Raw genomic sequence first — 62,020 nt, 5'->3', positions numbered from 1 at the left:
CTGAAAGTAGCCCGTTGTACATGTATATATACAGGGTGTGCCCCACACGAATGTATACACACTTTAGATAATTGTAAAGTGGGTGTTTATTAATGTTACACGTTCATATCTATGTGTATGCGAAGATATACGTATATATGAATACATCCCCACTATAGTACTATTTTGTTAAGCGCATCTAGTAAACAGTATGAACTGTGTCTAAGGCGGATACGCACAGTGTGTATCACTCCGCTGTACATTTACAGTTTGTGAACATGCCAAGTAAAGAAACGGGTAGAATCATAAAAATGCCTTCAGTGAGTTGTTTATTATCTCACCACGAACCAAAAGAATACATAACACACTGGTTGTCATTAACAACAAGGTCCACATCAAATCTAATACTTTCTATACACAAAACTATATTACATCACATAATGTCGTATGGTGACTTGTATGTTTTAGGTTTGTTTGAATAGATTTTGCTTTTGATCACTGAGGTGGCTTTGCTTTCTTTTTTCCTCCTGAAATACTTCTGAACAGTTTTCGATACGATTCTGCCGTGTCTGCTGTGTTTAAACGATAGAAAGAAGACGGCAGGCGATAAAATATATACACCAGGAAAATGGAGACGTTAAGAAATAGGTGACGATATTAAGTAAAGAATATTGATTCACTGTTGGGTGAATTCTTAGAAAATGAGCATTTTTCGTTGCCTTTTGGAGCTGGCAAACCAGTCTGAGTTGGTCAGATATAGACTGCTGTTTCCAGACGTTCATTTGTGTCTTTTAGGTGAGTCCTAACCTCTGCTTCAAGGGACGAAGTCAAGAATTGCAGGGGAGCTGGTTCTGAAAGACTTGAATCGCCTCTCGTAAGTGGAATAGGAAATCTCTTAGGAGAGCTGTTTGTTGCTAGAGGCACAAAAACTGCAGTCGACAAGACTAGATTTAAATGCTGACTAAACTTTTTAAAATGTTTACTGGTTGCACATGTAAGAATTCAGGAGAGATGCAACGCATAAAAGGAAGGCATTTTCTGTTGGAAGTTGTTGATAGGATGAAGTGTGCAGGTGAGACATGTCTGTCGATGTGGAGTGAGAGAATGGTAACTGTTGCAGCCTGTGATGCACAGGATTTAGCGACAACATTTCTAAGAATCTCATTGTGAGGATTTTACCAGAGCCATAATTATACAGGTGTATGCAAGTATATAAATACTTGCATAAACTTACGTGTGTGTGTGCGTGCGTGCGTATGCTTACACGTGTGTTTGTCTATGTATACATATATATATATATACGACGAGCTTCTTTCTGTTTCCGTCTACCAAATCCACTCACAAGGCTTTGGTTGGCCCAAGGCTACAGATGTGCCACGCAGTAGGACTGAACCCGGAAGCATGTGGTTCGTAAGCACGCTACGTACCACACAGCCACTCCTGCGTCTATCTATGTATCTGTCTTCTGTCTGTCTATCCATCTCTCCCTCTCTTTCTCTCTATCTGTCTACCTATCGATCGATCAGTGTGTGTTTCTACTTGGTTGAGTCCTAGAATAGAGGCCGAAAATGTTCTGTTCATTCTACCTTGTTATATACATATTGGCTTGGTGCATAATTATTGCGGCTTTTTTCAACAAATTTCATTCAACAAAAACAATAACAACATGCAATAAAAACATCTTTAAATGATTATTCCGGAGCATATTCACCATCTCCTTCAATTACTGCTTCCCATTTGCTTGGCAGACGGTCAGACCGTCATTCAAAGATGTTTTTGTTAAATATTGTTATTGTTTTTGTTGAATAAAATTTGTTGAAAATAGCCGCAATAATTATACACCAACTCAATATCTCATAGATATACACATAATATGGCCACAAGCAGAGAGACGTACACACATGTTTTGTATATGACTGTGTACTTGTGGCTGCATGTGTTTATATGGGTGAATGTATGTATAAAACGCGTGTTATAATTCTGCGAGTTGGCTTCCTGTGGATTCGCGTTCAAATCCATGACAAGGCAGAGGTAGAGAAGGAAATCTATTTCCTTATTTCTCTTTCTATATTGAGTAAAAGGATTGCCTCACACCTACACATCTGCACAAATAGGACGGATGTCCCTTTCCATCACTGAACGACGTGGGTGTGTATGTGTTGGATTGTTTGCATGTGTGTGTGTGTGTGTGTGTGTTGAGGACTCAGTAGTAGAATGGGAGGCTGAAACACTCCTTGTTAAACATACCACTTCCATAAACAACCAAACCCCAGACACTGGTACAGAGTGGAGGTTGTTGTAGATAAAGACAAAGTGAGAGAGTTAAATACAGACAGATATATATATATATATATATATATATATATATATATATATATATATATATATATATATACCAATTGAGGACTGAACACGAAAAGTGGACAGTCAGCATGCTAGATATAGACGTCAAATCGCCATTCTCCACAAAAGATTATGTTCTCAGATCAAACTTGGTGAGTTTGATCTGAGAATAATCTTTTGTGGAGAATGGCGATTTGACGTCTATATCTAGCATGTTGACTGTCCACTTTTCGTGTTCAGTCCTCAATTGGTATATATAAATATTTTAATCTTCGGATTCTTATTTAATATGCTAGACCACTGGTCTTAATTGATAAATATCAATTTCTACCCTTAATTATACTATATATTATATAGATCATATATATATATATATATATATATATATATATATATATATATATAAGGTTAATCCAAACGGGAAAACAGAAAAAACAACAACCCGTGGAACAATAAAGTATTATTATTAGGCGCTCAGGAAAGAGGGAAGAACGAGGATATTTATATATATGTGTAGTGTGTTGTGTTGTGTGTGTGTGTGTGTGTGTGTGTGTTGTGGTAGGCGCAGGAGTGGCTGTGTGGTAAGTAGCTTGTTTACCAACCACATGGTTCCGGGTACAGTCCCACTGCGTGGCATCTTGGGCAAGTGTCTTCTACTATTGCCCCGGGCGACCAAAGCCCTGTGAGTGGATTTGTTTGATGGAAACTGAAAGAAGCCCGTCGTATATATTTATATATATATATGAGTGTGTGTGTGTCTGTGTTTGTCCCCCTAGCATTGCTGACAACCTTTTCTTTATACCCACAAGGGGCTAAACACAGAGGGAACAACAAGGACAGACATTGCTTGACAACCGATGTTTACGTCCCCGTTACTTAGCGGTCGGCAAAACAGACCGATAGAATAAGTACTAGGCTTACAAAAGAAAAAGTCCCGGGATCGAGTTGCTCGATTAAAGGCGGTGCTCCAGCTTGGCCGCAGCCAAATGACTGAAACAAGTAAAAGAGTAAAAGGATATATATATATATATATATATATATATATAATATATATATATATATATATATATACATAAATAGATATATACATAAAAAGATAGACAGATAGAGAGAGATATGGCTAGATAGATAGGGGAGAGAGTCAAACAGACATATATTATATATATATATATAATATTGGCTAGATAGATAGGGGAGAGAGTCAAACAGACTATATATATATATATATATATAATATATATATATATATATATATATATGTCTGTTTGACTCTCTCCCTATCTATCTAGCCATATCTCTCTCTATCTGTCTATCTTTTATGTATATATCTATTTATGTATATATATATAATATATATATATAGTATATATATAATCCTTTTACTCTTTTACTTGTTTCAGTCATTTGGCTGCGGCCAAGCTGGAGCACCGCCTTTAATCGAGCAACTCGATCCCGGACTTTTTCTTTTGTAAGCCTAGTACTTATTCTATCGGTCTGTTTTGCCGAACCGCTAAGTAACGGGGACGTAAACATCGGTTCAAGCAATGTCTGTCCTTGTTTGTTCCCTCTGTGTTTAGCCCCTTGTGGGTAATAAAGAAATAGGTTGTCAAGCAATGCTAGGGGGACAAACACAGACACACACACACTCATATATATATATAATATATACGACGGGCTTCTTTCAGTTTCCATCAAACAAATCCACTCACAGGGCTTTGGTCGGCTCGGGGCAATAGATATATATAAATAGATATATACATATATATATAAATAGATTATATACATAAAAAGATAGACAGATAGAGAGAGAGATGGCTAGATAGATAGGGGAGAGAGTCAAACAGACATATATATATATATATATATATATTATATATATATACATAAATAGATAGATACATAAAAAAATATACAGATAGAGAGAGGAGGGCTAGATAGATAGGGGAGAGAGTCAAACAGACATATATATATATATATAGATAGATAGATAGATAGATAGATAGATAGATAGAGAGACAGTCAGATATAGAGAGAGAGGCAGAAAGTGACGTTCCCGGATACACACACACACACACACAACATCACACATAAATACACACACACGCACAAACATAAACAGGCGTGTATACACACACACAGACACACCGATACACACCCTAGACATCATTCGCCTTACGTGTATACATGTGTAATACTCCACACTCTCTCCCCCCCTTCTCTGTCTATAGACGTATGTAAATATTCATACACACTTACATATATAAATATTTACCTGCTTATGTACATACATAAATACATACATATACACACATCCGTTAGTTTTCCTTTCTTTTTCACGTTCAAATTAATTATAATTCCTAATTAATGATTTAATTGTGAGACCTTTAATGTCATTTTACATTATTTAATTCATAAAAATGCTGACAATGTCTCTTTGATTTTAAATAAATAATTTAGACAAAGTTTTGTCTAAATTTCGCGCCTTTTTCTCCACGTTTTTTGTCATTCAAATAGTTGTTGCTAGGCAACGGATAGAAACAATTGAACGGGAAGCGGCAGAAGTTATAGAGAGACTCCAGACTGGGCGGTTTGTGTGATACCAGACCCGAAATATCACCAGATACCCTTAAGTATGGATGGTCACAAATGGATTTACCCGTCGTCTTTTCTATGTGTGTGCAAGAAGGCTACGTATAATAATGTATAATTATATGTATATATATCTAGGTGTATATATATCTGAGTTTATATATGAATATGTATGTATGTATAATATTCTTCTTTCCTGTGGGTATAATCATGATGTATATTTATATTCCTATATTTATATTCCTATATAAATGTATCGGCAATCCTATACAATAGAGTCGGAAATTATCCAATACCTCAAATATTCCAACATCTTTTGATATTTCTTTTTTAAACTTGTACATATACATGAATAAATGTATACACAAACACACATACATATAATATATATATACACACCTACATTTCTACAGTTATATATATATATATATATATATATATATATATATATATCCTGTGGCATAACTACAGATGAACACCCCATCGACTTTGTTTCCTCATAACTTCCAGGAAAATGGATATTTTTAATGAAACTTCCACTTTCATTTTCTAAGAGAAAAGGATGCTCTCAAAAGAAATCCTCTTTTACAAAGCTCTTATTTAAATCCCTGTGGATAAATCCCAGCAAGAATCTTCTCAGGCTCTCCAATATTTTACAATTATATAAAGAGAAAGAATCGGGGGCCAGAAGTGGGGCTAAAAATAATCAGAGATTTTAAATATTCTTTTTATTTTTTTATAACATAAATGTGTTTCTGAGGGAAAAAATGAGAAAAAAAAGAAGACAAGGAGGGTGGTGTGCTAGAAACAACAGCCAAATCTCCCTTAAATCACACACTTTTTCCCTCGACCCCTTACAAAACATTTTGCCAACAAATTTCTTTTTAATCGTAATCTACATCGTTTGAAAGTTATTTCTTTTAAATTTCATTGAAAATTTCCTATTTTCCTGAAATTTATGAGGAGGGAAAATGTCTGGTTGTGTGAATTTTGAGAAACTCCTTTCTGCAACCCTTCAGAAAATGTTTTTCCAACAAATCCTTACAAAAACTCAATCTACAGGATCTAAGCGATTATTTGTTGAAAGTTTCCTTAAAAAAATATGCATTTTTCTGCAAGTTATGAGGACACAAAGTCGGTGGGGTATATATCTGTAGTTATGCCGAATTTGCTTCTCACAACTTGCGCAAAATTAAATATTTTTTAATGAAATTTTCTACAGATATTCTTCAGATGGTTTAGATCCGATTAAATCAGAATTCATTGTGAAAACGTTTGTCCCTGGGTGGGGAAAAGCAGTTTTAGAAAATTAACAAGATTTGCCTTTGCTTTGAAAGAATAAAGTTTTCCCAATAAATCCCCATAGAATCGGAATTTACACCATCTGAAGCATATTTGTAGGAAATTCCATGAAAAATATCCATTTCTCTGCAAGTTATTAGGGAAGAAGCATATACATCATAAAGGAACCTTTATACACATGTATATTTATATATACCTACATATACACACATGTCTTTGCTATGTTTTTTAAACACATAAAACTCATAGATGCATACTTTTACACTTATTTTACACTTAAACCGCCGCAGGACAATATTTTCAGAGTTGCTTCTTAAAGTGTCCATCACTTTTTTGATGAAAAACGATGCAAATTTCAGAGTATTTGGCTGTTATTTCTAGCATGATGTTAGGCCATCTATAGGACAATATTTGACGTGGATGCTTTGTAAATTGTCCTTCGATTTTTATTTGTGATGAAACAAAAATGTGAAGGTTTTTGTGGCTCTTTCTAGCATGAAATGAGACCATATACAGGTCAATTTTATTTATGAATGTTTCTTAAAGTGTCCTTCAAATTTTATATGAAAAGTAAAGTGGTTTCGATTTCTAATATGAAAAATGACCAGCTATGGGAAAGCTTTTACTGAATGCTTCTTAAAGTGTCCTTCTCTTTTTTTATGAATCCCCAACAGCAACAACAACAACAACAACCCTACGAGGACGAAAGGCAATGTTTGTGCGTGTGTGCAGTTGGAATGTCACTGCAACAACAACAACAACAACAATCTATTCTTATTAAACGTTAAAAACTGTCAGATGCAGACTGCACACACGACACTGATGACGACGACGATGATGATGATGATGATGATGATGATGATGACGACGATGATGATTATGATGATGATGACGATGATGACGACGATGATGACGACGATGATGACGATGATGACGATGATGATGACGATGATGATGATGAATGCGGCGGTGGTGACGATGATGATGATGATGGTGGTGGCGGCGGCGGTGGTCGTCTGCTGTTTTTGTTGTTGTTGTTGTTGGTCGTCTGCCTTTAATGGAGAATCAATGATTATGAAAGTCTCTGCTTTCGGACCAGACATTCCTATATATACATGCATGCGTATATATATATATATATATATATATATAGATATATATAATATATATATATATATGTAGGTCCCGGGCTGATTCGGGGTTAACCATAGTAAATAAGGTACTCAATACATAGCAGAGTAAAATTAATTTATTATATAGAAAGAGCTTCTACAGGACTAGAACTGTTTCATTCAAGAGAAATCTTCAGGAAGCTTCCTGAAGATTTCTCTTGGAATGAAACAGTTCTAGTCCTGTAGAAGCTCCTTCTATATATATATATATATATATATATATATATATACACAAACATACATACTTATTTCTATACATACATTCCTAAATAAGTGTGTATATATATATATAAACACATGTATATATACTGTAAATAAATATACACACACACAAAGAGAGAGTGTTGAGGAATGTTACAACAATAATTGTTAGTGTGTAGAATGCAATGTATGCGATGCAGGTTCGATTCCCGGGCGAAGCCATTTACAACAAGCAGAAGAAGAAGAAGAAGATTGAAGTTTAATATTTCTGGAAATATTTATTTGTCAAAATAAAAGAAAGCAAAAGGTTGACGTCCAGGAATAATTCCAAAAACCATCAAAGAATTGTCTGAAACATCCAAACCAAGAACTTCAAAGACTTCATTATCATCCCATCTCAGGAGTAAATATTTTGGATTATCTTTTAATCTCAGGATTTCATCATCTTCAGATGTTTCCTCTTCAATATGTCGAGGTATTTCGTAAATATTGTTTATTGTATCTGTTATATAAACACATTCACCAATTATGGTCAGACCAAGTCTTGGAATATAATATCCCAGACCAATAAATATTTCTTTTATTCTTATCCTCCTCACCAAAGACTTTTCCCTGAACCATTCCACAAAACAAAAAACTTCCCTCCATCCAGACTCCCCCTCTTCCATCTCCCTCCTCACAACAACAACATCACCAAAAGATGTGACTCCCACACCATCCACCCCTTCATGTCCCTCCAACCTTCCCTTTCTCCACATCTTCCCACCACACACTTCATCTTTACATTTCCCATCTTCAAAATCAACCACATCCACATAATAAGGGTCAAAGATTTTGGGGTCTTTGCAATAATAGTAATACTTGTTGTTCTCCCATCTTCTTTGGTATTCTTGTGTCTCTCTTTTTGAGTTATGTCTCTAATATAATGACCACCACACACGAGTTGATTGTCGTTGTATTATAAATCCTTGTAGTATTTCTCAGTTCTGATGGTTTTAAATGACGGAGATCCCTGTGAAGACCCTCATTTCTCTCCCAAAGGCGACAATGAAACATTCCTCTGTCCACCGACATATGTCCAGTGCTGGTCGTTGTTGTTGTTCATGTTGAAGTATGTCCACTGTTGTTGTTGTTGTTCTGATTAATGTGACACTTTCTCGAAACATCAACACACTCACATTCTCATCTAACTTAATTAGTTTACTGTTCTGGTCCCTAATGTCCCTCCGATTATAATCGAGAGGTTCCTCGAATGCAGGAATGGAAAAAGGGACCATTGCTGTCCTATATGGAAATCTCCTCACTGATATTTCATGAATTCCTGAATTATTAATCTCCGCTATGTAATTACCACATCTCACCTTTAATCTACCTTTACCAATTATTTCACCTGATTTACCTCTTCTTCTTTTCCTCCTCCATCTCCATCTCCTCCTCTGTATTCCAATTACTAATTAATTCATTACTGAATATTTTCTTGTTCGTTTCAGATGTAATGGAAGGGAAACGAAGACCAGAATCAAGTTAATGACGACACAGATTCCAGAATGTTCACTTGGTCCCCATCAATCTTTATGCAATGACATTCAATCAATTCATTATGTACACACCAGTAAATACCCGCCACTTTTCTCCATATTACACCATAAGGGATGAGACTCGAGCAAACTTGAGATGTCTGCAAATCTTCTCCATTCAGTTGAAATATTTCTTTCCTTTTAGGAACCGTGGCCATTATGTGTGATTCTTGTGTAAAACACACACCACCAACTAAACTTGCAACATTTCTGTGACATAGCAACTGGCCGTCTTCATCGAATATTTTAACATTTCCATTATTGGCTTTTTCACACACAACTGTCTTTCCTTCCTCAGAGACATCAAAATCTTTTACTTGAACAGGACATTCGTCTGTTTGTAAACGAGCAACCGGGAAGCTGTCTCGATTCACCATAAACAACCCTTCAACATACAATTCATTCTCTCTTTCCCTCTTCCGAAGACTTCCAACAAACCTTGGTCCTTGACAGTCTATACTGGAGAAATCTACTTCATCTTTATAAATTCTTTTATTTAAAAATATTCTCTTGTATTCCCCATTCTGGGTCAAACACAAAATGTTTTGATATCCAGATGAACCTGAACATTTCTCCCACCGACCATAAATGTACAAAAAACTGTCATCAATTGTCATCCTGTCAACACCAGAATACCCCATGTAGTGTCTGACTGAATGTAAATATTGACCACCACTGTTGAAGAAAATGATGAATCTCCAGTTGAAGACAATGATGACATCTTCATCAGTAACTTTAATATCCTGGATTCTATCAGAATAATCTCCATCTTCTCTCAATATTAATGGGTCAGGTATGTTTATTTTTTTTATTTCCTTCACACTCGAATTTATTTCATCAATATCAACAAAATGCAAATGTCTTTCATCTCTCCGTTCACTAAAAACCAGTTGATTGTTTGATAAAGAAGCCACACATTCATATGTATTTCTCGTTTTGTAAATTACCAACGACAATGGAAATTCCACTTTTAATGTCAACAGTTGGGGTTTACCATGATTTTCATTATCCCAACTCGTAATGACCAGTGTGTTTGACTGCCATCGACACATTTTAATATTATAATAAACATTCACTTTGATTGAATCCATAAGGTGACCATCCAATGTGAATATCTTAATGTTTCCATTCTTCTTGTCACATCCTGCAATCAGATTATTTTCAGTAAGAACCAAAGATCTAATCTCCGCTGGTCCTTTGTCTCCCAAATGTTTAGGGAGAGGAATATGTCTGGCTTTATCAGAAACTGTCAGGTCCTGTAGATATAAAGTGGAAGACAACATTTCACTGAGAGAAATGTGTCTGGAAAATACATCCACCAGGTCGATATAATAATTAAGTTGATTATTAGTAACGAGATCATTAACCAACAAATTCTGATCGTTTATGGCAAACATACGGCTTCTGTCTATCAGATAAACAGACGTTTGGTCAATAGATCCACCTTGGAGACTGAGGGGACGTTTCACTTGGGACATTAAAACACTGGGGACCATCTGACGACCTCCACGACCACCACCACCTATTCTAGTGTTGTACTGAAAAGCTTTTCCCCTAGTAACAATTAATAGCTTTTCTGTTTCCTTGTCTACTGATAATGATTTCACAAACACAGGGATATTAATTGTCTTAATTACTTCAACTTGATTATAATTATTGATGGCTAAAATGTCTAAATGTGATGGTTTATCACAATAACAAACAATTTCACATTCACCCATCTTACACACCTGTACATAAGGCTGCCTTAATTTTACACTTCTCACTGTCTTTGATAGGTTTCCAATGACGCTTAATTGTTTCTGTAGGGGTAATGTGACCCCTATATGATTAGAATCCCATCGACATATATCTGTGGCTGTAGACGGCAGAGATAATCTGGACACAATGTCTCCTTCCTCAGAAATGTACAACAAGCAATCATGGTTGATGTCAGACACCACCAACTGTCCATTAGACAGATTACATATTTCACCAATGACAAGTTTTTGGTCATTCTCCTTTTCTTTGAGTCGTAGATTTAGATTTCTGATGTAAGGATTTTTAATGGGTAAAAGGCAGCCAGACGACCAGTCTTGATTCTTGTAAAGAAGAAGCCTGTTGAGTTGAGTGTCCGGGACATAAAGAGTTCCTTGGAAAACAGCAATGTGAGGGTGAACAGGGAAAGGCAGTTCCCACTGCCATTTCATTTGTCCATATAGATCGTAACATCTGAGAATAGAGTGTCTCCTGAAGAGGACATAGAAATAAACATTATCAGAGTAGATGTGATGAGGGTAGCCATAGAATGGAAGGTATTTTTGAAAAAGTTCTTCACCACATGTGGAATAAAATACCATTTTATTTTCGTTTCCATCTACGACTACAAAATTAATTGGAGTTGCAGCAATGCTGACATTATGATGTCCCAGAGAAATTCTTTCTGCAATGTCAACTTTATCTTCGTTGATCAATAGGATTTGGACCTCGCTTTTGTTTTCATTGGTGGTCACAGCTAAATACTTATTTGATACAATATGACATATTTTCATGTAACCAGTTTGCACCTTTATTAAAGGGCCTTTTCTTAGTTCAGGACAGGTGATATACTGAAATCCTTTCATTTCACAATAAAATACCAGGAATCTGTTTGCGTTTATTCTACAACAGAAAAAAGGAAGCTCAAGGAAAACTGAATTATTTTGGTTAATTATTTCCCCGTTATCAGTGAATAATTTAGCTTTCTTGTTTTTGTAAATTATTAATATAGAAGATGTAGACATAGGTAGAATATTTGTAATGTTGTAGCAATCCTCAATATCAATATAGTCTTTTAAACTGGGAGTATGTAGCTGGTGGTTGTATGACAGGTTGGGCCAAAAGTCTTTATTCATTTGAATACCATGTGGTTTGCCGCAATAATCTGTTACCAAAATGGTATCTTTACCAACAGAAATAGAGCGGCATTTCCTGCCAATGTCCCTCCTTGTTACACCACCTTTAGCTGAAATCCTATAAATTATTTGTCCCTGGAGGACATAGAAATAATTTTGGTAGAGAGAGATTTTACTTGGGAGGTGCAGAGAATGGGTCTCTACCTCCCATAACTGTTGGCCATCCAGTTTGTAACAGATTACTCTGTTGATGCTGGCGAATGTAATTACAAGTATATTCTGGACCCCTACAGCAATATCTGTAGGGGTTTCTTTGGTAATAAATTGATAGTTAATGGTGTTATCCTCCCAATCAAATTGGTAAACAGTCTTACCAAACATTTCTACACCTAAGAGTGTAGAATCTTCCAAGTAACTCACCATATGTAACCCCAACTGTATCCTTTTGATCTTGAAGGTTTTGGGGCTGATAATAAGAATCATTTCATGGAAGGGGAGGGTTGCCAGAACCATGTCTTCACTGATTCTTGTGAAACTGGTCACAGAAGATGGACAATGGACATCAATTCTGTCACTGTCTCTTGTTACTAAACTTATTATCTTGCAATGGTGGGAATATGTCATCACTCCCTCCTCTATGATGACAATATTGGATATTATTGGGATTTCTTCAAATTCTTCTCCAGATTCCTCAATGTTTGCTTCTCTAGTCACAACTGGCTGAAGAGGCCGAAATTTTGTGATTATTTTTGGTGCTTCAATGGTTTTGTGTTTGTCTTGTAAAACATTTGTCTTTAAATAGTGTTCCAGGAACAATTCTAGTTTTCCAAAAATTATAAATTCTTGATTGTAATCTTTTTTTTTAATGTCTTTCATCAGAATTTCTATTCTCTGTGTAAAATGTTTTAGAAAAGTATTTTCATCCATTCCTATTCTTTTTAAAAAAGTACATATTTTTTTCCGAGAATTTATCAGCAAATCAATTTTGTCCTCATAGGCATTGAATCTTGTATAAAATATGTGTTTGTCCAAAACATCTCGTTTTCTAATTATTTCCCTGTTTTTAGGGTCTCCTTTATGTCTTTTTTGTTTTGTTGTTGGCTGAGATGAAGATCGTTTCTCGGACATTTCTCTCCTTGAACCATCATCTTCCTCATATTTCCACCTTTTATTGTCAACTTCTTCTTCATCCCCTTTTGGTGTTGAGTCCCTTAAAGCTCTTTTCTGAGTATTTTCAGTCTGGTCTTCCATAGTGAATCTGTAAAGAAATATAAGGAAAACATTTAGCTTTGTGAAAATATTAAAGTTTCAGGGAGATGATGTTTTCTTCATCATTTGAAAAACACAAACAAAACATTTATGTATTTCTGTCAGTGAATTAATCTTGTCTAATTAATATTTAAACAACTTATTACAATCTATTCTAAGATGTATTAATAAGTTTCATTAATTACATGGAGTCTAAATATTAGAAATAATTATTTTCACTGGAAATGATATTTGCTCTCAACATCACAAAGAAATAGTCATGTGTGGCTTAGATTTATTTAACAATAATTAGTCAAAGAGATTCCCCTGCTCCAAAAGCACTCAATAACGAGACACTCTAAACTGTAGAGAAAATTAACTTTAATTGGTGTACATGCTATATTATGTCCCAACACACAGCAATCATATTCAAACTTCGTTAATATGGAACAATTAGCAAAACATAGACTTTATTATGTTTCATAGACATTTGTCAGATACAAGACAGACTGAACATTTTGCTAGTTAGATGGAATATAAGTATTACTAATGATTATATGTACTGAAAATGATGGGACAGTCATGGTTGGCTTGGTTTCCGTAATATTTACCTGGATTAACAGATACGAATAAAGCTGGAGATGAAACTGTTCTTAACCTGACAAATGCTGTAAATCTCTCGACATTTCAATATAATCCACACAATTATCATACACAACATTGATTAACTCGGAAAGCTTATCCAAAGATGGGCTTTCATATAATCACACTGATAGACAGCATGTTGAGAGGATCGTTATTATTTGTTGATGAATGAGATAATGAAGATGAATTAATGAATCATACATGGTAGCAATAATCCCAGCTAATGAAAGGTCGGTTCATCCTAATTATAAAAATTTAATTTGATTTAAAACATTTTATTGTTTAGGTAACAAAGGAGTTGTATTGCAGAGATTACCTTAAAGTATAGGAAGAAACCAAAGTCTGTGTTCCATATCCCTAAAATTTATTTTACAAATTACAAATTTACCTTGAAATATAAATTTCCCGCACATTACTTTATAACATTGGATACGGATGTGAGCGTGACTGTGTAATAAGAATCTTGCATCCCAACCACATGGTGCCAGGTTCATTCCCACTGAGTGGCACCTTGCACAAGTATTTTCCAACATAATCTTGGATCTGGGAGTTGGAGACTGAAAGAAACCTGCTGTAGAAATATGTGTGTGTGTTTGCATGTTTTTTCTGTCTGTTTGTCCCCTACCACCACCACTTGACGACCTGAAATTTTTTTTTGGGGGGGACCTAGTTGATTACATAGACCTCAGTGTTTCATTCAACCTTAATTGGTTGGGAGAATAAAAGGCAAAGTCAACCTCAGTGAAATTAGAACTCAGAACATAAAGACAGACAAAAATGTTACGAAGTATTTTAACGATTCTGCCAGCTTGCCTCCTTCTTTAATTAAAAATAATGTGAAGAAATAAATGTTACATTTGATGGAAAAGAACCACAATGTTAAAGAGTTTAGAAAATAACATTTTTATTCAAAATTTAATATTAAAGTAGAAATCAGTTTTACAAAAAATTATGTTGCTTGAAAGAAAAACAATGATGTAAGGGGGCAGGAATTAACCTATATACGTGTATGTGTATATATATATTTATACACATGTAAATAAGCACATAAATGAAAAGCAAGGGGCAAAAAATAGTACTCAACTACCCAAGGTAGAGTAAACTGAGTGAGATTTTTTTTGATATTTTTGCAGCTTTAATAGAAAAAGTGTATATGTATGTATATATATATAAATATATATATATATATACATATATATATATATATATATATGTATATATTCTTTTGGTCTCTTTCTCGTTTCACTCATTTGAAAGTGGCCATGCTGGAGCACCTCCTTCAAGGGTGTTAGTCTAAGTAATTGTCCCCAGGACTTATTTTTGTAAGCCTAGTATTTATTCAATCGGTCTCTTTTGCCAAACCACTAAGTTACAGGGACATAAACACACCAACATCGGTTGTCAAGTGATGGCTGGGGACAATCAGAGACACACACACAAATATATACATACATGTACATATAAACATATGACGGGCTTCTTCCAGCTTCTGTCTACCAAATCCACTGACAAAGCTTTGGTTGGCCCAAGGCTGTAGTAGGGGACACTTGCCCAAAATCCACTGTAAACTACATAAAATCATGTATCCTTAGATGAACATATCCATTCCTTTAATTTCCATCAAATAGTTTTGACATAGACTGGTTGTATAAAGTCAACATAACGTGACAGTCCCGTAAAGGGAATTACACCACTGCTATTTAGCCCTAGGAAGCATCGATGCTTCCTGTCCACTTTGACACATTTCGTGTGTCATTATATTTGCGAAGGTTGTAATTCCCTTTTTGGGACTGTCACGTAATGTTGACAGTATACAACCCCTCTCTCGCTGCACCACCACTCCTGTCTCTCTGAGACATTTAGAAATTCAATATTTCTAATTTCAGTGACCAGTGAATAGATTTCACTGTAAATAAAGCATTTTAGGTGAGGAGCTGGCGGAATCGTTAGTAGGATGGACAACAGGCTTAGCATCGGTATGTTCTGAGTTCAAATTTTGCTGTGGTCGACTTTGCTTTACATCCTTTCAGGGTTGATAAATTAAGTAACAGTGAAACAGAGGCGTTAATGCAATCAACTTAATTCCAACCCCGCAAAATTTTTGAAGCCTTGTGTTTTTAGTAGAAAGGTTTACTAATAAGACATTTAAACAGAATTACTCACCCCAGACACAACAAAATATGCTTCAACACACGAATTCAGGAAAAGAATACGTTCCAGTCCCAGCCTCAAGTCTCTCTGTATCTCAGCAAAATCTTGTGAAACCAGTTCAGTCAAACACAAACATAGGTATGACTTCTGAAGGTGTTAGCGAGGGATCGATAACATACCAGGAAGAAGTTTATAGATGTGTGGGTGTTACCTTGGTAACTTTTGTGTATTTGTGTGTGCGTGTGTAAACTTGTTTAAAAGTATGGTGTGTGTATATTTGTGACGTTCCCAGGTTCCATATGCAGAAATATATATATATATATATACATAGTGGTGATGTCTTTCAGGTACTGTTGATAGCCAAACAAACACGCCTACACATATACATAAACACATTCTATTGATTGAAAAAGGATAAGAAATTAGAATATAGATGAAAGAAACAATTGAATAGGTGAATCATACAAATACAATACGTATGTATGAGGACAGTGATGAACCTGTATGTATATATATTTATATATATATATATATATATATATATATTTATATATACACGCATGAATGAAAATCAAGGGGCAAAAAATAGTGCTCAACTACCGAAGGTAGAGTAAACTTAGGGAGATTATTTTGCGAGACATTTGTAGCTTTAATAAAAACGTGTATAAATATATATATATCTTCTTTTCGTCTCTTACTTGTTTCATTCATTTGAAAGTGGCCATGCTGGAGCACCTCCTTCAAGGGATCTGGTCCAAGAGATCGACACCAGAACTTATTCTTTGTAAGCCTAGTATTCATTCTATTGGCCTTTTTTGGTGAACCACTAAGTTACAGAGGCACAAGCACAGATACACAAATATATATATAAACATGACAGGCTTCTGGCTACTAAATCTACTGACAAGGCTTTGGACAGCCTAAGGCTGTAGTAGCAAGCACTTGCCCAATATCCACTGTATACTACCTAAAATTGTGTATCCTCAGATGAACATATCCATCAAGCTGTACCTCGAAATAAAGAGGTCAAATCCTATACACTATGGATCTATATTGCAAGCAGACCTGGACACAATGCAGCAGTGGATCATGGACTGGCAACTCAAGCTGGCTGTGGACAAATGTACCACCATGCATTTTGGGAGGAGAAACCCAGCGTCCACCTACTCCCCCCACAACACTAGTCTCAAAAAGTCTTCAAGTGAACGTGACCTGGGTGTTATTGTCGACAGTGATTTGCGTTGGACAAAACACATCGCTAAAATTGTCAAGAAGGCTTAGGGTGTCTTGGCATCACTCACCAAATCCTTTGTGAGCCGCTCTCCGGCTATCTATCTGCGGCTTTATATAGCTATGGTAAGACCTCACCTGGAATTTGCATCACCGGTCTGGAACCCCTATCTTGCCCAGGACATCAATCGTCTGGAAGCTGTTCAGCGACGTGCAACCAAAAGAATACCCTCCATCAGGCATTTGCCATATCCTGAACGCCTTACTTCCCTGGGCATGGACACATTGAAACTCCGACGTCTGGCAGCTGACTTGGCAGACACCCATAAAATTATCAACTATCGCACAAACAATAACTCTGAGCACCTTTTCAAACTCCACCCATCTAACACCCGTGGACATATTTACAAAGTCAGAAAACAGCACAGCTCCCATGACTTCAGGAAACATTTTTTCACGCTGAGAGTTGCTGAAGCATGGAACAAACTGCCGGCATCGGTTGTTAGTTGTCGGAGCACTGCAACCTTCAAGACTTCCATGCTTCCTGAGATTCGCCAACATTACACTAAATTTTCTCCCCTCCATACACACGCAAGCATGTTCACTTTCCAGACATTTCTACATTACTGCATGTACTTTATATGCATTTTCTGACAAGTTGTGGTGCACCTGAGCACTGTATACAATAATTTCATTATTATTATTTATTATTCCTATAATTTCCATCAAATAGTTTTGACATACTTATAACCAAAATATACTTTATATTATTGGAATATAACTCCAAAATAGGGAGAAAAATAAATAGAAAAACCAAACAAAGAAAGAATAAAAGGGAAATGGAAAATGTAAATGAAATGTTTTATTTATATTGTAACTTTTTAAAATGTTAAAACCAAACTATACTTAATATTACAGGGTGATTGAAAAGTAACTCCCTATTTATAAAATACTTGTGAATTAGTTGTTGGAATAATATTGGAATATAACTCCAAAATAAGCATGACAGGCTTCTGGCTACTAAATCTACTGACGTGTGACTTCTGAAGCTGTTAGCGAGGGATCGATAACATACCAGGAAGAAGTTTATAGATGTGTGGGCGTTACCTTGGTAACTTTTGTGTATTTGTGTGTGCGTGTGTAAACTTGTTTAAATGTATGGTGTGTGTACATTTGTAACGTTCCCAGGTTCCATATGCAGAAATATATATATATATATATAATATATATATATATACATAGTGGTGATGTCTTTCAGGTATTGTTGATAGCCAAACAAACACACCCACACATATACGTAAACACATTTTATTGATTGAAAAAGGATAAGAAATTAGAATATAGATGAAAGAAACAATTGAATAAGTGAATCATACAAATACAATATGTATGTATGAGGACAGTGATGAACCTGTATGTATGTATACTTTATATATATATTTATATATACACGCATAAATGAAAAGCAAGATGCAAAAAATTGTGCTCAGCTACCGATGGTAGAGTAAACTTAGATTTTTTTGTGAGACTTTTGTAGCTTTAATAAAAATGTGTATACGCTGGGGACATCATATATATATATATGATTATATATATATATATTCTTTTGATCTCATACTCATTTGACAGTGGCCATGCTGGGGGACCTCCTTAAAGGCTGTGAGTCCAAGAGATTGACACCAGAACTTATTCTTTGTAAGCCTAGTATTTATTCTATTGCCCTTCTTTGGTGAACCACTAGGTTACAGGTACACAAACGCAAATACACAAATATATATTTAAACATGACAGGCTTCTGGCTACTAAATCTACTGACAAGACATTGGTCAGCCCAAGGCTATAGTAGTTGGTACTTACCCAATATCCACTGTAAACTACCTAAAACTGTGTATCCTCAGATGAACATATCCATTCCTATAATTTCCATCAAATAGTTTTGACATAAGTTATAACCAAACTATACTTTATATTATTTGAATATAACTCCAAAATAGGGAGAAAAATAAATAGAAAAACCAAACGAGGAAAGATAAAAAAGGGAAAGGAAAATGTAAATGAAATGTTTTATTTGTAATGTATCTTTTTAAAATGTTAAAACCAAGCTATACTTCGTATTACAGGGTGATTGAAAAGTAACTCCCTATTTTTAAAATACTTGTGAATTATTTTTTAATTGTAATTTTTACAGAAAAAAATATCGCTATGAGAGGTTTTACTATGAGGTTTGATTGAAAATTCGATATGCACTCCAGATGTCACTACAAGCATTTTGTATCACCCAGGAATTGCATCGAGTGATTTCACCAGGAACTCTGCTGCGATGGAAGAAGACGTATTACTTCTTGTAATTGCTGTTCCAGTTCTTCCAGAGTCTCTGCTTTCGTACAGTAGACTTGTTCTTGCAACCAACCCCAAAAAAAGAAGTCACAGGGTGTTAAGTTAGGTCTCCTGGCTGACCCCTCATGCGGACCACAACGACCCATCCATCCCCTAGGGAAGGGGCCATTCACCAACGACAAGAGCAATACGATTACAGATTAAATTCTCATACTTAAGAAAAAAGAACAAACACAAAAGACTTGAGAAATAAATTACAATTAATAAATAATAGAAAAGTATTTTTAAATTAGGAGTTACTTTGCAATCACCCTGAATACTCTGGAAAGGTAAAGGACACTGCAAAATGTTTTAACAGTTTCTAGTCTTATAAAATATGTGAAAATAAAGCAAGTTCCTATCTAAGCAGTGGTGTATGGTGGTTGTTGTATTGAGTTCGCTGCCACACCCAATGCCATCAGAATTCAGGCAGGAGTATAACTAAAGTTTTCTTTTCAGATTTGTGATTTAATTAAATGAAGAGGTTGCAAGAAGTAATGAAAATTTAAGAAGAAGAAAAAAAAAATTGATCAAGTAAATGAGTGGAAAGTGAACTGGTGAGTATGTTAATTAATAAGGCATTTTAGGTGAGGAGCTGGCGGAATCGTTAGTAAGATGGACTACATGCTTTGCATCGGTATGTTCTGAGTTCAAATTCCGCTCAGGTCGACTTTGCTTTTCATCCTTTCAGAGTTGATAAATTAAGTAACAGTGAAACGCAGTGGTTGATGCAATCAACTTAATTCCAACCCCCCAAAATATTTGAAGCTTTGTGCTTTTAGTAGAAAGGTTAACTAAAAAGACATTTAAACAGAATTACTCACCCCAGACACAACAAAATATGCTTCAACACAGGAATTCAGGAAAACAATACGTTCCAGTCCCAGCCTCAAGTCTCTTTGTATCTCAGCAAAATCTTGTGAAACCAGTTCAGTCAAACACAAACATACGTATGACTTCTGAAGCTGTTAGCGAGGGATCAATAACATACCAGGAAGAAGTTTATAGATGTGTGGGTGTTACCTTGGTAACTTTTGTGTATTTGTGTGTGCGTGTGTAAACTTGTTTAAAAGTATGGTGTGTGTATATTTGTGACGTCCCCAGCGTCTATATGTAGAAATATATATATATAATGGTGATGTCTTTCAGGTGTTGTTGATAGCCAAACAAACACACCCACACATATACATAAACACATTTTATTGATTGAAAAAAGATAAAGAAATAAAAAAATAGATGAAAGAAACAATTGAACAGGTGAATCACACAAATACAATACGTATGTATGAGGACAGTGATGAACCTGTATGTATGTATATTTATATATATATATATATATATATATATATATTTATATATACACGCATAAATGAAAATCAAGGGGCAAAGATAGTGCTCAACTACCGAAGGTAGAGTAAACTCAGGGAGATTTTTTTATGAGACATTTGTAGCTTTAATAAAAACGTGTATAAATATATATATATCTTCTTTTGGTCTCTTTCTTGTTTCATTCATTTGAAAGTGGCCATGCTGTAGCAACTCCTTCAAGGGAGCTGGTCCAAGAGATCGACACCAGAACTTATTCTTTCTAAGCCTAGTATTTATTCTATTTGCCTTTTTTGGTGAACCACCAAGTTACAGGGACACAAACACAGATACACAAATATATATATAAACATGACAGGCTTCTGGTTACTGAATCTACTGACAAGGCTATGGTCATCCTAAGGCTGTAGTAGCTACCTAAAATTGTGTATCCCAGATGAACATATCCATTCCTATAATTTCCATCAAATAGTTTTGACATACTTATAACCAAACTATACTTTATATTATTGGAATATAACTCCAAAATAGGGGAAAAAATAAATAGAAAAACTAAAGAAGGAAAGAAAAAAAAGGGAAAGGAAAATGTAAATGAAATGTTTTATTTGTAATGTAACATTGTAAAATGCTAAAACCAAACTATACTTCGTATTACAGGGTGATTGAAAAGTAACTCCCTATTTTGAAAATACTTTTGAATTATTTTTTAATTGTAATTTTTACAGAAAAAAATATCGCTATGAGAGGTTTTACTATGAGGTTTTCTTTAAAATTCGACATGCACTCCAGATGTTACCACAAGTATTTTGTATCAGCCAGGAATTGCATCAAGTGATTTCACCAGGAACTCTGATGCGATGGAAGAAGACGTATGATTTCTTGTAATTGCCGTTCCAGTTCTTCCAGAGTCTCTGCTTTTGTACAGTAGACTTGTTCTTTGAACCGACCCCAAACAAAGAAGTCACAGGGTGTTAAGTTAGGTCTCTTGGCTGACCCCTCATGCGACCCATCCATCCCCTGGGGAAGGACCCATTCACCAATGACAAGAGCAACTCGATTACAGATTAAATTCTCATACTTAAGAAAAAAGAACAAACACAAAAGACTTGAGAAATAAATTACAATTAATAAATAATAGAAAAGTATTTTTAAATTAGGAGTTACTTTGCAATCACCCTGAATACTCTGGAAAGGTAAAGGACACTGTAAAATGTTTTAACAGTTTCTAGTCTTATAAAATATGTGAAAATAAAGCAAGTTCCTATCTAAGCAGTGGTGTATGGTGGTTGTTGTATTGAGTTCGCTGCCACACCCAATGCCATCAGATTTCAAGCAGGAGTATAACTAAAGTTTTCTTTTCAGATTTGTGATTTAATTAAATGAAGAGGTTGCAAGAAGTAATGAAAATTTAAGAAGAAGAAAAAAAAATTGATCAAGTAAATGAGTGGAAAGTGAACTGGTGAGTATGTTAATTAATAAGGCATTTTAGGTGAGGAGCTGGCGGAATCGTTAGTAAGCTGGACTACATGCTTAGCATCGGTATGTTCTGAGTTCAAATTCCGCTGAGGTCGACTTTGCTTTTCATCCTTTCAGGGTTGATAAATTAAGTAACAGTGAAACACAGGGGTTGATGCAATCAACTTAATTCCGACCCCCCAAAATATTTGAAGCCTTGTGCTTTTAGTAGAAAGGTTAACTAATAAGACATTTAAACAGAATGACTCACCCCAGACACAACAAAATATGCTTCAACACACGAATTCAGAAAAAGAATACGTTCCAGTCCCAGCCTCAAGTCTCTTTGTATCTCAGCAAAATCTTGTGAAACCAGTTCAGTCAAACACAAACATACGTATGACTTCTGAAGCTGTTAGCGAGGGATCGATAACATACCAGGAAGAAGTTTATAGATGTGTGGGCGTTACCTTGGTAACTTTTGTGTATTTGTGTGTGCGTGTGTAAACTTGTTTAAATGTATGGTGTGTGTATATTTGTGATGTTCCCAGCTTCTATTGGCAGAAATATACGTATATATATATATATATATATATATACATAGTGGTGATGTCTTTCAGGTGTTGTTCATAGCCAAACACACACACACACATGTACACAAACAGAATCTATTGATTTAAAAAAGACACTTCATGCAATTCCTGGCTGATACAAAATGCTTGTGGTGACATCTGGAGTGCATATCGAATTTTAAATCAAACCTCATAGTAAAACCTCTCATAATGATATTTTCTTTCTGTAAAAATTACAATTAACAAATAATTCACAAGTATTTCCAAAATAGGGAGTTACTTTTCAATCACCCTGTAATACGAAGTAAAGTTTGGTTTTAACATTTTACAAAGTTACATTACTAATAAAACATTTCATTTACATTTTCCTTTCCCATTTTTTTCTTTCCTTCTTTGGTTTTTCTATTTATTTTTCTCCCTATTTTGGAGTTATATTCCAATAATATAAAGTATAGTTTGGTTATAACTTATGTCAAAACTATTTGATGGAAATTATAGGAATGGATATGTTCATCTGAGGATACACAATTTCAGGTAGTTTACAGTGAATATAGGTCAAGTGCCTGCTACTACAGCCTTAGGCTGACCATAGCCTTATCAGTAGATTTAGTAGCCAGAAGCCTGTCATGTTTATATATATATTTGTGTATCTGTGTTTGTGACCCTGTAACTTAGTGGTTCACCAAAAAAGGCCAATAGAATGAATACTAGGCTTACAAAGAATAAGTTCTGGTGTCAATCTCTTGGACCAGCACCCTTGAAGGAGGTGCTCCAGCATGGCCACTTTCAAATGAGTGAAACAAGTAAGAGACCAAAAGAAGATATATATATTCTTATACACGTTTTTATTAAAGCTGCAAAAATATCACAAATTTAACTCTACCTTGTGTAGTTGAGCACTATTATTTGCCCCTTGCTTTTCATTTATGTGTATATATATATATATATATACATACATACAGGTTAATCCCTCTCCTTATACATACACACATATGTATTGTATTTGTATGATTCACCTATTCAATTGTTTCTTTCATCTATTATTCAATTTCTTATCCTTTTTCAATCAATAGAATGTGTTTGTGTATATGTGTGGGTGTGTTTGTTTCGCTATGAACAATACCTGGAAGACATCAACACTATGTATATATATATATATATATATATATATATATATATATATATCATCATCATCGTTTAGCGTCCGTTTTCCATGCTAGCATGGGTTGGACGGGTCAACTGGGGTCTGTGAAGCTGGAAGGCTTCGTCAGGCCCAGTCAGATCTGGCAGTGTTTCTACGGCTGGATGCCCTTCCTAACGCCAACCACTCCGCGAGTGTAGTGGGTGTTTTTTACGTGCCACCTGCACAGGTGCCAGACAGAGCTGGTGAACGGCCACGAACGGATGATGCTTTTACGTGTCACCGGCTCGGGGCCAGGCGATGCTGGCAACAGACACGAACGGATGGTGCTTTTACGTGTCACCGGCACGGGGGCCAGCCGAGGCTGGCAACGGACGCGAACAGATGGTGCTTTTACGTGCCACCGACACGGTTGCCAGACAGAGCTGGCAAACGGCCACGAGCAGACGGTGCTTTTACGTGTCACCGGCACGGGGGCCAGCTGAGGCTGGCAATGGACACGGACGGATGGTGCTTTTACGTGCCACCGACACGGGGCCAGACAGAGCTGGCAAATGGCCACGAACGGATGGTGCTTTTACGTGCCACCGACACGGGGCCAGACAGAGCTGGCCAACGGCCACGAACGGACGGTGCTTTCACGTGTCACCGGCACGGGGCCAGGCGAGGCTGGCAACGAACACGAATGGATGGTGCTTTTACGTGCCACCGACACGGGGCCAGGCAGAGCTGGTAAACGGCCATGAGCGAATGGTGCTTTTACGTATCACCGGCACGGGTGCCAGACGAGGCTGACAGCGGACATGAACGGATGGGTCACTTAACCCCTGCTTTCTGATATATGATTTGATTTTGATTGTTCTCACTGGTCTTGCCAGGTCTTCTCACGCACAGCATACTTCCATAGGTCTCGGTCTCTGGTCATTTCCTTGGTGAGACCTAGAGTTCGAAGGTCGTGCTTCACCACCTCGACCCAGGTTTTCCTGGGTCTACCTCTTCCACAGGTCCCCTCAACTGCCAGGGTGTGGCACTTTTTCACACACCTATCTTCATCCATTCTCACCACATGACCATACCAGCGCAATCGTCTCTCTTGCACACAACACATCTGATTCCTCTTAGGTCCAACTTTTCTCTCAAGGTACTTACACTCTGTCGACTATGAACACTGACATTACACATCCAACGGAGCATACTAGCTTCATTTCTCGCGAGCTTACGCATGTCCTCAGCAGTCACGGCCCATGTTTCACTGCCATGTAGCATGGCTGTTCGTACACATGCATCATACAGTCTGCCTTTTACTCTGAGCGAGAGGCCTTTAGTCACCAACAGAGGTAAGAGCTCCCTAAACTTTGCCCAGGCTATTCTTACTCTAGCCGTTACACTTTCAGCACCCCCACCCCCACTACTGACTTGGTCACCAAGATAACGGAAGCTATCAACCACTTCTAGTTTTTCCCCCTGGAAAGTGACGGAAGTTGTTTTCTGCAGATTTTCAGAGGTTAATGCTCCCGAGCATCTGCCACATACAAAAACCATCTTCCTAGTTAGCCTTCCTATGACATTGCTGCACCTCTTATGTGTCCATAGCTTACACTTGGTGCATCTTATAGAGTTTCTACCTACACCTTTTCTACAGATCGAGCAGGGCCATCTACCTGAAGGCGTTTGTGATTTGTCTACCTTCCTACTTATTACGACTTTGGTTAGCTAGGTTGACTCTAAGGCCCTTCGATTCTAAACCATGCTTCCACACCTGAAACTTCTTCTCCAGTTCTGATAATGACTCAGCAATTAGAGCAAGGTCATCAGCATAGAGGAGCTCCCAGGGGCATCCTGTCTTGAATTCCTCCGTTATTGCCTGGAGGACTATGATAAATAGGAGGGGGCTGAGGACTGAGCCTTGGTGGACCCCTACCTCTACCCGGAATTCTTCACTGTACTCATTTCCAACCCTCACCTTACTAGCAGCGTCCCTGTACATGGCTTGCACAGCTCTCACTAACCATTCTTCTATTCCTAGTTCCTCATTGACCACCATATGAGGGATCGGGGGACCCTGTCGAAGGCTTTCTCCATGTCAACAAAAGCCAGGTACATGGCCTTATCTTTGGCTAGGTATTTCTCCTGCAGCTGCCTTACCAGGAATATAGCATCAGTGGTACTTTTCCCTGGCACGAAACCAAACTGCATCTCATCTAAACTAACTCTCTCTCTAATTAGTTGGCTTATGACCCTCTCTGTAACCTTCATCACCTGATCCAACAGCTTGATACCTCTGTAATTATTTGTATCTAGGGCATCACCTTTACCTTTGTAGCAGTTGACTATTATGCTGCTACACACCAGTCATTGGGTATGACTCCTTCATGTATCACATGATTAACTATACAGGTGACTAGGCTATAGCCGACACTACCAGATATTTTGAGCATCTCTGCAGTGATACCTGATGGGCCTGGGGCTTTCCCTGTCTTCATGCTTCTAATTGCCTTAGCTACTAAGGAACTATCAACCCTGATAGCTGGTCCCTCTGTTGGGTCAACGTTCGGCAGACTCTCTTTATCCCATTCATTTTCTTTATTCAGCAACCTTTCATAGTGGCATCTCCAAGCCTCTCTCTTTGCATCCTCGTTTAGCGCAAGTGAACCATCTTCCATGCGAACACACTTCTCTCCCACCACATCACAATTCTCTCTCACACACTGTCTTGCAACGCGAAACACCTCCAGTCTTTGGTCCTCACGGCGCAGAACATTGGCAAATTTTTTCTTATCTGCTTCCCCTCTGGCTAGATAGACCTGTCTCCTAGCTTCCCTTTTAGCAGTCTGATACAATTCCCTGCTACCACCATTCTTCCAGTGCTTCCAAGTCTGTCTCTTTTCTCTAATAGCCCTGTCTACGACACTGTTCCACCACCACACGTTACCTTGGGACGAGAGGGGACTTTGCACCAGCCACAGATCTGGTCAGTGGCTCTCAGCAGGTTGTCCCTTAGAAACGTCCAGTTGTCCTCTACCCCATGTGATACACTATCCCCTTCTACTTTCTACTTCGTCAAAGGCTTCAAGTAACATGTCTCTAAATCTCTGTCCATTCACAGGATCCTTAAGCTTCCAGATCCTTCTTCTCCATGTTGGTCGTCTTCTGGTTGTTCTCCTACTTCTGATCCTAAAGTCACTAACTACCAGTCTATGTTGTGGGGTGCATTCTTCGCCTGGGAAGGTTTTGGCATTTATAAGTAGCCATCTCTCCCTTTGCCTGGCAAGGATGTAGTCAATTTGGCTGGTATGTTGGCCCGATCGATGTATATATATATGTATATATATTCATATACATTATATTAAATAAGAGACAAAACCACTATTGGGCAAATTATACAATGAATAAACTTAAGCCATTACATAAGATTATTTAATTAACAGCCATGAAACGATCGTAGTGATGTATTAAATATATTTTTTAAATATTTTTTGTTATATATTTAAATAATATAAATTAAATAATCTTATGTATTGGCTTAAGTTTTTCATTGTATGATTTGCCTCATAGTGGTTTTGTCTCTAATTTAATATAATATAGGATTTTACTATAAAATTGGATTCAATCCTAAATCTGATTTTTCCCTGTAAGTTTGGATTTATTCCCTAATATTTATTATTATATTCATATACATATACATATATAAATATATATATATATATATATATATATATATATATATATATATATATATATATACATATATATATATTTATATATACATATATATATATATATATATATAATATATATATATATATATATATATATATAATATATATACATATATATATATATATATACATATATATATATATATCAGCCAGGAATTGCATGAAGTGATTTCACCAGGAACTCTGATGCGATGGAAGAAGATGTATGATTTCTTGTAATTGCCGTTCCAGTTCTTCCAGAGTCTCTGCTTTCGTACAATAGACTTGTTCTTTCAACCGACCCCAAACAAAGAACTCACAGGGTGTTTAGTTAGGTCTCTTGGCTGACCCCTCATGCGACCCATCCATCCCCTGGGGAAGGGGCCATTCACCAACGACAAGTGCAATACGATTACAGATTAAATTCTCATACTTAAGAAAAAAGAACAAACACAAAAGACTTGAGAAATAAATTACAATTAATAAATAATAGAAAAGTATTTTTAAATTAGGAGTTACTTTGCAATCACCCTGAATACTCTGGAAAGGTAAGGGACACTGTAAAATGTTTTAACAGTTTCTAGTCTTATAAAATATATGAAAATGAAGCAAGTTCCTATCTAAGCAGTGGTGTATGGTGGTTGTTGTATTGAGTTCGCTGCCACACCCAATGCCATCAGATTTGAAGCAGGAGTATAACTAAAGTTTTCTTTTCTGATTTGTGATTTAATTAAATGAAGAGGTTGCAAGAAGTAATGAAAATTTAAGAAAAAAAAAAATTGATTAAGTAAATGAGTGGAAAGTGAACTGGTGAGTATGTTAATTAATAAGGCATTTTAGGTGAGGAGCCGGCGGAATCGTTAGTAAGCTGGACTACATGCTTAGCATCGGTATGTTCTGAGTTCAAATTCCGCTGAGGTCAACTTTACTTTTCATCCTTTCAGGGTCGATAAATTAAGTTACAGTGAAACACAGGGGTTGATGCAATCAACTTAATTCCGGCCCCCCAAAATATTTGAAGCTTTGTGCTTTTAGTAGAATCGTTAACTAATAAGACATTTAAACAGAATGACTCACCCCAGACACAACAAAATATGCTTCAACACACGAATTCAGGAAAAGAATACGTTCCAGTCCTAGCCTCAAGTCTCTTTGTATCTCAGCAAAATCTTGTGAAACCAGTTCAGTCAAACACAAACATACGTATGACTTCTGAAGCTGTTAGCGAGGGATCGATAACATACCAGGAAGAAGTTTATAGATGTGTGGGCGTTACCTTGGTAACTTTTGTGTATTTGTGTGTGCGTGTGTAAACTTGTTTAAATGTATGGTGCATATAAATTTGTGATGTCCCCAGCATCTATATGTCGAAATATATGTATATATATATATATATATATATATATATATATATACATAGTGGTGATATCTTTCAGGTATCGTTCATAGTCAAACACATACACACACAGGTACACAAACAGAATTTATTGATTTAAAAAGTAAAGAAACTGAATAATAGATGAAAGAAAAAATTGACTAAGTGAATCATACAAATACAATACATAAGTGTGTATGTATAAGGAGAGGGATGAACCTGTATGTATGTATGTATATATACATATATATATATATATACATATATATATATATATATGTACACATAAATGAAAAGCAAGGGGCAAAAATAGTGCTCAACTACCGAAGGTAGAGTTAACTTAGTGAGATTTTTTGTGACATTTTTGCAGCTTTAATAAAAACGTGTATAAATATATATAAGTATTCTTTTCGTCTCTTAATTGTTTCACTCATTTGAAAGTGGCCATGCTGGAGCACCTCCTTCAAGAGTGCTGGTCCGAGAGATCGACACCAGAACTTATTCTTTGTAAGCCTAGTACTCATTCTATTGGCCCGTTTTTGGTGAACCACTAAGTTACAGGGACACAAACACAGATACACAAATATATATATATAATCATGACAGGCTTCTGGCTACCAAATCTTCTGACAAGGCTATGGTCAGCCTAAGGCTCTAGTAGCAGGCACTTGCCCAATATCCACTGTATACTACCTAATATTGTGTATCCTTTGATGAACATATCCATTCCTATAATTTCCATCAGATAGTTTTGACATAAGCATTATTAAATCTCGGAGCGAGATGTAAAACTTAACCGCTCGATAAATGTAAAGTATAAAAGCCATCTCAATATGGCTAACCACAAAGTGGGGGTGTTACTGTAGCTTTTTAGCCCCAGGAGATCATCGTCTCCAGCTGGCTTTAGACACACTTTCTGTGCCCTTGAAGTATTTGCAAAAGGAGGCCATCCCTTTCTCACAAGCCTGAATCATGATCTGGTGGTTACCGCCCATTGATAAGAGACAATAATCGCAAAACCGGTCCGGTGCGTATGCGAGGAAGGGATGGCCTCCTTTTGCAAACACTTCAAGGGCACTGAAAGGGTGTCTAAAGCCAGCTGGAGACGATGATCTCCTGCGGCTAAAAAGCTACAGTAACACCCCCCCCCACTTTGTAGTTTTGACATAGTTATATTCAAACTATACTTTATATTATTGGAATATAACAAGTATGTGTGTGTAAACTTGTTTAAATGTATGGTGTGTGTATATTTGTGATGTCCCCAGCGTCTATATGTAGATATATAATATATATATATATATATATATATATATATATATATATATAATATATATATATATAATGGTGATGTCTTTCAGGTATTGTTCATAGCCAAACACACACCCACACATATACATAAACACATTCCATTGTTTGAAAAAGGATATGAAATTAAAAAACAGATGAAGGAAAGAATTGTATTAGTGAATCATACAAATTCAATACGTATGTATGTACATATATGTATATATACTCTTTTACTTGTTTCAGTCATTTGACTGCGGCCATGCTGGAGCACCGCCTTTTTTTAGTCGAGCAAATCGACCCCGGGACTTATTCTTTGTAAGCCCAGTACTTATTCGATCGGTCTCTTTTGCCGAACCGCTAAGTGATGGGGACGTAAACACACCAGCATCGGTTGTCAAGCAATGCTAGGGGGACAAACACAGACACACAAACACACACACATAAATATATATATATACATATATACGACAGGCTTCTTTCAGTTTCCGTCTACCAAATCCACTCACAAGGCATTGGTCGGCCCGGGGCTATAGCAGAAGACACTTGCCCAAGATGCCACGCAGTAGGACTGAACCCGGAACCATGTGGTTGGTTAGCAAGCTACTTACCACACAGCCACTCCTGCGCCTATATATATGTATCATCATCATCATCATCATCATCATCGTTTAACGTCCGCTTTCCGCGCTAGCACGGGTTGGACGGTTTGACCGGGTCTGGGAAGCCAGGGGCCGCTCCAGGCTCCAGTCTGAATCTGGCAGAGTTTCTACGGCTGGATGCCCTTCCTAACGCCAACCACTCCGTGAGTGGATTGGGTGCTTTTTACGTGCCACCTGCACAGGGGCCGGAGGGTCCGGCATCGTCACGATCGGTTCGAGCATTTTAACGTGTCAGCGGCACGGGGGCAACGAGGTCCGGGGTACTTTGGGGATCGGGGTATTTTGGGGATCCAGGGTACTTTGGGGATCCGGGGTACTTTGGGGATCCGGGGTACTTTGGGGATCCGGGGTACTTAGAATGGGTAGGGGGTATGTGGAATTGCTGCAGAAAGCAGCCCGGGTCTTTGTAGTCACAGCATATCTCCAGAGATCTCGGTCCTTCGTCATTGCCTCAGTGAGGCCCAATGCTCTGAGGTCATGCTTGACCACCTCATCCCATGTCTTCCTGGGTCTACCTCTCCTCCTGATACCTTCAACTGTTTGGGAGTGGCACTTCTTCACACATCTCTCTTCATCCATCCGCAGCACATGACCATACCATCGCAAGCGTCGCTCTTGCACACCACATCTGATGCTTCTTATATCCAGCATTTCTCTCAGGATACTTACACTCTGTTTTGCGTGCACACTGACACTACACATCCAGCGGATCATGCTAGCTTCATTTCTTTCAAGTCTACGCATGTCTTCTGCAGTCACAGCCCATGTTTCATTACCGTGAAGCATGGCAGTTCGCACACATGCATCATACAATCTACCTTTTGCTCTGAGGGAGAGGCCTTTTGTTGCCAGTAGGGGTAGGAGCTTTCTGAACTTTGCCCAGGCTATTCGTATTCTAGTGGTGATACTCTCTGTGCATCCACCTCCGCTACTAACTTGGTCTCCCAGGTAGCGGAAACTATCAACTACTTCTAGTTTCTCTCCCTGGAGTGTGATGGAATCTGTTTTCTGAGTGTCTGTTGTGTCTATTGTCCCTGTGCATCTGCCGCACATGAAAGCTATCTTATCTGTTAATTTCCCTTTAATGTTGCTGCACCTCTTATGTGTCCATAACTTACATTGGGTGCATCTTATGGAGTTTCTACCTGTACCTTTCCTACAGGTTGAGCAGGGCCACCTACCCGAGGGGATGTGTGTTGAGTACCTCTTGCTGCTTACTAATACTTTGGTCTTTGCTACATTTATTCTAAGGCCCTTTGATTCCAACCCTTGCTTCCACACCCGAAATTTCTCTTCTAGTTCCGGTAGTGATTCTGCTATGAGAGCTAGGTCATCGGCATAGAGGAGCTCCCAGGGGCATCCCGTTTTGAATTCCTCTGTTATTGCCTGAAGGACTATGATGAATAAAAGGGGACTGAGGGCTGAGCCCTGGTGTACACCTACTTCTACTCGGAATTCTTCACTATATTCGTTGCCAATCCTAACCTTGCTAACAGCCTCTCTGTATAGAGCCTGTACAGCCCTTATTAGCCATTCTTCAATCTCCAGTTTCCGCATCGACCACCAGATAAGGGAACGGGGAACCCTGTCAAAGGCTTTCTCCAAGTCTACAAAAGCTATGTAGAGGGGTTTATCTTTAGCTAGGTACTTCTCCTGCAGTTGTCGGACCAGGAATATAGCATCAGTGGTGCTTCTACCTGGTACAAAACCGAACTGCATTTCATCTAAACAAATTCTCTCCCTAATGAGATTGGTTATGACCTTCTCTGAGACCTTCATCACCTGGTCCAACAGTTTGATACCTCTGTAGTTATTTCTATCTAGAGCATCACCCTTACCCTTGTAGCAGTTGACTATGGTACTGCTGCACCAGTCATTGGGTATTGCTCCATTGTGAACTACCTGGTTTACAATGCGGGTGACTATGGCATGGCCCACATAGCCAGCTGTTTTAAGCATCTCAGCAGTGATTCCTGATAGGCCAGGGGCTTTGCCTGGTTTCATATCCTTAATTGCCTTATCTACAAGGGAGCTGTCTATTCGGGTAGCTGGTCCCTCTACTGGGTCAACATTTGGCAGGCTCTCCTCCTCCCATTCATTCTCCTCATTCAGCAGTCTTTCATAATGGCTTTTCCAAGCCTCTTTCTTTTCACTAGTAGTAAAAGCAAGTGCCCCATCATCCATGCGGACACATTTCTCTCCTATAACATCGCTATTTTCTCTGACACACTGTCTGGCAATCCGAAATACTTCAGCTCTTTGATCCTCGCGACGCTGGACATTGGCAAACTTCTTCTTTTCTGCTACATCTTTGGCAATGTATACCTGCCGCCCAGCCTCCCTTTTGGCTATCTGGTACAGTTCCCTGCTGCCCCCATCCTTCCAGGCTTTCCAGGCCCGTCTCTTTTCACAGATGGCTTTATCTACTGCACTATTCCACCACCACGTAATTCTAGGTCTGGAAGGGACTATATATATATATATATATATATATATATATATAATATATATATATACTTATATATATATATATTTTTATATTTCGGAATGGTCATATTGCCAGATTAGCCAATAAAAACACACGCACTATATATTTGGTGTTATTTATTTTTTACATTAATCTTAATCTTATTTCGGCCAGAGTTCTTTCGTCACACTCCTGTGACCGCCTCAGTGGTCCTTTGTTTTCTTCTTTCTTATTTGTGTCTCTCCTTACTAACCGTCAGCCATTTTGTATCAAATCTTGCATAAATCCTGGACATCTCTCTTCCATAGCTAGAAATAGCAGCAAAATCTCGCACAAAACAAAGACATCTCTCTTACATTGCTAGAAATAGCAGCCAAATCTCGCACAAATCATAAACATCTCTCTTACATTGCTAGAAATAGCAGCCAAATATCGCACAAATCATAAACATCTCTCTTACATTGCTAGAAATAGCAGCCAAATCTCGCACAAATGATGGATAGGTACTACTTAAGAAGAGTGGTCCCGGTGCAGGCACTCGCCCTAGCTAGTCGTGACTAGTCGATCCTTATTTGTGTTTTATTTCCTTTGTTTTAAAAAAAATTATTTACTTTGCTATGTAGTCGTTGTAGAATCAACTGGTCACAAGCAGCTAGCGTGGATGCGCGAGTGCACGCACCAGGACCACTCTTCTTAAGTAATACCTCATGGACATCTCTTCCATAGCTAGAAATAGCAGCCAAATCTTGCATAAATCATAGACATCTCTCTTCCTTAGCTAGAAATAGCAGCCAAATCTTGCATAAATCATAGATATTTCTCTTCCATAGCTAGAAATAGCAGCCAAATCTTGCATAAATCATAGACATCTCTCTTCCATAGCTAGAAATAGCAGCCAAATCTTGCATAAATCCTGGACATCTCTCTTCCATAGCTAGAAATAGCAGCCAAATCTTGCATAAATCCTGGACATCTCTCTTCCATAGCTAGAAATAGCAGCCAAATCTTGCATAAATCATAGACATCTCTCTTCCATAGCTAGAAATAGCAGCCAAATCTTGCATAAATCATAGACATCTCTCTTCTATAGCTAGAAATAGCAGCCAAATCTTGCATAAATCATAGACATCTCTCTTCCATAGCTAGAAATAGCAGCCAAATCTTGCATAAATCCTGGACATCTCTCTTCCATAGCTAGAAATAGCAGCCAAATCTCGCACAAATAGTATACATCTCTCTTCCATAGCTAGAAATAGCAGCCAAATCTTGCATAAATAATGGACATCTCTCTTCCATAAAAGACAGAAGAGACACAAAGAATGAAAATGTCAGAAACCGAACGTCTCATATATTTAAGATAAAAGATTGAATATTTTCGTTGTTGAATATTTGACAACTTTACTGCATTTCTGTGTTTGAAAAACTCCTAATATACGTAACTGTTAACACATTTAATGAGCAAAGTATTTAAAATTTAATAATGAATAAATATACAGTAAATTAGGGAAGTGATATTCAGCAAAGAGCCATGTGTAGGGTTGCCAGGAGGAATTTCAGTATAGAGGTCCCTACATCATGGAAAATGAAATGGGAATGGAAGTAAAGGAGGAAGCTGAGAGAAATTTTTCAAAAAAGAGACAAAAACTGAAATTTTTGTAAAAACGTTATTTTCAGAGTCATGGTGTCAATTACATGACTCACGGGAATATTAAAAAGAAAAAGAAGATTACAAAAGAACCATACAAAGTAGCCTTTTCCTTTCTCCCCTCAATGAATCCATTTGTGTGCAGTTAATTTACTGTTTTCAGTGAATGATTTATCAGTGAAATAACTTCACATTTGTATGAAGTGAAAGCTTGATGGTCAGACAATGATTTAGTAGACATCACTTTGATATTGTTTCTCTCTGGTGTGAATACACTTGTGTCTAGTTAAGTTACTATTTATAGAGAATGGTGTCAATGATTTACCACAGATATCACAATGTTATACTTTCTCTCCTGCATGAATATGTTCGTGCATAATTAGTTTACCACTTGCAATAAATGATTTACCACAGATATCACAACGATGTGGTTTCTTGCCTGTATGAATGTGTTTGTGTGCAGTTAAGTTGCTATTTTCAGAGAATGATTTGCCACAGATATCACAATGATATGCCTTCTCGCCTGTATGAATACGTTTATGTACAATTAAGTGACTACTGTTAGAGAATGATTTACTACAAACATCACAATGATATGGTCTCTCTCCTGAATGAATACGTCTGTGTCTAATTAAGCTGCTATTTACAGAGAATGATTTACCACAGATATCACAATGATATGGCTTTTCGCCTGTGTGAATACGTTCATGTTTAGTTAAAGTATTACTCTTATTGAAGGATTTACCACAGACGTCACAATGATATGGTCTCTCTCCTGAATGAAGACGTTTGTGTGAAGTTAAAGAACTGCGGAGAGTGAATGATTTCTCACAAATATCACAATGATATAGCTTCTCGCCTGTATGAATACGTTTATGTACAGTTAAGTGACTACAGTTAGAGAATGTTTTACCACAGATATTACAGTGAAATGGTCTCTCTCCTGTATGAATACGTTTGTGTGTAGTTAAGCTGCTATTTTCAGTGAAAGATTTACCACAGATATTTACATGATATCGTTTCTCTCCTGTATGAATACGTCTGTGTTTTGTTAAAACACTATTTTCAAAGAATGATTTACCACAGATATCACAATGATATCGTTTCTCTTCTGAGTGAATACGTTTATGTAAAGTTAATTTTTGTCATTCAACAAATGATTTACCACAAATATCACAGTGAAATGGTTTTTCTTGTGTATGAATATGTTTGTGTTCATTTAAGTAAGTATTTTGAGAGAATGATTTACCACAGACATCACAGTCATATGATAACTTTCCTCTCCCTTTTATCATGTCTTAATGGGAAATCAATTCTTTAAGCTTCTCACTCTTTTCCATTATTACTTCTCTCAAATCACAATGTAAATATACTTTTCTTGGTTTTCTTCCTATTGTTTAATCTTACAAATATTTCCACTGGTTTCTTTCTCTAGTAACACTTGTATCCAACTTTACTTAGCACACAATCTCATCCTCTTGGCACTCCAGTCAGTGAAGTGCAAAAGTGTTGCTATTAATATCAGATTAGAACAAATATTTCACAGAAATCTACACCATATTTATAGAAACAATGTTATATATCTGCTTTGTATATCTTCTGTTGTGCCAATGTCATCTGATATTCTGAAAAAATAAAGAAACAAGAATCTAAGATACAGAGACGTGGAAGCAAACGACAGTTCGATTCTGTTTTCTGCTTGGAAATTTGCGGATTTTACATACACACCTGAAACAGGGAAGAACAAATATGCAAGGCTTTTTCTTTCTTCAAGTTTAAAACTAGACATTGCTGGCATAATTTCGTTATATCTAAACTCCACAACCCACGGAGATACCCGAAGTGAAATGTTTTGATTTTGTCGAGTTATATCGAAAGAATGCCTCTTAAAGTAGTACCAAACAAAGAAACGTAAACTAACAATGTTGATGAATGTGTAAGAATTAGCACTTCCTTCTCTAAGCTTGGATTCGAAATCAGACCCAAGAATCATTGGTCGTAAAATACCAATGCACAAAAAGGCGCGAAATCAGAATCTCTTTGTTCTGACAAAAAATGATGGATCGTCTCCCTTCGACCTCTGACCCGAGCAGGTCAGGCGAAGTTTAATAGGACGACCAGCGACCTACTGTACGCAATAACACTCTTGCGGTATATCTATTTTTCTGGCTATTTGAGATGTTATAAATAGAACGGAGAAATAGGTATCTAGAGAGAACCCGAACCAACGTTTAAGAGAACGTCACGCATTTATGAGGATGACGAAAGAATATTCAGAAAGGTGACTCTGTCATGCATGATTTACACACACACACACACACACACCATCAAACATATTCTGCTTTAATGTGTATCCTGTATTATGCATTCCTTTAATATGTATTATTTGCAACCACTATTTAATATGCATTTTGTACAAGCGATGTGTAGCATTGCTTACAAATTGATGTAGTGATAATAAATCTTTAATTTATTACAAAGCACTTATGTATTTATTAATACACCCACGCATCCACTACATTTGGTGACCCCGCAAAACGAATCGCGCCTTCCCCGGAACCAGCTTCATCAACCGCGTCGAAGAATTACAGTTTGCACATCACCAGCAACGAAGCAACTGAAAATTCCGACGAAAACAATGAATCTCCCGGAACAAAACCCAGCGGCCAACATCGACATGGCATTCCAAGCGGCGATCTCGTTAAAAATTCCACCATTCTGGACCCACGACCCGACATTGTGGTTTCACCATATAGAGGCACAGTTTGCCTCTCACAGAATATCGAGCGATGCGGCTCGACTTTCTCACGTTATCAGTTCTCTGTCACCAGAAATAACGAACGTGATACGCGACCTTATCATGGCACCACCCGGTTCTGTTTCATATGAAGTTTTAAAAACCACGTTAATAAACAGAACCTCAGAATCCCAACAAAAAAGACTTCACCAGCTTCTGATATCGGAAGAATTGGGTGACAAAACGCCGTCCCAGCTTCTTCGGAGAATGAAACAGCTTCTCGGAGATGAGACGCTCCCAGAAAAAATCTTCAAGCAACTTTTTCTCCAGCGTCTGCCCTCCAATACCCAGGTTGTTCTCGCGTCCACCAGAGAAAACACATCCCTTGAAGAACTGGCGGAGCTAGCTGACAAAATAGCCGAAGTACCGCACAGATATCCAACGGTATCGACGGTGACGCCAGCCGCTCCCAGTACCAATCCTTTCCGTGCACAAACCAGTTCTTCAGAGATTTCGGATTTGCGTGCATTAATGACGCAGCAAGCTGCGCAAATACAAATTCTCACAGCCCAAATACAAGCCCTAAAGTTTAGTCCCCAGCGTCGAAGCACCAGCCGATCTCGATGAGATGGCAGACGGTCTCGAAGCCCCAGTGCTACCCGAAACTCACATGACACGTGTGGGTACCACCGAACATTCAGAACACGGGCACAAAAATGTACGGTACCGTGCTCGTTTTCCTCACCCAGTTCGGGAAACGGCACAGCCAGGAATTGAACGCGACGGAAGTTCCTGGTTCGCACCCACACAGTCGCCTGTTTTTCGTTTGCGATCGTGTAACAGGCACGCGTTTCCTGGTTGACACAGGTGTGGAAGTCAGCATCATCCCAGTCTCCAACACTTCTGGAAAAAGAAAAGAGACATCAGTCTGTCTTCAGGCAGTCAACCATTCACCCATTCCAACCTACGGTGAACAGTCCCTAACATTAAACATAGGACTACGCCGCACATTTCAGTGGGTATTCGTCGTCGCTAAACTGCCGACCCCTATCTTAGGAGCCGATTTCCTGCATCATTTCGGTCTCCTGGTAGACATAAAGAACAGACGACTTGTCGACACCACCACCAAGCTTACTGTGCGCGGTATAGCCGCTCGAATGGACACAGTCAGCCCAACTGTAATGCTTACGACAACGACTCGTCACAGTTCCATCCTGAATGATTATCCAGATGTCGCCCGGCCAGTTTTTCATAACCAGCCGATAAAGCACGACGTTACCCACCACATCAAAACCAGCGGTCCACCTGTTGCTGCAAGGCCCAGAAGGTTACCACCTGATCGTCTCCAGGCCGTCAAGCGGGAATTCCAGCACATGCTCGACCTCGGAATCATCCGCGTTTCCAGCAGCAACTGGTCCTCGCCGATACACTGCGTCCCAAAAAAATCATCGACCGATTGGCGGGGTTTGCGGCGATTATCGATCACTGAATAAAAGCACTATCAGTGATGCCTATCCGGTGCCTTTCTTCAGGACTTTTCGAGCTCGCTGCATGGAGCTCGCATCTTTTCAAAAATCGACCTGGTGCGAGCATACAACCAAATCCCAGTCGAACCTGCAGACATCTCAAAGACAGCAGTGACTACACCTTTCGGAATGTTTGAATTCCTGCGTATGCCTTTCGGTTTACGAAACGCGGCACAGACATTCCAAAGGTTTATCGACATGGTGACTAGAGGTTTGCCTTTCGTCTATGCCTACATAGACGACATACTCGTGGCCAGTAACTCGGACGAAGAGCATAATCAACACCTTCACCTGCTATTCGAACGTTTACGTAAATTCGGAATTGTTATCAACCCTACCAAATGTTTGTTCGGAGTTGCTTCCCTTCATTTTCTCGGCCATATAGTCGATAAAAATGGAATTCGTCCCCTTCCCGAGAAAGTCAAGGCCATCGTGGATTTTCCACCACCCACATCTCTCCGCAAATTAAGGGAATATCTCGGTCTAGCGAATTTCTATCGACGGTTCGTGCCCCACCTCGCTGAAATAGCGCAACCGCTCACGGATTTGCTACGTCAGCGAACCTGCAAAAACGCAGATATAGCTCTGACCGAAGATCAACTCGTTTCTTCGCTGCCCTGAAAAAAGCGTTATCTAGCGCTACCATGTTGGTTTATCCAAAACCAGACGCCCCACGATGTTTACTCGTTGATGCATCCGATTCCGGAATCGGAGCTGTGCTACAACAGCTTGTTGACGGTATATGGCAACCGTTGTCTTTCTTTTCTAAGCGGTTAAAACCCGCGGAAACCAAATACAGCACATTCAGTCGGGAATTATTGGCGGCATACCTGGCCGTTAAGCATTTCCGTCATATGCTAGAAGGTACCAATTTTGCCATATATACCGACCACAAGCCATTAGTATACGCATTTAACACCAAACCGGATCGCCATTCGCCGAGAGAAATTCGTCACCTCGACTTCATATCGCAGTACACGACGGATATACGCCACATCAAAGGGACGACCAACGTGGCAGCCGATGCACTTTCACGTGCGCAGATCAATGCTATCCACACCACGTCTACAATTGATCTGGCACGTATAGCAGCTGACCAGGAGAATGACGAAGAACTTCTAAAGCTCCGGAATTCGTCATCTCTGAAATTTCAGCATGTTCCACTACCATCATCCACAGCCCATAATGTGGTGTGATATTTCCACTGGTTACCAACGCCCTTATGTACCACAGAAATATCGTCGAGAAGTTTTCTCCGCTCTACATTCTCTGTCACATCCTGGTATTCGCTCCACTCAAAAGCTAATATCGACCCGTTTTGTGTGGACCAGTATCAACAAGGATATCAGAGAATGGACCAAGTGCTGTGTTGCGTGCCAAAAAGCGAAAATCCACCGGCACATAAAATCACCAATCGGTTCATTTTCACAGCCCGATGCACGATTTCAGCACGTTCACATTGATATCGTTGGACCCCTGCCACCTTCGCAGAACTATTCATATTTGCTAACTTGCGTAGATAGGTTCTCGCGATGGCCCGAAGCCTGGCCCCTATCTGATATATCAGCAGAAACGGTCGCTAAAACGCTGATATCACAATGGGTTTCGCGTTTTGGCACACCCGCAACAATTACCACCGACAGAGGACGTCAGTTCGATTCCCACCTTTTCACCGAGCTGACTCGTCTCCTCGGGTGTAAACACACCCGCACTACAGCTTACCACCCTGCAGCAAATGGCATGGTGGAACGCTTTCACCGCCAACTCAAGGCATCTATAAAAGCAGCTCCAGACAGTTCTCACTGGTTGGAACATCTCCCTCTCATCCTCCTTGGAATTCAATCCATGATTAAGGAAGAACTGGGATATACTCCGGCCGAACTCGTTTATGGCACAACACTCACCTTACCTGGGCAGATGATCGAACCTGTTTCACAAAACTTCCCTGACCCACAACAATATGTGCACCGATTACGAACATCCATGTCGCAAGTATCACCCTCAGGCCCCATACAACAGAACGTCGTTTCACGTGTCCCAAAAGATATCAACACATGGACTCATGTCTTCGTGAGGAATGATGGGATACCCTCTCAACTTCGACCACCATATTCCGGGCCCTACAAGGTCATCAAAAGAGAACCCAAGTATTTCGTCCTCGATATTGGAGGTAAACGAAATACGGTCTCGATTGATCGTTTAAAAAAAGCTTTCATCGAGGAGGACTTACATTCAGTCCCCTCTTTTCCTCAAACAGACTCGGCAACTCCAGCGAACACCACAGATTCTGCACAACCCCGACACACCAAATCAGGAAGAACAGTTCGATGGCCAGCAAGGTTTGTGCAAGTTTTTCGGGTAAGTTCTGAACTCCTAACGTATCCATCTTCCTAATGAACACATAACTGCATCACCCACCCAGAGAAATCAAAGAACATTTGTGTACGTAAAGAAAAAAAAAATGAAAACAAAAACTGTCTGTATGAACTTTTACGGAACATTTCAAAATCGAACTTTGCCGATGAACATTTCTTTCATTTTTGCATGTACATATTTTTTGTTTTCTCTTCAAAATGTTTGCTTTCTCATAAATATATTTTTTTGCTAACTGTATATCCACACACATTTACAAATCTTGTTCTCATGCGTGCTATCACTCGATTTTTTTTTTCGCCACTGAAAGATACCTTGTCTCTATTAGACCTCTAGTAGGTCGAGTAATCAATAGACGCACATCTCTTTCAACGCACCAACATAATTCTGCCTGGGCACATATACATATTGCCCACCATATAGCACATACAAATTGTAACTCTTTCATCCATATTTTTATCGTTCAATGTGTAAAAAAAAATTTTTTTTCTACATGCACACAATCAAAAAAAAAAAAAAAATAATAAAAATAATAATAATAATACATTTCCAATATCGTTCGATCTCTGTGGCTTTCTCACTAGAAGGGGGGTAGTGTAAGAATTAGCACTTCCTTCTCAAAGCTTGGATTCGAAATCAGACCCAAGAATCATTGGTCGTAAAATACCAATGCACAAAAAGGCGCGAAATCAGAATCTCTTTGTTCTGACAAAAAATGATGGATCGTCTCCCTTCGACCTCTGACCCGAGCAGGTCAGGCGAAGTTTAATAGGACGACCAGCGACCTACTGTACGCAATAACACTCTTGCGGTATATCTATTTTTCTGGCTATTTGAGATGTTATAAATAGAACGGAGAAATAGGTATCTAGAGAGAAGCCGAACCAACGTTTAAGAGAACGTCACGCATTTATGAGGACGACGAAAGAATATTCAGAAAGGTGACTCTGTCATGCATGATTTACACACACACACACACACACACACACCATCAAACATATTCTGCTTTAATGTGTATCCTGTATTATGCATTCCTTTAATATGTATTATTTGCAACCACTATTTAATATGCATTTTGTACAAGCGATGTGTAGCATTGCTTACAAATTGATGTAGTGATAATAAATCTTTAATTTACAAAGCACTTATGTATTTATTAATACATCCACGCATCCACTACATTTGTTTATATATATCCAGTGTGTGAAGGCTAAAATTTACATTACTACAATAGATATAATTTGTAGTACATTCATGTTGCATACAGCACAAGACTTATTGCGTCAGTAGCAGACATGCTGTACGCGTATTAATATTTATACTAACAGTATTAATCATACATTTCAGCCAATTTTACCAATCGGTTTTTCACGCAAGTGTTTGGAGAAAAACCTAATTCGAGCGCTCGTCAGAAGGGTTTGTTGGGGGAGTATGGCGACGACGCTCCCTTAAACGATTACATATACATGATGGCTTCCCCTCGTTATCGAGTATGGCCATTGCACGAAGCTTAACTGTTATTGGAGCTGTGATCGAATGTGACTATTTAGCCCAGCTAAAGATCTACAATGTCTTGTACAGAATTGGCTGCTAAAACCTTTACCGGTAAAAAGCCGGCTGTAGTTGTAACTGGGCTTCACGTACCTTTGCATGTCGAATTACACTCTCTTCCACATGCCTGAGAGATATAATTAGTATGATGTGTAGCACCACCACAAGTGGCCAGGTTGTCACTCATCCATCTCGCTTTATGACTACGAAGATGACTCTTGAGTCCAGCTTTACTGAGGCAGGGTCTTGCACAGACACTGCATGTCAGCATCATAGGAAGACACTTCCCATACATACATACGTACATACATACGTACATACGTACATACATACATACAGACAGACAGACAGACAGACAGACAGACAGACAGAGAGAGACTCTGTATAGCTATATTCTCGATCTAAATTAAACGTCTTTTTCAAGTGATGCAAACGGCTTGCTTTTTCAATCTTACTTTAATCTTTTATCTGCTCAAGGAATAACCACATATAACCGCTTCTGATCGTCGGTCTCAACATCACACGTTCAGTTGCTGTTGAAACTGGAGCTTCAATGGTAAACCAAACAGAGCACTCATACACAGTACATGCCTACTACTTTAAGTCGATGAATACTCCTTACATACATACATACATACATACATACATACATACATACATACATACATACATACGTGTTTATTAAGAGGGAAAATGGATCTTTTCGGTTTGAACGGCAGTTTTTTCTAGCGGTGTCATATGAAATTGTCACCCATAATTATGACACTAGTATCGATCTATTGCATTTCAATCTGTTTTAGGGTTAGGGTTAGGAGGGGGGAAGGGTATTTTTTTTTCTTCAGCAATGTAAATAAACCCAATCTGTTTCTTAAACGAGGGATATATTCATACGGCATAGAATGTTTTCACCTCAATAGACGTCATTGATTGGTTGAAATTGCAGAGATTGAAGAAAAAAAAAACAACAAATATCTTACAAACTATAGAATTTTCTCAATAAAGCCAAGAGAAAAAGATGTTTTATAAACACATTCTACCAGTATACGAAGTTTAAAAGTGTTTAGTTACGTGGAAATTATTTTAAGAAACTGCCGTTCAAACCGAAAAGATCCGGGAAAATATTGACAGTGACTTCGAAGTTCTAACATTTGGTTTGATTAATAACTTCGAAGTTAGTGTTAGCTTTACCCTGTAAAAATGTTTCTCTACTTAAGTGTAGGTAGTTTCTTTCCAAGTTTTATTGTCTTTGTGCAAAATTATACATACGCCCCCCCCCCCCTCACACACGCACAAGCATAAGGTCTATATTTTATTAATGTAATTTAATTAGGATTATTGCATTCCACCATAAGTGAAGGGAAAAGTATTCATCGAGATTCGAAACCGCTTTTCCGGATTGCTCTCACTGGAGTGAGGGGAGGACAGCTATTAAAACTCCGAGAATTACAAGAAAGATAGGAAAGTATGAAATCATGATAAGGTAATCTCTGTTGAGGTCTTGGAAATGATCTCCTCTTATTTCTACTGATAATGGTCTGTTCAAAAGAATATCTATTTTGTTTGTGCTTTTTGTTCATGGTGTGTGCATGAGGGTGTTTGCATACAAAAAGGGAAGAGTTCTTACCGTAGTTCGTCTTCGATTCGTGGTGAAACGGGTGTTCATGTTGCCACGTGTTCTGGCGTATGTTGCGTTTGTGAAGTTGTCCACTTTTAATGCTATTTCTCAGAGTTCTGGTGTCTTTACCGTAATTTGTAGCATATTTGTCGAGAAATAATTGTTTCCGCTGCCAAAACTTTCTTGATCTGCTTACTTCTTTTGAGATATCTCTGGTCCATAGTTCTCACATTTTTTCTGCTATATTGCCGGTTGTTAGTTTGGATATTTCGTCTCTGATTTGATCATCGATAGCTTCGTATTTGGCTTTGTAGCGGGATTGTTTAGACAGGGTAATGGAGATGTCGGTCCTGAATTTTATCATACAAAGCAGATAAAGGTGGTGCAATTGTTATTATGGATACCAAATACTATAAGGATTTGGTTGAGGACCAACTGAAGGACACAACCTTCTATTGTGAAATACCCGCAAATATAGACCACCACATCATGAAAAAGATCAACAACCTGATCTCAAAACACTACAACTCACTTACGGATAATGAAAGAGACTACATCACCAATTTCGAACCAAAACCCAGCAACTTCTCCGGCTTACCGAAAATACATAAATCAAAAGATATTCAACAGGCAGTAAAAGAACAAGAAAGTGAGTACATAAAATTACTACATCCAAAAGACCTAAAACTTAGACCTATTATAGCTGGTCCAGCATGCCCTACCCACCGTCTAAGCAATTTTATTGACATTGTTTTGAAACCACTATGTACTTACATACCCAGTTTCATCACGGATGACATCGTCTTCCTGTCCCATCTTCCCAAAACAACAGAAACAAAAATCAGTTTTACTAAGTTTTGATGTGGTAAGCCTCTACACCAATATTCCACACGATTTAGGAATAAAGGCAATTAAATACTGGTTAGAAAAACATAGAGAAGTGATTCCCAGCAGATTCACAGTGCCATTTATATTAGACACAGTCAAACTTATTCTAGAAAACAACACATTCTTCTTCAATGGAAAGAATTACATCCAAATTAGAGGCACGGCGATGGGAACGAGGTTTGCTCCCGTTTACGCCAACTCTGTAATGGGATACTTAGAACCACAACTCTACCAAGAGGTGGAGGTAAACTATGGCACTGGATTTAGAAAGTATATTGAAAAGGCATAGAAGAGATACCTTGACAACTGCTTCATAATCTGGACAGAATCTCTAAATACTCTGGAAGAGTTCAATATCCTCCTGAACAACCTACACCCATCTCTCCAATTTACAAAGGAGATGAGTAGTACCAAATTACCATTCCTAGATATAATGGTAATTAAAAAAGACACCACCAACACCACAGATATATACTATAAACACACAGACACACATCAATACCTAAATTTTAAGTCGTGCCAGCCACCACATACAAAGCGCAACATGCCATACTGCCTAGCCAGAAGAATTTGTACCATTATAGAAGATGCAAATATCAGGAACAAACGCCTAACAGAACTAAGAGAATGTTTGCTCAAACAAAAATACCCATCTCTACTTATAGAAAATGGCACACAGCAGGCTATAAAAATACCCATACAACAACTTAGGACAACCCAAGGAAGAGGAAAACAAAAACCATTCATAGTGACACACAACCCATGTCACCAGAAAATCTTCAACATTACCAAAGCAAACCTACCAATCATTGCCCAAAGTAATGAATTAAAAGACATAATCACGGATCGAGCTATGGTGCTTTGTAAAAGACAGCCTAAAAACTTGAAAAAATTACTAACAAAGGCAAAATTTGACCTTAGCAACAAAGACCAAACATTCACTGTATCTAAATGCAATGATAGCCGTTGTGGCACATGCCAATTCATACATACCGGCCAATATACAAACACAAACACCGGGAAAATATTCACAAACACGAATATGAACTGCAAAAGCAGAAATTTAATTTACTGCATCAAATGCCCAAATTGTGAAGAAGTATATGTAGGTCAGACAGGAAACGCACTATCAGAATGCTCACGTGTACACCGACAACAGATTAGAGACCCAGAGGTCCGTCAGATATCTTTAAGTAACCACCTAGCAACATGTGGCCGGAAAATATATATAATATTTCCATTCTACAAATTACAAAGCCCAAGTGAAATCGAGAGGAAAATCAGAGAAAATAATTTTATTGATAAATTCGAACCCAAGCTAAATAAGCAATAATAATAATACTTAGATAGCAGGAAAATGATCTTATTTAGGGTTAAAAGTTCTATTGCCACCACCATCACCACTAGCAACAATAATTAAGGTGCTGACAATGATGATGATGACAATTGAAATAAAAATCTCTGAAGAAGGCTATTTACAACATTTCTAAAAATAGCCCAACAATTGCTGCTTCGGCCAGGGTCAAGATACAGGACTCTTGACATGTCCAACAAAGCGTGATGCCTAAACCAATCAGCTCAACCAACCAATCAGCTTAAGTAATTGAGTGATACTACACACTGATTGGTCAGAATACAGTTTGCAAAACCTAGCATCTGGAGCCTACACAACTGTATTTAAAGCACAGATTCAATCATCTCGCTACAGTTGAAAATTGTGAAGCATGAATGTCACCACTACTACAGGAACCTGAAGATTGCAGAATTTAATGCATGAAAGTACTAGTTCAATCAGAATGAACATTTAACATTCTACTATTTTATTTTATTTTATTATATTATATTATATTATATTATATTATATCATTATAAGATTGTAAATAAAACGTGAAAATCAGACACGGTTGGAATTCCTTGTATTAATATATTTTTCTATACACAATCACACACACCCGTATATATATATATATATATAATATATATATAATATATATATATATATGTGCATGTGTATGTTTGTGTGTCTCTGTTTGTCCCCCTAGCATTGCTTCACAACTGATGCTGGTGTGTTTATGTCCCTGTTACTTAGCGGTTCGGCAAAAGAGACCGATAGAATAAGTACTGGGCTTACAAAAGAATAAGTCCCGGGGTCGAGTTGCTCGATTAAAGGCGGTGCTCCAGCATGGCCGCAGTCAAATGAGTGAACCAAGTAAAAGAGTAAAAGAGTGAGAGAGTAAGTGTGACCATTATCCCTCTTTCTCCTGTAAAATACACACCACCAACTAAACTTCCAACATCTCTATGACATAGCAACTCCCCGTCTCTATCGAATATTTTAACATTTCCATTATTGGCTTTTTCACACACAACTGTCTTTCCTTCCTCAGAGACATCAAAATCTTTTACTTGAACAGGACAGTCGTCTGTTTGTAACCGACAAACAGGGAATCTCTCCCGATTAAGCTGAAACAAACCTTCAACATACAATTTATTTCTGTGACTTCCAATAAATCTCGGCCCTTTACTGTTTATACAGCTAAAGCCCACTTTACATACACAAATTCTTTCATTTAAATATATTTTGCTGTGGTCACCAGTCTGTGTGAAACACACCATGTTTTTAAATATACCATAGAGATGATATCTTTTCTCATCAACTGTTATGTTGCTATGAATACTGATATACTTCATGTAGTGTCTAACTGAATGTAAATACTGACCATCACTACTGAGGAAATTGATGAATTTGTTGTTGCTAATGAGGATGACATCATTAACAGTCACTGTAATATTGCATATGCCTTCAACATAATCAATAACCTCACCACCTCTCATCAATAATGTCTCGGATATGTCTATTTGCTTCATTATACTCACAGTCGAATGGATTTCATCAAAATCAATGACATACAAAGTACGTTCATCTCCATCCCAATTATATACTAGTAGACCATCCGACAAAGAAGCAATACAATGATATTTATTTCTTGTCTGCTAAATCACCAATGACAATTGAAATTCAACTTTTAATGTCAACATTTGGTTGTCACCATCACCAGTTGTAATAACCAGTTGGTTTGACTGCCATCGACACATATTGATGGGAGAGACATTCAATTTGATAGAATCCAAAAGATGACCATCAAATATGAATTTCTTATGTTTTTTATTTTTCCTGTCGTATATTGCAATCAAGTTGTTTTCAGTAATAACCAAACGAAAAATCTGCACTGGTTGTTTGTCTCGGAAACCTGGAGATCCTGTAGATAGAATTTAGAAGACAACATTTCACTGACACAGATGTTTCTATAAAATAGATGTGCCATGTCAATATTAAGCTGATTATTTGTAACGAGATCCTTAACCACCAAAGCGTAATCATTTATAACAAACATAGGCATGTTGTCTAACAGATAAACATTTTTATCTATACATTCACCATAGAAATTGTGGGGAGGTTTCATTTGGGACTGTAAAACACTGGCGACCATCTTGTGACCCCTATATTATTAGAACCCCACTAACATATATCTGTGGCTGTAGACAGCAGAGATAATCTGGACACAATGTCTCCTTCCTCAGAAATGTACAACAAGCAATCATGCTTGATGTCGGACACCACCAACTGTCCATTGGACAGATTACATATTTCGCCAATGACAAGTTTTTGGTCATTCTCCTTTTCTTTGAGTCGTAGATTTAGATTTCTGATATAAGGATTTTTAATGGGTAAAAGGCAAGCAGACGACCGGTCTTGATACTTGTAAAGAAGAACCCTGTTGAGTTGAGTGTCGGGGACATTAAGAGTTCCTTGGAAAACAGCAATGTGAGGGTGAACAGGGAAAGGCAGTTCCCACTGCCATTTCATTTGTCCATATAGATCGTAACATCTGAGAATAGAGTGTCTCCTGAAGAGGACATAGAAATAAACATTATCAGAGTAGATGTGACGAGGGTAGCCATAAACGTCACAGTCAAATGATTTCTTCCCTGTATGAATACGTTTGTGTGTAGTGAAGAGACTGGCTGAAGAGAATGATTTACCACAGACTCCACAATCATCTGGTTTCTCTCCTGTATAGATATATCAGTGACTAATTAAGTACTTATAGGAAATGATTCACCACAGATATCAGTCATATGGCTTCTCTCCTATATGGAAACGTTTGTGAGTAGCTAAGCTGTCACTTTGGCAGAATGATTTACCACAGACATCACAGTGACAAGGCTTCTCCCCAGTATGAATACGTTTGTGTACAGTCAAGTTATAATTTCGAGAGAATGATTTACCACAGATGTCACAGTCAAATGGTTTCTGCCCTGTATGAATACATTTGTGTTTAGTTAGGGTAATACTTTTAGAGAAAGACTTGCCACAGATATTGCAGTGATATGGCTTCTCCCCTGTATGAACACGTATGTGAGTAGTTAAAATACTTTGGTCAGAGAATGATGTACCTCAGACATTACAGTGATAAGGCTTCTCTCCTTTATGAAGACGTTTGTGTGCCGTCAAGCTACCTTTCTGAAAGAATGATTTACCACAAATGTCGCAGTGAAATGGTTTCTCTCCCGTATGAATACGTTTGTGCTTATTTAAGTAAGCCTTTTGAGAGAAGGACTTTTCACAGACATCACAGTCATGTGACAATTTCTGTCTCCCTTTTTCTTCAGGAAAAATCAGTTCCTTTAATTTCTCACTCTTTTCCATTATGTTTCTTCGAAAATCACAATATATATATTTCTTTTCTTGGTGATTACTTATTTAAACCTTTGGAGACAGAGCCTCATTTGGAGTTTCAGTGCCAAGAAGACAGCCCTTTCCACAAGCCCTACACAGGGCATACTGTTTACTCTTTTACTTGTTTCAGTCATTTGACTGTGGCCATGCTGGAGCACTGCCTATAGTCGAGCAAATCAACCCCGGGACTTATTCTTTGTAAGACCAGTACTTATTCTATCAGTCTCTTTTTGCCGAACCGCTAAGTGACTGGGACGTAAACACACCAGCATCTGTTGTCAGGCAATGCTAGGGGGACAAACACAGACACACAAACACACACACGCATACATATATATATATATATACATGTATACGACAAGCTTCTTTCAGTTTCCGTCTACCAAATCCACTCGCAAGGCATTGGTCAGCCTGAGGCTATAGCAGAAGACACTTGCCCAAGATGCCACCCTGTGGGACGGAGAGCTATTCTATTGGACGTCTGTCTAATCATTAAAATATTGATTTAATTATGAACATAGAAAGAAATTATACGTTAAACCCTATTATTGTAAGTAGTTGTATCCATAATACTTTTATTTGCAGAGAGCAGAAATTGAAAGAAGATACATGAAATGGACGTGTGTGTGTTTCCGGCTAATTTGGTGGGTGTTTTGCAGTGGTTTGTGTTTATCTCTCGAGTCAAATTGTTGTTAATTTGTCTGTAATAGCCCGGACAAGTCGAAATGTCTTCGTTTTTTTACTCCTTCACCTTTACTGGTCAAACGAGCCAGGAGCCATTCTCTGGTAAGTTGAAATAAAAACAATAAGAATATTTTAATAAGTTTTAGCTTCAGTTTATATTTTATATGTTACCAGACAGTGTGTTTATAGTTAATTAAGTATACTAACACAGGTGCCTCCCTCCTAACTTCCAGAAAAAATTGATATTTTTTAATGAAATTTTCAACAAATACATTTCAGATGGTGTGGATTTCCATTATATCAGAAGCTGAATAACAAACGTTTTTTTTCTGGTCCCTCCAGGTGCATCAAGAAAAAAATACCCGCTTTTTGTTTCTGCATATGGTCAAAGATGGTACTGTAAGCCCTCTGTTGCTCAGGCAGAAGTTTGGGCTCCTTTTGCTGGATGTATTGATTAAGGGCTTCAGTATCATAGGACGTTTCACGTATCAACTCTGTTTGTACTGAAGGCGTCCTGTGGCACACTGGTTGCGGCAGCCCATATGGAGGTAAGGTATGACCTCCCAGAGAAACAGTCTTGTTCTCTATGTCAAGTAAAGCACAGTTGTAAATGAAATCATTTTCAGCTGGCAAGCAGGTATGATGCAGTTGGGCCTGGTAATGGAAGTCTTCTGGTCGGTCGTGTCTGTTCTTTAACCACAATGAATGGGGATTGGGAAGTTGGCAAATGTGCAGGAGTACAGAAAACAGAGCTCTGAGACGCTTCGGTGACTGTGAAACAGCAGCCTCCGCAAGCGTAGCATCCCACTGCACACCGTCTTCTAGCAGCCCATGTAGTAAGCAAGCCTCTCTGAATGTAGCACATGTATGGCCGTTCACGGTCTTTAATTGGTCGAAGGACTTTGGACCCTTTACCTCGTGAAGCAGCAATCGGAGGTAGAAGCATTCTTGTTGGCCCGGGTGAACCGTGTACTCTCTGCCGAGGCAATTATCAAATTTAATCTCAGGGTGACCATCAACGGTTCGGCCTGACTTCCTTCGCTGCCACTTATTCCATGTGTAGTATGACGGGACTTGAGGATAAAGCAGATCTTGTGCAAACAGGTCTTACCTGGCAGAGTTTGAAGAAAGCCGTGAGTGTTGTATCTTTTGGTTGCTCAATCAGTCGAGCAGCAGTGGAAGCGGTGAAGTATACACGCTCTCCGATTTCAAGGTGCACTGCAAGCTGCTGGATTGGCGGATGTCTTTGATGCAGTGGAAACCCGAAAATGTGCCAAAAGGCTTCGTTACTACTTATGTACCTGCCTACTTGGTATTGCGTTATTTCATCTCGGACTCCATCTGGTTGCAGGCCATACACAGCAGCATCAGCGCTTTTGTTGATGTACTTGCACACATATTTGATTGACTTTACAGAATGGCAGAGCTCGACATTTATGTGAGCATCGAATGCCTTCGACAGGATTGGGCAGTAAGGCACTATCCATCTGTTGTCTACTTCATACGGACCAACATGTGCGGTGAATCCACCGTCCTCTGCTTTCCGTCATGGAAACGCAGTGATCCCCGTCTAGGAATGAACAATGTCTAAGAATGGATTTGGGTGCACAATTTTAAACATTGGACTTGGCAAAAACTAAAAAGTTAGTGCTCCAAATGGCGTAGTTTAGCGTTAGTATGTTTGAATAAATGTTTGGCAGCGGAAGTTTGTAACGTAGTAGTGCACTGAGCCCCGGCAAAGGATGACTTTCGCTTAATTAAGAGTGTCAATAGGGTGAGTAGGGGTGCAAAAAAGTGATGATGCACACCTTGTTGTCTCTACTCCCTAAGTAACACCATACACAGCAAGTAAGGCATGGGTATGGTTAACGGAGAAGCTATTGCAAGCAGTAATAGGGCTTCAAAAGCTTTGACGTGATTTTTTACAATGAACCACCGCTATGGCCCTCGACTAAGAACGCCTATTGCTCAATGTTACACATTGGAACTTGCAAAGAGTATGGAACATGGGTTCTTTTGCTGTCTTTCTTCAAAGTAAAAAGTGTAGCAATGGAATGACTAAACGTTCGGCAACTGGCTTTTTTAAGGTAGCATTACATTGAACCCTGGCAAAGAAAGGGTAAGTGCTTCATTTATTGGGCCAAGAAATGTGTCAAAAGGGTAGCTAGAGGTGCAATACGTGTTGGTGCATGATCCTTTTTGCTCTCTCCCCCCAAAATAACACATTAACGTGTAAAATGGAGCAATTCAGGCGTGAACAAAAGTTCAGCAACACATGTGCGCATAAGGTCACTTTATGTGTATGCCCCCCGATCATGCATGCAGGTTACGGGGGTGATTTCCTCGCCATGACCTAGCTCTGACCTTGTGGAGCATGTGTATAAAATTTGAGGTCAATCGGACATTGAATGTGGATTTCTATAAAAAACATAAATGGCTACAGACACAGACACACACACACACACACACACACACAAACTCAATTTTATAAATATAGAAGATGTGTGTGTGTTAATGTGTGCGTGTGTGTGTATTAAACTCTATATACGTTTTTACGTGTATGGATATGTAGATGTGTATTTGTATTAATGGATGCTGAAAGTGTGTATTTATGGAAAGATGCTGTATGTATATACAAGTATATGTGTGTATACATTATGCATGTATGTATGTGTTTTTATTTGCTTAGTCTGGAAGGCGGGGCAGAGCCCATAGCCTCTGTAGACCCTCCAACACCATGTCATTAATGTTCTGGTCTAACCCCTGCAAGAAAGATATGAGCAGGGAGAAGACAATTACGGTGGGTCGATGTTTCAGGGAGGAAAGAAGGACGGCGTGGATTGGTCAGACCAGGACTGAAGTTTGGATTGAAGAGAGGTGAGAGAGAGGAGCGGATCTGTGGTTGCTGAATGGGAGAGGGACATGAACAGCGACCTTCACAGGCATGATGGAAACATGCCGGAGAGTAAAGAGTCTGTTCTTTAGGGGTTTAATGCCAATCAGTTGAACAGCCCTTATTTGGACGTGGTCCAGGGTAAATGGTTGAGGCTGATTGGTGAGGAATGAAGGTTCATATTGACTCCATGAGGATGGTCATTGTTGGATTTAGCAATAAGCAGGTGATTGGCTTATGGAAGGAAGAGAAGATGTGACAGAACCAAACCCCTGGAAGTACACGAGAGTTAATTTTGAATGAGATGGAATGAGCTCCATCAACATAAGTTGCAATGGTGTGATCTGATTGGAAGCTACTGACTGAAGAGGTGCGAAATGGGTAGAAACCATACGTGGGAATTTTCTTTTCTTTTTTTGTAGGAGATTCACATCCCAGACAGGGACAAAAGTTTTCTTGTTGTCTTGGGGTAACAAAGTGGCTTTTACTGAACATCTCAGAAATGTCATCCGGCTGGTGAATGACAAGAAACCATCGGTCCCCAACGGATCGGGCTCAGCACAAGATGTGCTAATGGTCACTGGGCTGAGAGAGGGATTCAACGTTTTGGAGAAGGTCATTGTTTTCATTACCTAGGAGATGTTTGAGGTGAGAGCCATAGCGTGATACTTGATTGGGTTAAACGAGCTGCCTTTATTTGGAATGGGGCACACTGAAGCATGCCTGAAAATGTCAGTAATAATTGGAATTAATATGGATTTATAATCAACGTAGAGGAGCTTTAGGTTTCAAAGCAGTTACCCATAAATGTTCTCCTTCTCACTGATTGTATTACAGATGTATATATATATATATCTATATGTACGTGTATCTCTAGTTATCTGTCTGTCTGTCTATGTAAATATATGTATGTGTGTCGGTGTGTGTATTTCTTAGCAGAGGTGTTGAATATATTTATCCTGCGGCAGTCTTTGCTGAGGTTGGTATTGTATCTTGCTGTAGCCAAAACATCATGTGACAGTAGGGGGGAGGAAGCCCCTCGATGACATTCAGGCAGCTGATGATCACATGTGTTATTGCACGGTCAACATTTACTGTTGTGTATCTTGGTTGGCAATTTAAGGGTTTCACTGTCTCATCTGTTCATTAAATACTCCATAGCTTTCTCCTGCTCTTGGGTCACAAATATAAAAAATAAAATCCCCCAAAATAACATAGCCTTCAAGACGTGAAATGGTGTACCAATCACAATTTGTTTTAAGGTTGCACTTCAGGTCACACTTCATTTCAAGTTTAAGGGAAACCATCATCATCATTATCATAATCATTGAACATGCTGGATGTTGGGTTGGACGGTTTGACAGGAGTTGGCCAGGCAGCAGCTGGCACCAGACTTCTCTATCTGTTTTATCAGGGTTTTTATGGCTGGATGCCCTTCCTAAAACCAATCACCCAGCAGAGTGGACCTTTTTTTACATGGCACAAGCACAGGCGAGGGGTCAGTTTTGGCAAGGTTCTCACAGTTTGATGCCTTTCCAAATGCCAACCACTACACAGTGTGGACTGAATGCTTTTCACATGGCACCAGTGCTAGCAGGGCCACCAAGTGACTTGGAGACAAAGGTCCTTTGAGAAGGGAGGGGACATTGGAGGAGATGATCTGTGTCAGATGATGAAAGCTTACACTGAGACAGAAACAGGTGTGTTTCAGTAGAGGAGGTACATAGTTACCCGGGCCATACATTATTGTTATAGTATAGAGAATGTTTGTGTTCTTGTGTCGGCTGAGGTAGGCTAGTCCTACGCACCTGGGTTCAAATGAGAGGTCAACAGAAGCGAATGTTTATTGAAGAGTCAGTTGCAGGAACCGAAGGATGTTACAGACTTCATGCTTTAGCATTTGGTTTGATGTATCTATTTTTGCATCTGTTCTTTTTACACTGCTGTGTGATATCGTTCAGTGATATCAAACTGCCTTTAAACCCTGCCTGGTGTTACTCTGGCATGGGATCCACGACCTAAACGGAGATTACTTTAGGTTACTTTTTAGTTTATTTTCCCATTTTTAAATACCTTAAGATGTTGGCTAAAGATTTTTTACAATAAATTCTTCTGTACTTAGCATTGTAAATGCATTCTTTCAAACTTCTTTCTATTTTAATGATGATAAAACTGTGTTTCCTGTAGGACTTAGTGAATAATGATCCTGTCTATTATAGGCACAAAGCCTGAGATTTGTGGGAGGGGCATAGCCGATTACATTGACCCCAGTACTCAACTGGTACTTAATTTATCAACCCCAAAATAATGAAAGGTAACGTCGACCTCAGTGAAATTTGAACTCAGAACGTAGCGATGAGCGAAATATCGCTAAGCATTTTGTCCAGAATGCTAATGATTCTGCCAGCTCACCTCCTTGACTTAGAGAATAATGATAAAAAAACAAAAAACTGGAATAAAAATAAGCCACGAGTTTTGCAACGAAAGAAAGAATGAACCAAAGTACGATGATGGGTGTGTGGTGTGATGATGATGGTGGTGGTGGTGATGATGATGATGATGGTGGTGTGATGATGATGATGTAGACTGTCAAATGTACGAATGGAAAATATTTCAAGAAAGACAAAAAAAAAACGGTCAACTTGGAATTAGTCAAGGGATAGAAATCAAGTGGAAAACCAGAGTATTTCCCCCTCATCTGATAAAGTTATACGGAACTACCTAAGAAAGTTTGTATGTGGACAAACAAATGTTTAGAAATAGCAGTCACGTATTTCCGAAATCCGTCAATGTTTTTTATAAAAGGAAGGACACTATTTAACACACACACACACGGGTGCAGGCGTTTCACTGCTTGACACCACAAACAAGTATTTTCTATTATAACTTCTTAGAAACTGAAAGTAGCCTGTTGTACATGTATATATACAGGGTGTCCCCCACACGAATGTATACACACTTTAGATAATTGTAAAGTGGGTGTTTATTAATGTTACACGTTCATATCTATGTGTATGCGTAGATATAAGTATATATGAATACATCCCCACTATTAGTACTATTTTGTTAAGCGCATCTAGTAAGCAGTATGACCTGTGTCATTTACAGTTTGTGAACATGCCAAGTAAAGAAACGGGTAGAATCATAAAAATGCCTTCAGTGAGTTGTTTATTATCTCACCACGAACCAAAAGAATACATAACACACTGGTTGTCATTAACAACAAGGTCCACATCAAATCTAATACTTTCTATACACAAAACTATATTACATCACATAATGTCGTATGGTGACTTGTATGTTTTAGGTTTGTTTGAATAGATTTTGCTTTTGATCACTGAGGTGGCTTTGCTTTCTTTTTTCCTCCTGAAATACTTCTGAACAGTTTTCGATACGATTCTGCCGTGTCTGCTGTGTTTAAACGATAGAAAGAAGACGGCAGGCGATAAAATATATACACCAGGAAAATGGAGACGTTAAGAAATAGGTGACGATATTAAATAAAGAATATTGATTCACTGTTGGGTGAATTGTTAGAAAATGAGCATTTTTCGTTGCCTTTTGGAGCTGGCAAACCAGTCTGAGTTGGTCAGATATAGACTGCTGTTTCCAGACGTTCACTTGTGTCTTTTAGGTGAGTCCTAACCTCTGCCTCAAGGGACGAAGTCAAGAATTGCAGGGGAGCTGGTTCTGAAAGACTTGAATCGCCTCTCGTAAGTGGAATAGGAAATCTCTTAGGAGAGCTGTTTGTTGCTAGAGGCACAAAAACTGCAGTCGACAAGACTAGGTTTAAATGCTGACTAAACTTTTTAAAATGTTTACTGGTTGCACATGTAAGAATTCAGGAGAGATGCAACGCATAAAAGGAAGGCATTTTCTGTTGGAAGTTGTTGATAGGATGAAGTGTGCAGGTGAGACATGTCTGTCGATGTGGAGTGAGAGAATGGTAACTGTTGCAGCCTGTGATGCACAGGATTTAGCGACAACATTTCTATGAATCTCATTGTGAGGATGTTACCAGAGCCATAATTATACAGGTGTATGCAAGTATATAAATACTTGCATAAACTTACGTGTGTGTGTGCGTGCGTGCGTATGCTTACACGTGTGTTTGTCTATGTATACATATATATATATACGACGGGCTTCTTTCTGTTTCCGTCTACCAAATCCACTCACAAGGCTTTGGTTGGCCCAAGGCTACAGATGTGCCACGCAGCAGGACTGAACCCGGAAGCATGTGGTTCGTAAGCACGCTACGTACCACACAGCCACTCCTGCGTCTATCTACGTATCTGTCTTCTGTCTGTCTATCCATCTCTCCCTCTCTTTCTCTCTATCTGTCTACCTATCGATCGATCAGTGTGTGTTTCTACTTGGTTGAGTCCTAGAATAGAGGCCGAAAATGTTCTGTTCATTCTACCTTGTTATATACATATTGGCTTGGTGCATAATTATTGCGGCTTTTTTCAACAAATTTCATTCAACAAAAACAATAACAACATGCAATAAAAACATCTTTAAATGATTATTCCGGAGCATATTCACCATCTCCTTCAATTACTGCTTCCTATTTGCTTGGCAGACGGTCAGACCGTCATTCAAAGATGTTTTTGTTAAATATTGTTATTGTTTTGTTGAATAAAATTTGTTGAAAAATAGCCGCAATAATTATACACCGACTCAATATCTCATAGATATACACGTAATATGGCCACAAGCAGAGAGAGACGTACACACATGTTTGTGTATATGACTGTGTACTTGTGGCTGCATGTGTTTATATTGGTGAATGTATGTATAAAACGCGTGTTATAACTTCTGCGAGTTGGTTTCCTGTGGATTCGCGTTCAAATCCATGACAAGGCAGAGGAGAGTAGAGAAGGAAATCTATTTCCTTATTTCTCTTTCTATATTGAGTAAAAGGATTGCCTCTCACCTACACATCTGCACAAATAGGACGGACGTCCCTTTCCATCACTGAACGACGTGGGTGTGTACGTGTTGGATTGTTTGCATGTGTGTATGTGTGGTGTGTGTGTGGGTGTGTGTTTGAGGACTCAGTAGTAGAATGGGAGGCTGAAACACTCCTTGTTAAACATACCACTTCCATAAACAACCAAACCCAGACACTGGTACAGAGTGGAGGTTGTTGTAGATAAAGACAAAGTGTGAGAGAGTTATAAATACAGACATAATATATATATATATATATATATACCAATTGAGGACTGAACACGAAAAGTGGACAGTCAACATGCTAGATATAGACGTCAAATCGCCATCCTCCACAAAAGATTATGTTCTCAGATCAAACTCACCAAGTTTGATCTGAGAACATAATCTTTTGTGGAGAATGGCGATTTGACGTCTATATCTAGCATGTTCACTGTCCACTTTTCGTGTTCAGTCCTCAATTGGTATATATAAATATTTTAATCTTCGGATTCTTTTTTAATATGCTAGACCACTGGTCTTAATTGATAAATATCAATTTCTATCCTTAATTAATATTATATATATATATATACATATACCTATATATATATATATATATATATATATATATGTGTGTGTGTGTGTGTGTGTGTGTGTGTGTAGGCGCAGGAGTGGCTGTGTGGTAAGTAGCTTGTTTACCAACCACATGGTTCCGGGTACAGTCCCACTGTGTGGCATCTTGGGCAAGTGTCTTCTATTGCCTCGGCCGACCAAAGCCCTGTGAGTGGATTTGTTTGATGGAAACTGAAAGAAGCCCGTCGTATATATTTATATATATAGGTGAGTTGAGTGTAGTCGGGGTGAGTACTTGATAATTATAAGCACCTGTGTATACCGTTGGTGGTGTAGGTGGTGGGAGTAAATTGATCAAAATAAAAATAAAAATAAAAACTGAGGCGAAGGATTCAGCGGTACATATGTTCGGGCCTTTATTAGACAGATCATAACAAATCATAATGTATGTCTGTGGCTTCTTCAGCCGCGCACAACAGCTTCCACAAGACATGTGTTACAAGTAACAAGTCCTGTGAAGCTGTTGTTGCGGGCTGAAGAAGCCACAGACATACATTATGATTGTTATGAATCTGTCTAATAAAGGCCCGAAACATATGTACCGCTGAATCCTTCGCCTCATGTTTTATTTTTATTTTTATTTTGATCAATTATATATATATATATAATATATATATATATATATATATATATATATATATATAAATAGATATATACATAAAAAGATAGACATATAGAGAGAGAGATGGCTAGATAGATAGGGGAGAGAGTCAAACAGACAGATATATATATATATATATATATATATGTAGATAGATAGATAGATAGATACATACATACATAGATAGAGAGAGAGAGGCAGAAAGTGACGTTCCCGGATACACACACACACACACACACAACATCACACATAAATACACACACACGCACAAACATAAACAGGCGTGTATACACACACACAGACACACCGACACACACCCCAGACATCATTCGTCTTATGTGTATACATGTGTAATACTCCCCCCTCTCTCTCCCCCTTTCTCTCTCTATAGACGTATGTAAATATTCATACACACTTACATATATAAATATTTACCTGCTTATGTACATACATAAATACATACATATACACACATCCGTTAGTTTTCCTTTCTTTTTCGCGTCCAAATTAATTATAATTCCTAATTAATGACTTAATTGTGAGACCTTAATGTCATTTAACATTATTTAATTCATAAAAATGCTGACAATGTCTCTTTGATTTTAAATAATTATTTAGACAAAGTTTTGTCTAAATTTCCCGCCTTTTTCTCCACGTTTTTTGTCATTCAAATTAGCGTTGCTAGGCAACATATAGAAACAATTGAACGGGAAGCGGCAGAAGTTATAGAGAGACTCCAGACTGGGCGGTTTGTGTGATACCAGACCAGAAATATCACCAGACACCCTTAAGCATGGGTTGTCACAGATGGATTTACCCGTCGTCTTTTCTACGAGGTATGCTTATGTGTGTGCAAGAAGGCTACGTATAATAATGATGTATATTTATATTCCTATATAAATGTATTGGCAATCCTGAGTCGGAAATTATCCAATACCTGAAATATTCCAACATCTTTTGATATTTCTTTTTTAAACTTGTACATATACATGAATAAATGTATACACAAACACACATACATATAATATATATATATACACACCTACATTTCTACAGTTATATATATATATAATATATATATATATATATATATATATATATATATATATATATGTTACATCCTGTGGCATAACTACAGATGAACACCCCATCGACTTGTTTCCTCATAACTTCCAGGAAAATGGATATTTTTAATGAAACTTCCACTTTCATTTCCTAACAGAAAAGGATGCTCTCAAAAGAAATCCTCTTTTACAAAGCTCTTATTTAAATCCCTGTGGATAAATCCCAGCAAGAATCTTCTCAGGCTCTCCAATATTTTACAATTATATAAAGAGAAAGAATCGGGGGCCAGAAAGTGGGGCTAAAAATAATCAGAGATTTTAAAAATATTCTTTTTATTTTTTTGTAACATAAATGTGTTTCTGAGGGAAAAAATGAGAAAAAAAAGAAGACAAGGAGGGTGGTGTGCTAGAAACAACAGCCAAATCTCCCTTAAATCACACACTTTTTCCCTCGAACCCTTA

At 38.2% G+C, this 62,020-nt stretch overlaps 2 protein-coding genes across 2 annotated transcripts; one reads left to right on the top strand and one right to left on the bottom strand.

Annotated features, from left to right (window-relative positions):
• Positions 1-6,127: 6,127 nt before the first annotated feature.
• LOC118768493 lies at positions 6,128-16,217 on the bottom strand. The gene is made up of 3 exons (XM_036515112.1): positions 16,093-16,217; positions 11,484-13,294; positions 6,128-6,192 (listed from the first exon to the last, which is right to left on the bottom strand). The coding sequence occupies exons 2-3, from the start codon at positions 13,285-13,287 to the stop codon at positions 6,128-6,130; spliced, it is 1,869 nt and encodes a 622-aa protein (XP_036371005.1). The 5' UTR covers positions 13,288-13,294; positions 16,093-16,217.
• Positions 16,218-37,952: 21,735 nt separating this feature from the next.
• LOC115226741 lies at positions 37,953-38,678 on the top strand. The gene has a single exon (XM_029797761.2). It carries the CDS (start codon positions 37,953-37,955, stop codon positions 38,676-38,678), a length of 726 nt encoding a protein of 241 aa, XP_029653621.1.
• Positions 38,679-62,020: the final 23,342 nt, after the last annotated feature.

This window comes from Octopus sinensis, linkage group LG30 (assembly GCF_006345805.1).
Source record: "Octopus sinensis linkage group LG30, ASM634580v1, whole genome shotgun sequence".
Classification (NCBI taxonomy): Eukaryota; Metazoa; Mollusca; class Cephalopoda; order Octopoda; family Octopodidae; genus Octopus; species Octopus sinensis.
Note: the sequence above shows the minus strand (reverse complement) of the source record. Positions and strands in the feature narration are given on the sequence as shown.

What these genes read in the sequence shown, in the direction of transcription:
- LOC115226741 (XM_029797761.2), top strand. Translation starts at nt 37,953, where the DNA reads ATGAATCTCCCGGAACAAAACCCAGCGGCCAACATCGACATGGCATTC.
- LOC118768493 (XM_036515112.1), bottom strand. Translation starts at nt 13,287, where the DNA reads ATGGAAGACCAGACTGAAAATACTCAGAAAAGAGCTTTAAGGGACTCA. An exon ending in AATGGTATTTTATTCCACAT is followed by an intron (nt 6,193 to 11,483) that starts GTGGTGAAGAAC and finishes TTCCCCACCCAG; the next exon opens with GGACAAACGTTTTCACAATG.